At 35.7% G+C, this 72,089-nt stretch overlaps 1 protein-coding gene and 1 long non-coding RNA gene across 5 annotated transcripts; both read left to right on the forward strand.

The window, feature by feature from the left end:
• The first annotated feature begins 6,345 nt into the window (after positions 1-6,345).
• On the forward strand, positions 6,346-7,486 carry LOC120074243 (short chain aldehyde dehydrogenase 1-like). Its single transcript, XM_039027304.2, has 2 exons — positions 6,346-6,433; positions 6,510-7,486. The coding sequence occupies exons 1-2, from the start codon at positions 6,408-6,410 to the stop codon at positions 7,318-7,320; spliced, it is 837 nt and encodes a 278-aa protein (XP_038883232.1). The 5' UTR covers positions 6,346-6,407; the 3' UTR covers positions 7,321-7,486.
• A 13,712-nt stretch (positions 7,487-21,198) lies between these two features.
• Positions 21,199-39,559, forward strand: LOC120072762 (uncharacterized). 4 transcript variants are annotated; one of them, XR_016528201.1, is made up of 7 exons: positions 21,199-21,668; positions 21,767-21,820; positions 22,821-22,889; positions 23,407-23,806; positions 23,887-23,988; positions 24,090-24,147; positions 39,478-39,559. It is a non-coding gene; the product is annotated as an uncharacterized LOC120072762 (long non-coding RNA). The 4 variants fall into 4 exon arrangements; XR_016528198.1 differs by lacking the exon at positions 39,478-39,559 and adding an exon at positions 30,407-30,583; XR_016528199.1 differs by lacking the exons at positions 24,090-24,147; positions 39,478-39,559 and adding exons at positions 21,901-21,992; positions 22,076-22,143; positions 22,596-22,641 and having other exon boundaries at positions 23,407-23,988.
• The last annotated feature ends 32,530 nt before the right edge of the window (positions 39,560-72,089 follow it).

The following is a 72,089-nucleotide window of genomic DNA, read 5'->3' on the forward strand; positions in this document are numbered from 1 at the left end:
GCACTAGACTAATATTGCTCACGCTATTGGTGTTATTAGCCGTTTTATGTCCAATCCAGGAAAATAGCACTGAGAAGCAGTCAAGTGCAACATGAGATATTTGAGAGGCACTTCCATTTTGAAGCTCACATTTGGAGGTGGGAAGCTAGTACTTCCAGTTACTTGATGACATTTGCAGGTGGTGTAGTATCTTGGCAATCAAAGTTACAGAAATGTGTTGCACTTTCTACGACTGAAGCAGAGTATACTGTAGCAGCAGAGGCTTGCAAATAGATGTTGTGGATGAAGTGCTTTATACAGGAGCTTGACTTCAAGCAACAAAGATATGTGATATACTACACAATCAGAGTGCTATTCATCTTGATAAAAATGTTACATTTCATGCTAGAACGAAGCACATAGATGTGAGGTATCATTGGATGAGAGATGCTTTAAACGATGAATTTGTTTGAGCTTGAGAAGATACATACTTATCATAATGGATCCGATATGTTGACAAAGAATCTACCAAGAGAGAAGCTTGAGTTTTGTTGTTCCATCGCGTGAATGACAAGTTCCTCCACAAAGTGAAATAGGGGGAGATTTGTTGGGTATTTCAGTTAAAGTGAAAGGCCAATAAATAGCCCATTTGGGCTTTTAGGTTTTGTTTAAAACAAAAGCGTACAACAGCCAATGGTAAATTCTACGAAAACCGAGAGTGATTTAAACGACAGAAGAAAATTAGAGTTTTTTTGCATTCCAACCAGCAATGTTTTTTAACCATTTAGGGATTGGTTCGTGGTCCGATCGAAGTGAAAGTTTGACTGTATGTTCTTGATATGAGGGTCTTCAATCTAGATGGTGGATATTTCGTTTGAAGCTACCTACAGTCAGATACCGTGTGTAATTGATTGCCACTTCAAGTGAGACATTTCTAATTTTATTTTTCTCAATTTGTTGCTGTTTATTGCCAAGATTGTTAATCTTGAGATATTTACTGTGTATGTCTCTAGTTCTAACTAGGAAAAACTCGTTGTAACCCATTATTGATTATAGTGGAGATTTTGACTTTGATTCGTGGTTGTTTACTCCTCACATTGAGGGGATTTTTCTACGTTAGAAGTGCTTGTATCTTTACTCGATTATTATTGTTGTTGCTAGTTGATTAGTATTCTATTAGATTCATACAAGAGTGGGATAATTGATATAAAAAATATAGTATTTATCCCAACAATGTGTATGATAAAATTGATTATTTTTACTAATCTGAATGTAGTTGAATGGTTTTAATTCATATATCCTCGCCCAAGGAAGTCATATGATCTTTCACCATGTTATTATTATGTTTTTTTTTTCTTTAATGAACTCAACTTTTTAAAAAATCGGCCATATTCTCTTAACGCAATTTTCGAAATTTCTGTTTAATTCTTATATATATACATATATATATTTCCACGTCTATCTTCTCCCTATTCTCATATTCTTTTGCATTAACTTTGGAATATGAATTTGTGACCTATTCAATATATTTTTTAAATCAATTATTTTTCTTAATCGGTTATCAAATAATTTAGATCAAATAAAATAAATTTGAAATTGAAGCATATAATTTTCAAATAATTTTTCTACAATTATAATTTTTAAATAGTTATCTGGAAATAAATATGAAAATAAAAAAATTGCAAAAATAAGTGCTAAAAAATCAAGACAGTTGAGTATTTATTTTCTAAACATTGAAACTTGCTTTTCTATGTTTAAAATTTTTAATCCTTAATATTACAACTGATTTTCCCCTTCAATTTAGTAATTAAATGGACAAGATAGAATTTTACATTAATTGGTTTGCTCTTTCACAGACAGCAATGGATATTGCTTTGACTTTCAGCATATCCTTTTAAAATTTGAGTCTTCCCCCACAAAATTTCCAAACTAACACATGGCCAACTTGCTCTTTTTGTCAAACCATTTATAGTAGTTGAATTTATAAATAGCTATGCACTCCAATTTTGAAGGGGTTAGATTTAATTTTTTCGAGGGATATATTTCAATCGTGTTGATTCCAATATTTAAATTTACTCGATGATATACATCTTAATTAATCGAGTTATATCTAGATATTTCAAATGCATATTTGAGAATACGATCGATATTTATGTATTCATATTCTATTAAGAGTGCGTTTATTTACCTTTCGAAATAAAAAAATGGAAATAGACTTGAAATCATAATATGTATAATAAATCGGAATGCATTCCTTTTGATGTTATACTTAAATGTATAGAATCATACTCAAATTATAGAACTCTTTTTTCATATTTCTAATAAGTTAAAATGCATTAATTGTTTCTAAAAGAATTTGCATTAATTAAAGACCTAAATTAAAATATAGTAAGATTTTCAAAATAAAATAGTAACTGTTTTTTTTTTTTTTTTCAATTTAACACATCTAATTTAATTTTCATTTTGGGTGTACATTTTTTTTTTAATAAAAAGGTACTAAGATCTTCCATTGAAATGATGCATTTGTTGAAAAAACAAAATTTAATTTAATAAGATAATATTATATATATATTTTAAAAATATAATATTATTTTATTTCTAATTTAAAATTATCAATCAAAAGAAAACATGCATATCAATGAAAAAAAATCAAACAAGAAATTGTAACCAAATAATAATAATAATAATAATAAATACATCCGTTGAATAAAAAATGAGAATGTGATCCATCACTATTTTAGAGGAAGGAATCAAAACGAGATTCCTAAATTTTGAACGAGGTTCACATTTTATTCTCAATCCTAATTTTGATTAAACTTCATCAATGACAATAAACTAAGTCTCACAATTTGATTGCCATTTTGAGCAAGTAAACGTAGCTAAAGTGTAGTGTGTTAGTGACAGATCTTGACTTTTATGGCGATTGGAGAACAAATTCATATAAATATTCATTATAAAACCTTAATAAACCATTATAGAATTATACAAGTAAACAAAAGAATAAAGCTTATCTTTAAGGTTAAGAAACACCCAGAGAATAAAAAGGTCGAGAACAAATGAACAAACCATTATAAAGACTAAAAGGTCGACAACAGATGTCCAGAAAAAAATGCGGATGCTTGAGAATAAGATGTCTGACATAGATGACTGTGTTAGATTGTGCATGAGAAATGTTATCAAAATTTTATAAAAAAAATTATGTTTGTATTTAATTTATGAAATTAAGCACGACAATCTTATATACTTGTAATATATTAATTCACTAAAGAATAAACATCATTCAGTATATTGATCAAAGTTAATTAATTAAGAATCAATAATAATTTTAATTATAAATACTTGAAAATTGAGTAATTTATATTCACCATAATCTAATATTGAATCATTTTTATAATTAATTAAGTTCCACATTAGTGATTATAATTTTAGTTAAATACCATAAAAAATATATTTTAGTAAATAATCTATTATATAAAAACTAAAAATGAAACAAAAATATGATATGTTAATAAATAACATTAATAAAGAATACTAATTTTTTTTTTAAATGTAATACGTTAATAATGAGTGAAGTAATAAAAATTAATCATAATAAATAATTAATTGATTATAAATAATCAATAATGATTATAAATTATATATTTATAATGAAAGAGCAAATTTAAAATTATCTCCATAAATAATTGGTTGATTATAAAAATAAGTAATCCATTATTATTGAAAAAAAAAATCTTGCATTTACTAAAATTTAACTAATCCTTATTTACTAGTTAAATATATTAAGATATGGTTAGCTAATTAATTATTTATTTATGTAAAAAAATAATTACATTCATTTAATAATTTTTTATTATGAAAATAAGTTAATAAATATTTTAATAGATTATTATTGATTTATTAAAATAAATATTTATATAAATTTTGTCAAATTACTATTAATCTGTTAATTAATTATATTCAAAATGAAATAATATATAAAATAAAAAACAGAAAGGAAAAAAAGAAAATTCACAGTTTTAAAAGGAATTGAAAACCCTTGAGGATGCTCCTTATTCTCAACATAATGTTAAAACTATGAAACAAATATGAATTTTAGATGCCTACGTCAATTTTGAAAAACTTTCAATCAAACGACTTTGAAAGATTTCTTTTTTTAAAAGGCTAATGAGGACCGTCATAATTATCAACTGTCAGGAGATCGGGGAACTCTTGATACATGTATAGACAGCGTCAGGAGTTCCAAACTCCCGACGTTGTAGAACACGCGTCGAGAGTTTATACAAACTCCCGACGATATATGTTGCCGTGTTGGGAGATGTTCTCCCGACGGATATATCCCAACCAAACTCCCGACGACTAGTTTGTCGTAGAAAGTGGATCTCTCGATATGTTTTTTTTTTTTTTTTAATCATTTTCCAACGATTTTAAGTTTCGAGAAAGAGATATTTTCTTGTAGTGATTTGCATTTTATGAAAACAATTATTATACATAAATGTCAACCTTAACCTAACTTATTAATTTTTTTTTTTGGGAAGACCTAACCTAAGTAAATTTATGACATTATAAATGCTAAAACAAATTAAAATATTATGATCCGAACCAAAAGATACAAAGTATGGCATCATCATTGAAAAAATATTTTAATAAAAACAAAATGTAGGAAAAAAAAACTTATAGTTAAATTATATGAAACACCCCTTAACGTTAAAAACTTGTGGAAAGAAAACTATGAAACACATTCGGGTTGATTACCAAATACCCCCTTAACGTTAAATTGCATCTCTAGTCCTTATAGTTTGAACAAATTTAAAATTTGTTCTTATGATTTTATATCACATTCTTTCACCCACATCTTGTTGATTTTCTTTTTCTAAGAAAAAATATTTGTTAATTTAACTACATTCACTTTCTTAGATAACTGATCTTTAAGGGCTTTCGATTGATTTAAGAAAGAAATATTTTTTTTCTTTTTTTTTCTTTTTTTTAGAAAACTCATTTTATGTAAACATAAAAATTAATTAAAATACATTTGAAAAATTATTTTAAATGATTGTTAAAGACTCTAATCTTTTCCAAAATAACTTATTTTTTAAAATTAAACACTTAAAAATGTATTAAAATAACTTTTCTAAAAATGTGTTATATTCTCTAACACAATTTAAAAAGTCCCTCAGTTTTATTGTTTTATATATTTTTTCCCATGTCTATCTCCCCCCTATCCTCATATTCTTTTACACTAAAAGTGGAATGAATTTTTGACCTATTTTCTAAATAAATTATTTTTCTTAAATTGGTTATAAAAAAATTGGATTAAATAAAGTAATTTTAAAATAAAATCTTATAATTTCTAAACAATTTTCTTACCATTATAATTTTTTAAATAATCATCTTATAATAATAAGATTGGAAATAAATATGAATATAAAAATAATCTAAATAATAAATGCTAAATTAGGATAGTTGTGAGTATTTATTTTCTAAACATTGTAACTTTCTGTTTTTAGGCTTTAAAATTTTAATCCTTTATATTATAATTGATTTATTTTACCTCAAATTTAGTATTAAAATGGACAAGCGTTAAAATAAACATATCTCAACTGAAATAGTATTTATATTATCTAATTTTTCAAACTAATTTCAAAGTTTGAGGTTCGATTTTTCTTACCCCACATATTATATATATAAAAAAAAAAAAAAAGAAAGAAAAGAAAAGGACAAGCAAGAATTTTACATTAGTTGGTTTATTAGTTCACAAACGACAGTTGTTTTTGACTTTTAACATATCCTTTTAACTTTGACTCTTCCCCACCAAGTTTCCAAACAAAACGTAAAAATTTCCAGAATTTCCTTTATTTATTGTCATTATATTTTTAAAAATAAGATAGAATTCACTAATATATTTATTAAAAAATATATAATTAAACATACCTTCACTTACTAATTTAAGTTTTTGAGTATTTAAATGATTCGAAACAGGTTGGTTTAGATTGTGTTTAAACCCTTGCATGGTTGAATATTAATATAAGGTCCATTAATATTTATGAAGTTAAACTTATAGTGTGAACAAAAGACGTATAGTACTCCATGAAGGGCACATTCATGACGGAACGAGAGGCACGTGCTCTGATTAAAATGATTTATATTCATATATTTATTCACTTGTTGTATCATAAAAAATCCATGGCATCGTGGTTTGTTGGGCATAAATTTTTCTATTCAAATTTAATTTTGTATGCAATTAAAGATGAAATTTCAATTTAGTAAATAATAGTTTTGGATTCGCTACCGTACCAAAACACATGGCCAACATGCTGATTTGTTAAGACATATTTTGAGAACTGATAGTCCATTCATGTAGTAGATGAGTTTATAAATAGGCATGCACTCTAATTCAAATCCTGATAACTTGAATAGCTTCAAATCAGACCATGAACGAATCCTGTTCTTCCAAAAGGTAATATGTAAGTCCCCTCTCTCTTGTAGAGCCACCGACGAATAACCAGAGACCTCTCTTTCATTCCCTTTTGCAGGTTAAACGGCAAAGTCGCCATAATCACCGGCGGCGCCAGTGGATTCGGCAAGAGCACCGCCAGATTGTTCGTTCGGCACGGCGCCAGTGTAGTCATTGCCGACATCCAGGACGATCTCGGCCGTTCACTTTGTGAAGAACTCGGATCGGAGAAAACTGTTTCATATGTACATTGCGACGTGACGAGCGATTCTGACGTGAAGAATGTCGTCAATTTTGCCGTTGAGAGGTACGGGAAACTGGATATAATGTACAACAATGCCGGAATCACCGGGGATATGGATCGGACGATTCTAGGAACAAAGGGGGAGAATTTCAAGAAGGTTTTCGAAGTGAATGTGTACGGAGGCTTTTTAGGGGCGAAACATGCGGCTAGGGTTATGATTCCAAATAGGAGCGGCGTGATTCTGTTCACGTCTAGTGTTGCTTCGGTGATTTGCGGACAATCACCGCATGCTTATGCAATGTCGAAGCATGCGGTGGTGGGATTGATGAGAAATCTGTGTGTAGAATTGGGGGAATTTGGGATTAGGGTTAATTCGGTGTCTCCAGGGGCTATTGCAACGCCAATGCTAAGAAAAGCGTTGGGACTCACGACGGAGGCGTTGGAGGAGGTGGTCCGGTCGTCGGCAATTTTGAAAGGAGTGGTACCGACGACAGAGGATGTGGCGGAGGCAGCGCTTTACTTGTGTAGTGATGAATCTAGGGTTATAAGTGGGCATAATCTTGTCATTGATGGTGGCTACAGTAACAGTAATCGCTCTTTCCTTACTGCTGTTATCAAAAAATTGTCTTCTGTTGTGGAGGGGTAGAAATTAGGGGGAAATTGTCAGAAACAACCCTTTGAAGTTTTACTTTCACAATTAGCACATTTTAAGAAAACTTGTTGAAATAATTTTTCTCTTTTCCAGTAAAAATCAACCATCGAGATTTGAATAAAAATTTAACTACATCATAAAGGTGCTAGTCGTGAAAGAATATTTAAAAGTTATTTTTGACAATTTTCCTAAATTAAGGTATATAACTAAAAGATACTTTTTTTCAACATCTATGAAGAAGAATCAAACTTCTGACTTTGAATTTGATGACATAAACACTTTACTAGTTGTGTTATGCTAAGTAAACCATGATCCTTGAAGAAATATTTTAAGAAAAACAAAATGTAGAACAAAACTTAATGTTACGTTACATCTTTACTCCTCGTGGTTTGTTCATTATGTTCTCTATAATTTAAAAAGTTTTAATTTAGTTTGCAGATCTTAGGGCTCTTATCCTTAATTTGATCTCTATAGTTCTAAAATTTCTATGGGATCAATTATTGATTTTCTAAAGAATTTGATTATTATTGTTTGAGCTTAACTGAATCTCATAAATTGTGACTAAAATGTTATACTCAACCTTAAAATCTAACTCAATCAATTAACATAGTTATCCCAATTAAAGATGTCCATTTAATCCACGAAAATCCCAAATTAGATGGGGAATTAAAGAGGAACAAAGAGAATTTTTTTTTTTCAGTTGGCTTAATGGAGACGGAGATAAATTATATTCCCCATCTCCATTCCTATTTTCGTCCCAAAAAAGGTGGAGAACTTGATTAAACGGAGAATTGGGAAGGGAGCGAGGAGATTTTTTTTTTTTTTTTGACTAAATGAGGACGAGATAGAGATTATATTTCCAACATTATTGAGTAACTCAATAACTCACGGTGAACTCACCAGTGAGTTACATTTCATATATATATAAAGTGAAAATTTATATATAATAATAATAAGAAGAAGAAGAATCCTAGAGACTAAATTGAAACAAAACTCAAATCTCATTAGTAAAATTACAATATTTTGAAACCTATGGATTAAATTAAAACCAAACTCAAAACTTAAAGATTATAAGTGTAGCGTTTTAAAATTTAGAGACCAAATAAAAATTAGATCCAAAATCTAGGGACAAAAATGATCATTTTTTTTCCAAAAATTAAATTAACTTGCATTTTTAGTAGTTGAACTTTGAGTTTTATGTTTATTTAGTCGAATTTTTAATAATGTCTAATACCTAAACTTTTAATTTTTTGTATAAAAAATTACTCAACTCTCAATTTTATATTTAATATATTCAAAAATTTAAAATTTCTAAAAATCATTTGATCTATCATATATAAATTTAAATTTTATGTCTAATAAAATTTTAACTGTTTTTTGCAAATTGTGTTTTATTGATTATAGAAAATTCAAAAGTTCAAGGACCAAATTTGTAATTTTAAAAATTTAAAGACCAAAAAAATATATAATTCTGGAGGCTAAATATGTAATTAGGGACTACATGCTTGTTTCAATAAGAATCAATTGGGAAGATTGAAGTGAATCACATATTAAAGGATTCTAAAGGACGCCTGTTTATCATCAAATTTTTTTTGGTACTTTACGTTTAATTATCTGCAATTTTTTTTTAAATAAAATTATCTGCAATTTTTTTTTTAAAAATAAAATTATCTGCAAACTTTTAAACTTCCTTCTATAACTACTTTTAAAACATGAAAACAATATTAGGTTGAAGTAGAAATGTTCAAAGGGAGACAAGAATGCGAAAGCATCTACATCCCTATCCTCGATCTTCATTTACTTTTTCATCTTTGTGAAAATTTTCATCAAATTTCATAGAGATCAAATGGAGATTTATTGCGGAGTGTTATGATTTATTATTTAGAAGTATATTTTGTATGGAAGAGTATAGGGGTATAAATACAAACTATAAAGACTAATATAGGACCTAAAAGCTATCTCAATTCTAACCACTTGGCCATAATATACGTTCTCTCAGTTCTAATCAATTGGCCACAATATACGTTTGACCACAATATACATTTACACCCTCCCTCAAACTCAAGGTGGCAGAGTAGGAACCAACTTAAGCTTTTTAAGCAACTGTTAAAAGCGTCCGGATGACTAAGCTTTGGTGAAAATATTAACTGGTTGCTCAATAGTGGAGATAGATCGTAAAAGAAGACTTTTACTCATGAGATGATGATGATAACGTGACAGCCATTTTCAATATGTTTGGTACGTTAATGAAAGACATCATTTTGACCAATTTGGATGGCATTATGAATGTCACAGTGAAGAACAATGACAGATTGCTGAGGGACTCCCATATCAGTAAGAAGCTAGTGGAGCCATAATAATTTGGACATAGCATCAGTAAGAGCACAATATTCAGATTCAGTACTAGAACGAGAGACCACACTCTATTTCTTACTCCGCCAAAAAATGAGAGAATCACCTAAGTAAAAACAACAACCTGAGGTAGACCGTCTATCGGTAGGATCACCAGCCTAATCAACATCCGAGTAGCCAGATAACACCAGGGATGATTGTGAAGAAAACTGAATTCCATAACCCAGAGTACCCTCAACATAGCGAAGAATACGGAGAACAACAGTAAAATGAATAGTTTGTGGAGCAACCATGAACTGGTTAACAATATGAACGACATATGCAATGTCCGCACGAATCACTGTCAGATAAATAAGGCTGCCAACCAATTGACGATAAAGATTGACATCTTCAAGTGGAACTCCATCAAATGGTGTCAGGTGAACATTGGGATCAAATGGTATTGGTGTTGTAATAGGGCCAATGATGCCTGAACGGGCCAATAGATCAGAGGCATACTTCGCTTGAGACAACAGATAACCAGCAGAGCTTATTGATACCTCAAGACCAAGAAAGCAACTGAGTGAACCTAAGTCTTTCATATCAAAGTGTTCTCCAATGTAACGTTGTAGATCCCTGAGGGTCATCCTCAGTAATAATCATATCATCAACGTACAGGAGAACAATACCATGAGGTGTCGATGCATAAAGAGTGTTATGTCATGTGGACTGAAAGTATACCCAAGTTGAGTGATGGTGGAGCTGAAAGTTGCAAACCAAGCCCTCGGAGCCTGCTTCAAACCATACAGAGCACGACGAAGGAAACATACTTTATGGGGTGGAGGAAAAGTACCTGATGGTGGTTGCATGTATACTTCCTCAGATAAGGCCTTATTAAGAAACACATTATTGACATCCATTTGAAGGAGAGGCTACTGTTTGGCAGTAGCAACTGCTAAGAAACTTCGTACAGATGTCATCTGTGCCATATGAGTAAAAGACATTTCATAATTGATGCCATACTGTAACATCCCGTGCGTTCGTAAAATTTAATTTAGCATTTTGTATTAGTTAAGGACATTTTTGTCAGTTTTGAAATTTAGTTTGCTTAAAGGAAGAATTTGGATTTTTTTTACGTTGCATTAATTTAATTTTAAGTTAATGTCGAGAAGTTAGTTAAATTGGGGGATGTGATTGTTTTGATTTTGAAAATTGGGATTTCAAGGGGAGAAGGAAAGGGTTTTAAAAGTTATATATTTATATATATAGGTGTGAAGGAAAGAATAAAGATAAAATAAAATAAAATTTTATTTGTTGTGAAATTGAGGAGCACAACGAGAACATGAATATGGAAAAAATATAATATAATAATATATTTATGTAATAATATTAAATATATAAAATATAATAACTAAAATAACTAAAATTATAAAATTGGATAAAATGTAAATTAGTGGAATTTTGACGTGAAATTCTCACCAATCTATGTGTAATTTTAAGATCACCAAATGCCACTATTTATAGGCAAAGTGGCAAGTAGGATGTGTACTTACATGGACACCAAACATTAATAATTACAAGGCACATGGACAACATGAAGATTGACACATGATTTTGGAACATTAAACAATGAAAATCTATTTATTTATTATAATATTCATAATACTCCCCCTTAGATGCCCATATATATATATATGAAATATGCCTCGACTTTACTAGGAAAAACCCAATGGGAAAAAACTCTAATGAAGGAAAAAGAGTACGTATTTCATATAATACGTACTCCTAAAAGAATACAATATATTTACTCCCCCTCACGAAAACATCACTTAAGATCTAAGGACAGTTGCAAATATAGACATTAGACCCAAAGTATTAACAGATATAACATAATGTAAACAAATTGCAAATATGACCAAATTTAAATAATCTATCAGAGATAGACCATATCACTGGGAAGAGTCTATCAACAATAGAAGTCTATCGATGATAGACTTGAGGGTCTATCATCGATAGAAGTCTATCACTGATAGATTTGTCTATATTTACAATTTTTTTTAAAAAATGTTGTGCACCAATTTTTCAAAAGTTGTGGTTGGTAATGTCTTTGTAAATAAGTCTGCCAGATTATCCTTCGAACAAATTTGTTGTACAGTGATGTCACCATTTTCTTCAAGATCATGTGTGTAAAAAAGCTTTGGTGAAATATGCTTTGTTCTATCTCTTTTAATATATCCTTATTTGATTTGGGCTATGTAAGCTGTGTTGTCTTCGTATAATATTGTTGGAAGATTTTTATTAGAAGACAAGCCACACGTTTCACGAATGTGTTGATTCATTGACCCTAGCCATACACATTATCGACTAGCCTCATAAATTGCAAGAATTTCAGCATGATTTAAGGAAGTGGTCATTATGGTCTATTTCACTGACCATCATGATATAACAGTTCCTCCACATGTGAACAAATAACCTGTTTGAGATCTAGTTTTGTGTGGATCAAATAAATATCTAGAATCTGCATAACCAACTAGATCAAAATTTGATTTATTTGAATAAAACAAACCCATATCAATTGTTCCTCGAAGATAACGGAGTATACGCTTAATTCCGTTCCAATATCTTTTTGTAGGAGAAGAACTATATGTAGCTAATAAATTTACTAAAAATGCAATATCTAGTCTTATATTATTAGCAAGATACATAAGTGCATCAATTGCACTAAGATATGGTACTTTAGGACCAAAAAGTTCTTCATTATCTTCTCGAGGTCAAAATATATCTTTCTTTATATCCAATAAACGAACTTTCATTAGAATATTTAATGGATGTGCTTTGTCCATATAAAATCTTAACAAAACTTTTCCTATATAAGTTGACTGATGAATAAATATTCCATCTGCTAAATGCTCAATTTGCAAACCAAGGCAAAATTTTGTTTTTCCGAGATCTTTCATCTCAAATTCTTTCTTAAGATATTCTATTGCCTTTGAAAGCTCTTCAGGAGTTCCAATTATATTCAAGTCATCAACATATACAGTTATAATAGCAAATTCTGATTGTGATTTCTTTATAAAAACACGTGGACTTGGATTATTTTGATATCCTTCTTTCAATAAATATCAACTCAGGCGATTGACCACATCTGTCCTAATTGTTTCAATCCATATAGTGATCTCTGTAATTTTATTGAATACCATTCCCAAGAATTTGATATATATGTCTTAAGTACCTTAAATCCTTATGGGATTCTTATATAAATATCATTATCAAGAGATCCATATAAATATGCTGTGACTACATCCATGAGATGCATATCCAACTTTTATACACAGTTAAGCCAATTAAATATCTTAGTATAATTGCATCCACCACTGGAGAATATGTCTCCTCATAATCGATATCAGGTCTTTGTGAGAAACCTTGTGCAACTAGTCATGCTTTATATCTTGTGACCTCATTGTTTTCATTTCTTTTCCTCATAAATACTCATTTATACCCCACAGGTTTAACACCTTCTGGTGTTCGAACTACTGATCCAAAAACCTGATGTTTTGAAAGTGAATTTAATTTTGCCTCGATTACTTCTTTCCACTGAAGCCAATCTTTTCTATGTCGACATTTTTCAACAAATTTTAGTTCAGGATCCTCATTTTCAGATATAATATTGTTGAAAATAGGGTTATTAACCTAAGGGCATTTATGTAATTGTGTAGACCCTTAGGGTTTCTTACTATCTATTTATACAGCGTGTTCCTGTGTATTCAGTGTGTCAGATTAAAATAATAAGAAAAGTCTCTATATCGTGGTTTTTCTCCATGTACTAGGGTTTCCACGTAACTGTGTTGTTATTCTCTTCCCTACTCTTTATTTTTAACATGGTATCAGAGCTAGGTGACGAAACCCCAGCTGTTATGGAAGAGAATCAAACATAGTTATCTTTTACTGATGAAACTTCGGATTTTGACATGAAGACAGCTATTCGAGCGGCCGTAAAAGAGTGTTTTAAAGCATCCTTACCGGAGTTACTTACGGCTGTCCAATAGCAGTTCGTGGGAGCCGCCGTACCAGATAGAAGCTCCGATTGGTGGACAGACAGATTGTAGATAGACAGATCCGATCGTTCTAGGTTGCAGGTTGTTGGCTTTCATGCCATCGGAGTCTGCCGCGCCATTATAGACGTCTGTGCCAGTCGGGGTCGCGCCAGTCTACCAGTTCGCATCAGGTCAGATCGACCTCTAAGGGGCCACGCCGATCGCGAATGCGACTGAATCTTCTACGTCAAATGGGCTCGACCAACATAGAGCTATCTAGTAGGCGATTCATTACCCAACGACGAGCCATTCAGCTGACGATCATCTTGAACCGTCTGGTCGGCTGGGTTCTTCACAGTCGCAGACGGCTTCCTTTCAGCCGGCGACTGCCTTTCAGCCGGTGATGTCTTTTCAACCGACAGTAGTAGCCCCATTTCCAGCCATTTGTGATTCGACCCATTATCCAGACGATGTGAGACAACGGTTGGCTTATTTGCAACAACAAATTTCAGATTTGGATAGATGTTTGGCGAAAATCCCCAACTGGTTCAACCAGTCTATTCAGAGAACCCAGTAAACTCGTTTCCTTTTTTGCCGAATGTTTCTTATTTATCTGGTTTGATGGGCAATTCTGCAAGATTTCTTGTAGGGAAAAAATTAAATGGCCAAAATTATTTTTTCTAGTCCCAGTCAATCCGAATGGCCTTGGAAGGGCGTCACAAATTTGGGTACCTGACAGGGGAGATTCCAAACCCAGCACCAGGCGATCCATAAGAACGAATCTAGAAAGGAGAAGACTCGCTGTTATGTTTTGTTTTGGTGAATAGTATGGAGCCTCAAATAGGTAGACCATTATTATATGCTGCAATCGCCAAGGATATCTGGGAGGCAGCGTGAGATTTGTACTAAAAAAGACAGAATGCTTTTCGACTATATACGCTCCACAAACAGGTCCATGAATGCAAACAAGGATCCATGAATGTTACATCTTATTTTAGCAAACTATCAATGTTGTGGCAAGAGATGGACCTGTGTCGAGAGATTGTCTGAAACTGTGCACAAGATGGGGCTCAATATTTGAAAATTGAAGAGGCAAACCGTGTTTACATGTTCTTGGCTAGATTAAATCCTAAATTCGATGGTGTCCGTAGTCGAATATTGGGCCAGCACCCGACTCCTTCACTTAGAGAAGTCTGCTCCGAAATATGGCTTAAAGAGGATCGGTCGTGCGCCATGAATAATCCCATTCCTACAACTGACGCAAATGCTTTCGTTGCAAAGTCGCCCAGTGCTGATGGCGACAAAAAAACCCCCACCTGTGTGTGAACATTGTAAGAAGCTCTGGCACACAAAGGACAAGTGTTGGAAATTGCACGGGAAGCCTCCAAACAGTAGGCGACGATAGTTTCATGACAAATCTAATACTGGTCGTTCCCTGGTAAGCGACTTAGTAGATGAACAGACTCAGAAGTAGTCTTCCATTGACAGTAAGAACAACTTGAGTACGGTTGGGGTGAGTGTTATTACACAGTCAAATAATTTCCCTTCATTTGCCTTTATTAGTATAAATGGTAAAAAAACTATAGATTATGAACTCAGGGGCCACAGATCATCTTACAAGTTCTTCAGAATTATTTATGTCGTATAACCCAAGTGTTGGAAATGAGCGTATTCGCATTGCAGACAGGTATTTTACCCCTGTTGCGGGGAAAGGCCATATCTCTCAGTTTGACAGTTTAATTCTGCGTGATACTTTACATGTGCCGAAAATATCTTATAATCTGTTGTTTGTCAGTAAAATTAAAAGGGATTTGAAGTGTAAGGAAATTCTCTTACCTTATTTCGTTTTGTTTCAGGATCTAAAATCGGGGATGACGATTGGCACTGCCTGGCACGATAGAGGACTCTACTTCCTTTCTGAAAAAGCTTCTTCTAGAGATGATCATCAAACTGGGTTTATGTCGTTAAATTTTTCTATTTCAAAAAATGACTTTATGTTGTGGAATTTTCATTTAGGACATCCAAAATTTCAATATATGAAGTATTTGTTTCCGCATTTATTTTGCAATGTTAATACTTCTTCTTTAAATTTTGATGTATGTATTCGTGCCAAGCAAAGTCGTGTTTCTTTCTGGTCTTAGCCTTACAAACCCTCAGATCCCTTTTCTCTTGTTCATAGTGATGTATGGGGTCTCTCACCAGTTACTACTTCCACTGAAAAATGGTGGTTTGTCACATTTATTGACGATCACACCCGCCTTACCTGGGTTTTCCTTCTCACTGAAAAATCTGAGGTGTCATCTATTTTCTAACAATTTTATACAACTGTTGAAACTCAATTCAAAACAAAGATTGGAATTTTATGAAGTGATAATGGGCGAGAATTCTTCACTGTCTTCTTCAGGGATTTTCTTGTTTATAAGGGTATTGTCTATCAGAGCTCGTGTGCTTACACTACGTAACAAAATTGAGTAGCTGAGCGGAAAAATTGTCATCTGGTTGAAGTAGCCCGGTCTCTTATGTTATCTGCCACTCTTCCATCATACCTATGGAGGGATGTAGTTCTCACTGCTGCCCACCTCATTAATCGGATGCCATCTCGTATTCTTAATCTTCATACTTCGTTAGAGCTGTTTAAAAAGTCCTTTCCAACTACTCGATTAATCTCCAATGTTCCTCTTTGAGTTTTTGGTTGTGTTGCCTTTGTTCACTCCCATGGTCCAAACCGCACAAAATTTACTCCTCGTGCTCAGAAGTGTGTCTTTGTTGGATATCCACTTCACCAACGTGGATATAATTTCTGTCACCTGTCATCTCATAAGTACTATGTCTCAAAGGATGTCACCTTCCTCGAGGATCAGCAGTTTTTCCCTATTAGTCATCTTCAGGGGGAGAACATGAATGAAGAGACTAACTGGTCATCTTATGCTATTCCTTTAGAATCAGCTTCTATTCAAACCTTGTCTATACCTAGTTCTGAGCATGACAGTCTGGTCCTTCCTACCAACCAAGTTCCTTGGGAAACTTACTATAGGAAAAATCCCAGGAAGAAAGCAGTGTCACCTGTCGAGCCAGAACTGCCGGCTCTAGTACATGAGTAAGACCTGCCATCAGATCCAGGTACGTATATTCCTGAAATTAATGATGTTGATGTATGTATGGAGATTGATGAATGCAGACAAGACAAGGGAGAAGGAAGCAATAATACTGAAAGAATGGCAGAAGGGGAGACAGAAGAGAATGAAATCATTCTTGCTAATGATGATGCAGAGGATACTACTGAAGTCTCTGATACATAGATAGTCGATCATGGTGAGGAGCCTGGAGATTTGAAAGAACGTGATGCATCGTTTGATCTTCCTATAGCTCTGAGGAAAGACACTCGTTCATATACTAAATACCCTATGCCCAGTTACATGACATATAGTAATCTGGCATCCGAGTTCAAAGCATTCACTACTAGCTTGGACACTGAGGTGGTTCTAAATGACATAAGTGTTGCAATAAAAAAAAAACCAGAATGGCGGTTTGCTATTATGGAAGAAATGAGAGCTCTCGAGAAGAATGGAACTTGGGAACAGGTGGCTTTGCCTGAAGGACACAAGACAGTTAGATGTAAATGGGTGTTTACTATAAAATACAAGTCATTTGGAACGATTGACCGGTACAAGGTTAGACTTATTGCAAGAGGCTTTACTCAGACCTATAGAGTAGATTATTCTGAAACTTTTTCTCCTGTGACTAAACTTAACACTATCTGAGTGCTCTTGTCAGTTGCTGTAAATAAGGATTGGTCCCTACACCAACTTGATGTTAAAAATGCTTTTTTGAATGGGGAACTTGAAGAGGAAGTCTATATGAGTCCTCCTCCTGGGTTCAAGAGTCAATTAAAAAACAAGGGGTGTAGATTGAAGAAGTCATTATACGGATTGAAACAGTCTCCAAGGGCCTGGTTTGACAGGTTCACTACTTTTGCGAAAGCACAGAGGTATATTCAGGGGCATTATGATCACACTCTTTTTATATAAAGATCGACATCAGGGAAGATAGCTGTTCTTATTGTCTATGTTGATGACATTGTTTTATCTGAGGATAATGATGCAGAGATCATGAGGCTCAAAACAAAGATGGCTCGAGAATTTGAAATTAAAGACCTTGGGAAGCTAAGATACTTACTGGGAATGGAAGTGACTCGCTCAAAAGAAGGTATATCAGTCTCTCAACAAAAATATACTCTGAACTTACTAAAGGAAATAGGCATGACTGGGTGTAAACCTATTGACACACCAGTAGAGTACAATGCGAAGCTCAGTGATAAGAATGATAGAGTTACTGTTAATAAAGAAAGGTATCAACAGTTAGTCGGGAAGTTGATCTACTTGTCCCACACAAGACCAAATATTTCTTATGCAATAGGCGTTGTCAGTTAGTTTATGCAAGCTCCTTGTGAGGATCATATAACAGCAGTTGAACGTATCCTTCGGTACCTGAAAGGAACTCATGGTAAAGGTCTAATATTCAGAAAGATCAATAAACGATCTATTGAAGCCTACACTGATTCTGACTGGACAGGGTCTGTTGTTGATAGAAAATCGACGTTTAGCGTAATCTAGTCACCTGGAGAAGTAAGAAACAAGGAGTTGTTGCTAGAAGTAGTGCTGAGGTTGAGTATTGGGCCATGAGTCTGGGGATTTCGGAAGAAATTTGGTTGAAGAAAGTGTTATCAGATCTCCAGCAAGATAATGAGCTTTTGATGAAATTGTTTTGTGACAATAATCAGTATTGCAAATAACCCAGTTCAACACGACAGAACTAAACACGTAGAGATAGATAGACATTTCATTTAGGAGAGGTTGGACAATGGAAACATATGCATCTCTTATATTCCTTCAAATCAACAAGTTGCTGATTATTGTGTAAGCAAGTTGAACCTTGTCAATATTTATGCTCCAACTTGAGGGGGAGTGTTGAAAATAGTGTTAAAACCTAGGGGCATTTATGTAATTGTGTAGATCCCTAGGGTTTCCTATTGTCTATTTATATAGTGTGTCCCTGTGTATTCAGTGTATCAGATTAAAATAATAAGAAAAGTCTCTATATCGTGGTTTTTCTCCTTGTTCTAGGGTTTCCACGTAACTGTGTTGTCATTTTCTTCCTTACTCTTTTATTTTTAACAAATATGAAGAGCAATATTATACGCAAAAATGTTGTCAATAATTACATTAGTATGATTCCATCTTTTTCTTGACATGACATAGTTTATTGAAATATCATAATTATCTTTATGTATTTCACCTTCCTCACTAGTCATATCGAGGATTTATTCATGAGTATTTACATCTTCAACCAAGTCTTTTTCACTATTAATTATTTTTCGTTTTCGAGGATTTTTAGCTTTGGAACCCACTGGTCTACCACGCTTCTGCGTGTTTCAGACTCTTTAGTGAACTTGTTGTGTTGTGATATCAATTTTCGATAGAACATTTGTAGCTGGTATATGTGACAGAGTTACTTTCTTTGCATCTGGTAATTGATTTGCTATATTTTGCAAATGAATTATTTTATGAAATTCAAGTTCACATTGATCTGTACGGGAATCTAAATGATGCAATAACGATGCATTCCATGTAATTTCTTTTTCCAACTTCTTAATTTCTTCCCCTATTGTTGGAAAATTTGTCTCATTAAAATGACAATCAACAAATCGTGCAGTAAATACATCACTCATCAGGGGTTTAAGATATCTAATAATTTATGGAGAATCATATCCAACATATATTCCTAACCTCCTTTGAGGACCCATTTTAGTGCGTTGTAGTTGAGCAATTGGAACATATTCTGCACAACAAAAAATTCTCAGATGGGAAATATTTGGCTCATGACCATAAGTTAATTGTAATGGCAAGTACTTATGATAAGCTACTGGCCTAATGCGTACAAGTGATGCTACATGCAAAATAGCATGTCCCCATAAAGAGGAAAGAAGCTTAGCTCTCATAAGTAATGGTCTTGCAATTAATTGCAAACGTTTTATAAATGACCCTACTAAACCATTTTGTGTATGAACATGAACTATAGGATGTTCAACACTTATCCCAATTGACATACAATAATTATCAAAAGCTTGGAATGTAAATTCACCAGCATTATCATGACGAATGGTCTTAATTGTATAATCAGGAAATTGTACTCTTAATTTAATTATTTGAGCACGTAATCTTGCAAATGCAAGATTTCAACTTGATAATAAGTACACGTGTGACCGTCTACTGGATGCATCTATTAATACCATAAAATATCTAAATGGTCAACTTGGTGGGTTAATAGGTCCACATATATCATCATGAATTCGTTCTAAAATTGCAGGCGATTCAGTCCCTACTTTAGCTAGTGATAGTCTAATTACCAATTTTCCTTGAGAGAAAACATCACATGATAATTCATTAGATTGAAGAATCTTCTAGCTCTTCAATGGATGTCCATTTGAATTCTCAATAATTCTCCTCATCATTATAGATCTTGGATGACCCAATCGGTCATGCCAAATTGTAAATACCTCTGCATTCATGAACTTCAGGTTCATTGTTGCATATGTTTCAATTACTCGTATATGAGTATAATATAATCCAGAAGATAAAACAGACAACTTTTCCAATATACGTTTTTCATTTGAGACAGTGGATATGCTATATAGATATTCCACATTATTCTTACTATCAGTCTCAATAGGATAACCATTACAACGTATATATTTAATACTTAGAGGATTTCTCTTTGATTGACTAGAGAACAATGCATTGTCCATTGTAAATTTTGTTCTAGGAAAAATAATATTTCCTTTTCCAAAACTTTCAATCAAGTTTGCAGAACCTGATATTGTATTTACTTTTACTTTCAGCATTGTTAATTTGGAAAAATATTTTTTATTTGTAAGTATTATGTGTGTGTTGCACTGTTTGCCAGACATAGATCCTCTTTGCTCATTTTTGAATCACCCAACATATGAAAATGATCCATGTTTCTTTAGAACCTATCTTTTGCGGGAAAAATGACAAGAGCTCATACTGATAATGTGTTGTGAAATTGAGGAGCACAACGGGAACACAGATATGGAGAAAATATAATATAATAATATTAAATATATAAAATATAATATAAAATAAAATAACTAAAAACATAAAATAACCAAAATTATAAAATTGGATAATATGTAAATTAGTAAAATTTTGAAGTGGAATTCTCACCAATGTATGTGTAATTTTAAGATCGATCAAATGCCATTGTTTGTACACAAAGTGGTAAGTAGGATGTGAATTTACATGGACACCAAGCATGAATAATTACAAAGCACATGGACAACATGAAGAGTGACACATGATTTTGGGACACAAAGCAATGTGCATCTATTTATTATTATAATATTCATAATATTATTTTAATGTATATTATTTTATTTTATTTTAATTATTTTCTCTTTAAAACTCACCTTCTCTCCTTCTCTTTCTTTGCACGCCCCGAACCCCCCCTCCCCCGCTTCCGTTTTCTCCTACAGCTGCAAAGCCCTGTCTGCCAGCCCCAGTCGATAATGCCGCCCATCTCGTCGGAAATCCCAGTCGCGCGCCATGCGTCTATGCCACACTGACGTTCGCGCCTCGACTCTTTCGTTCAATGTTGCTTGGACCACGCTGCTCGGATTTGTACGCATCATCGGGTTTCTTTCCCTCACCGCCGACCCCAAGTGTCGTCGATTGAAGTCATCTAGCCACGCCGATTTCCTTCATTCACCGACCTAGCCACGAACGTCCATTCGTCCATGCTGTTCGCAAGCTTCCAGCCGACGTCCCCCAGTTTCGACCGTTTGTTCGCCCAGATCTGAAGTTGTCTTCGTCCGTTTGCATCGTCGGATCTCATCTCTGCTGCTGCCAGCCACGTTGTCAGTCGTTTCGCCATCAGTCTTCATTGTTCGTCTCTGGTTGGGTGAGTTGTGGTGTTTGTAAAGGTATTTTAGAGGTATCTTGTATACCCACTTTTGATTGTTTCCAAAATGTTAACACCCATTGGATTTCGAATTTCAGATTCAAAAGATTGGGCCTTGTGAATCGCCGTCCAGCAAGATTTATGATCATTTGGTAAGTTTAGCAAGAGTTTTGTTAATTTTTTGGTTTGCCTTTTTGGTTTAGTGTGGGTTTAATGTTTGGTTGGGTTTTAGATTTTGATTGAGACCCCTCAAATTGGCTTGTTTCTGCATTGAATTTTATATTCGTGGTTCGAGTGAAGTGTCGATTTGAACAAATATTTCAGGTAAGTGTTTTGGATGTATTGATATGAATTTGTGATTTTGGCTATATTTTAGGATTGGAATTAAATTTTGATGTTTGCTTTAGGCTCAATTCAAGGTTCTTTTTAGGCAAGAAGAAAAATAAATTTGTTGAGATTGTGCTCAAAGTATAAGGTAAGTATTACTACTGGAACTTCCTACGTGTCAGGCAAGAAAATTTAAGTTTTAGAGGTTCTGAGGTTGTTTGTTTAGAGGTTCTGAGGTTGTTTGTTTAGAATGATGTTTACATATGACTTCATGTATTTGAGATTTTGGGGAACTTATTATGCATGAAAGATGTTTGAATGCCAGTATGACTTCAGTATTTTTGTTATATGAAACTCTGATTGATTTATGAGTATGATGACGTGTATTTACATGTTATGGAACTTTTTTATAATGCATGTGATGTTTACTATAGTGATAGTATCCTTAACGATAGTTAGAAACCCACCAGAGGTGGTGACCTCCTTCGGGGTTCACTAGAGGTTGTGCTTCCTACGGGATTCACTAGAGGTGGTGCTTTCTTTGGGATTCGCTAGAGGTTGTGTTTCCTTCGGAATTCACTAGAGATGTGTTTCCTTCAGGTTCATCAGAGGTTGTATTTCCTTCAAGATTCACTGGAGGTTGTAGGTACTTTTACTACGGTAGGATAAGTCCAAATATTTATTTATGTTCCATAAAAACTAGAGAATTATGTATGTTCACCAGAGGTCGGTATCTAGAGGACATAGATGCCTAGCCTGACCCCGGTAGTGGGATTATTTACTGAGTATTTTATACTCATCATTTCCATGTTTTATTTTTTTTAGGTAAGTGTAAGGACGTGTCACATGTCAGCGACTGACAAACAAAATCCGTGGTCGAGTTACTGGGACTAGGTATATGCTTCCACGCATATTTTCAAGTTTTCCTATGTTTTACTTTCCTGTTTTGGTATTTAAAATCTCACAGTTTTGTTACTTGCCTTGTGGCTTTTAATAAGGTTTTCTAGATGGATTTCCTTTTATGATTTGTTTAGGTACCTTGTGACTTGATTTTTATTTATTTAGTTTTAATGAAATCTTTTAATTTACATTATTTATTTGGTATTTATTTACCTATGAAAAGGTGTCGTTTAAATTTCATGCATGCATGTCTATAGAAACGGCCTAACTTGAGTCATAGGGAGTTTGGTCATTTCAGTTGGTATCAGAGCCTATATTTTGGGTTCTGAAGACTGACTTACTACGTAGGTCTAGATAGTCCATGTGGCCTAGTAACGGATTCCTCGTCAATGCTAGGTATGTCTTACTAATAAAAGTTTTTAATATATGTGTATGAGACTAGTTGACGTAATAGTAAACATGTTCCATTGAAGAGGGATCCAGTGAGAGTTGATCTATGAGTTCATGACAGGACATGACACCTAAGCTTAGAGCAAGGAAGACAATTAAAGGAGGGGTTCGGGACCCCCAGTGCAGCACCCACAAGTCCAGGACCTTCCCCCACCAGGGGTGCAGGAAGAGGGAGTCAGAGGAAGTCAGAATGTCCCGACAGCTTTGAACCCACCTACGACTCAAGTTGATGAGAAAGCAATGGAAGCGAGAATGAGGGAAGCTGTGGCATCATCCCTGGTGGAAAGATTACAATACCTTATCCGCAGTGCAATGGCAGGGTGGACTGCTCAGAACCAGATTCAGCAGGAGCAGATGCCATTGTAGGAATATATCAGCAACAACGGAAGCACAAAGATCATTTAAGCACTCTAATTCATTGATTTTGAAAAAAATATAAAGCATGCTCTTGTAGAAAACAAGTAAGTTTCATGACATACCTTTTGTAGAACTTCTTCAAAGCTTGTTCTCCAGCTGCAATCTTCTCCAAATTTTGTTGCAGACCACCTCAAGATCTTCCTCACTATTCTCTTGGTACTCTATATCGAGTTGTGGGACTCAAAACAAACTTGAATTAAGGGATGAAGGAGAATAGCTCACAGAAGTAATCTTGTTAAAGAACCCTTTCTTCAACTCGAATTTTCTCTAAAATTCTCTCTTGATTGCATGCCCGAAATTCACTCAAAACTCTTCATTATATTGCAGATCAACATACAAGGGAGATAGTTGCATGGGTTGCACCTCATGCTTGGAGTTAGACAAGGTAAAGATGATGGCTTTTGTGTGAGCAAGTAAAAAGATGGATAATGGAAAACATGAATTTTCTATTTTAGTGTTTTGTTTTTCAAATTTCCAATTTTATCAAAAATCAAAACTTGATTTTTTAAAATCCATTTTGATTTTAAAAACTGAAAAATAAAATTAATTTCATAAATTAGTTTTTAAATAAAACTTAATTAATTTAATATAAAATATTAAATTAATTTTTACACACATCCATCTTTATATATTTAAATCATATTTAAATATAAATTCTCCTATTCCGTTTTATTCTCTAATTAAACATGTAATTATATCTCATATAATTATTTATTCCCTTAATTCTAATTTGAACATTTCAAATTAACTTGTCACGCTATTCTAGAACTAGTAGGGGGACCTCGCGGACCTAAAGATCATGGGCTCCAACGATTCGAGATTAATTGGCTAAACTCATTAGACCAGATTAATCCTCATTTGTTAACTAATGGGTCATTCCACTAAAATCTATAGTTGCACTCCCTTCACTGTAGATATATTATGTCCACATGATTTAACCATAATCAGCAAGTCGACCCTTCACAGGTTGTTTGTAATAACGACTGAGTCAAATATCTGTTTTACCCCCGAGATTACATCTTATGCCTCAAATTCGTACTGATTCTCTAATGAACAACTGGTTTGTGATCCAATCATTAAACCAAACTCTCTCAGCCTAGTGAGAGGGTGAGACCCTTGTTCAAGACCTGGATTCAGTACTTGAGAGAACAACCTTTCTCCTATCCTTAAATCGGGTAGGCATGAACTACGTCTTGCACCCTATGTCCATAGTTATCTATTAGGTTTTACCCCTGAAATGGGATTCTTATTGAGCTGGCACTATTGAGCCAACCATCTCTTATGCAAATCTAAGGGTAATCCCGAATAAACAAGAGTTCATAGTTAGCTTAGAATTAAGATCGAGTTACTCAGGTTATCTAGGTAAAAAATTCAATCTTATACAGTAAACAACGTTATAAAATAAGAGTGACTTATTTCTTGGTCCGATCTTATGCAAACTCATTGCATAAGACGCCCCCACTCCTCATATCATAACATGTACGAATTAGGATCACATCGTATGTAGCACTTTACAACGCTTTGTAACAACTACAGAGTAGGCCGCATCCAATGGTGTTACTAGAATAAGGTACCCAATCTTATTCATGTACCATAGATCAGTTTGACTATTTACTCGAACCTGATCCATTCTTATGTCTTCATATAAAGTTCAAGTACTCATATAATAGTCATGGGTCTTAGTTTATTGGATTTAGGCTTTCATACAATTTATGAAATCAATAATAAGTATATTGATTATAGAAAATATTTATCATTTTACAAACTGCGAGTTTTAGGACATAAAACCCAACAACCACATATTCAGTTGTAGCAGACTCAGAACATGCAGGACCTGTCCCTTGAAGCTAAACACTTGAGGGATTTGAGAAAGTTTGACCATCGCCCCTGCGATGGATCATTGAGGGATCCTACGAAGGTAGAGATGTGGCTATCCTTGATCGAGATGATCTTTCGCTACATGAAGTGTTTAGAGGAACACAAGCTCCATTGTGCAGTTTTATGTTGACAGACAACGTAGAGATTTGGTGGCGTTCAGTGGAGAAGATGATTGACACCAGTGGGGGACTTGCGACGTGGGATCAGTTTAAGAAGCGTTTCTACGAGAAGTATTTCTCGACCAACACTCGATACAATAAGCAAGTTGAGTTATTAAATCTGAAATAAGGGGTTATGTCAGTGGAGGAATACGAGTAGGAATTTGATAAGCTATCCCACTTTGCACCTGAGTTGGTAGCCACCGAGGCAGCAAGGATAGAGAGGTTCGTTCAGGGTTTGAGGAGTGGGTTACGAGGTATGGTGCATGCCTTGGACCTCTAGACGTACGTCGCGGCACTACGGGCAACCATGAGGAATGACGCTGATTCCCATGCGGGAGAAAAGTACAATAAATCATTCGAAATTGGGACCTCTGCAAGACAGAAAAGGAAGGTAGAGCTAAGAGCTTTTGAACCTCAGCAAAAGAACCAGAATACGAGTACTGCTCCATGTCAGTGTGGATGGCAGGGCCCTCAAGCAGTAATTGTCAAAAAAGATAAGCCGGTCTGTTTAACTTGTGGTAGACGTCACTTGGGACATTGTCTGATATGTACTAGGGTTTGTTTTCGGTGTTGTCAGAGAGGGGCACATGTCGGAAAATGCCCAAGGAAGAATGCGTCTGAAAACAGGGGCCAACCTATGAGCTCATTTCAAGGAGGCCCAAGTCGTCAACAGTAGCATGGTATAGTGTTTTCCCCAACTCGACGAGAGGCTGAGAAATCCGACAGAGTTGTGATAGGTACGTTCCTCATCTTGGGACATTATATATTAGTTTTTTTTTACTCCGGTTCATCACACTCATTCATATCTTCAACATTTGTAAAGCATGCCATGTTAGGATCAGAACCCTTACAGTATGCCCTGTCAGTTTTCACTCCATTAGAATAAATCATGTTAGCTACTAAAAAGATAAAGTCATGTCAGGTAGAAATAACAAATCATGTATTAGGTGTGACCCTAAAAAACCATATCAGTTCATCATTTTCATATAACTTATGAAAAACACCCACCAAAACTCAAATTAACACTAATTGAGTGCTTAAATCACACTCTGATACCAATTATTAGGATATACTAGCAAGCAATAGAAACATACAAAATCAATAAGCACTCTATTTATATTTAATTTGAGTTCTAAAATCATGCTTAAACATAAGCTTTAGAAAAAAGGTTTCTAAATTACATACCTTTGATGAGTTCTCGCAATTCCAAGCTGGTCTTCATGGGATTCCAACTCCCATTCAAAAGTGAATCGTCAAAAGATCTTCTCTACTATTCTCAACCTTGAATTTGAGCGGTGGAACTCATATTGGAGTGAATTTGTGAAGGAAAATATGGGTTTTTAGATGATGAACAAACTTTTTGTAGAAAAACCTTTTTTTAGCAGTAAGCCTCTTCTTCATCAACAAAAATGGAGTGTTTTATATATTATCCACATGCAAGTCCTCAAGTTCAACAACCTTGACACATCAATTTGCTGAAGAAAGTGGGAAATGCATGTATTTCATGGAGAAACACCTCATACTTGTGAAAATGTGGGAAGATCCCACTCAAGACTAATTTCCAATTTTGTCGTGTTTAATTTCAAATTTTAATTAATTTAAAAAATTACCAAAAATTTGATTTAATTAATTCATAATTAATTAAATTTAAAACATCAAAATTCAATTTCTCAAATTGAATTGAAATTGAAAATTAATTTGTTTTTTTAATTAATTAAATAACAATTTGATATCAAATATTAAATTAATCACACACCTAATTTTAAACATGAAAATCCTATTCATATAATTAATATTTAAATAAATATATTATAAACTCTCCAATTTCATTTAATTTCAGTAAATTAAACATTAATTTATTATATCAAAATAATTATACAAACTCTAATTTTAATTTGAACATTTCAAATTGAAATTCATTTTGAACAATTCAAATTGATATTATTTCAAAGTCACTCAATTTATTAATTCAAGATGTTCATGTTTTACGAGCTAGTAGAGGGACCTTATAGACCTACAGATCATGAGCTCCGACGATTTAAGATTAATTGGCTAAAACCCTTTAGACCAAATTAATCAGTATTCCCTAACTATCAAGTCACACCACTATAGCTCGATAGTTGCACTCTCCTCACTGTAGAAATATTTGTGTCCACTTGATTTAATCATAATCAGTAAGTCGACCATTCACAGGTTATTCGTAATAATGGTTGGGTCAATATGTTATTTTACCTCGATATCACATCTTGCTCTTTAAGTTCCATTGATCTTCTAATGAATAATTGGTTTGTGATTCAATCACTAAACCAAATCCCTCTCGGGCCAATGAGAGGGTGGGGTCCTGTGAAACCCGGATTTCCATTTTTCCTACTTAAGCAGGTGATTAAGAGATTAACTCGGTGAAAGTTAAAATTTATGTTGAAATGAAGGAAATTTCTAGGTGTTGAATAGATTTTCCTTGAGTAGTTGAGTTAAGCTTAAATTGATGAAAAACTGACTAAGTGTTGGACTAGGCAGTCCTATGCATTGGCCTTAAGATCTTGGAAAGATTACTTGGGTAAAGGGAAAAATTTGGAAATTTGGCTAAGTATAGAACGTTGTGTGGTATGCGTTGGTGAAGGAAGATGGTTGTGTGGGATGCGTTGGAAGGGACCAATGCATTGAAAGAGGTTGTGTTGATGCGTTAGAAGGGTTGTTGGTGGATGGCATACGACTGAAGGAAGGAAAATGAAAGTGATGCGTTGAAGGGTTAGATGGCACAAGGGTAGGCGAGGACACGGGCAAGGCATGTGGCATGCGTCGAGTGCCCATGCACAGCGTGCAGCCCATGCGTTGAGAAGGCCAAGCACTACCAGACGCCCAGCCATGCATCGAGCAACCTTGGCCAAACTGCCCAGGCATGCGTCGATACACCCAGCCCATGCGTTGAGCGCTACCTAGCGAGCCGAGCGCGCATGCATCATTGCCCAGCGCCCATGCTACACACCTATGTGTTGGTGACTAGTGCCCATGCCAAGCGCCATGCATCGATGCCAAACGAACGATACGTTGATGCCGAGCGAGCTGTGCATCAAGAATGAGTGACCATCCTATGCGTTGGTAATGGTTGGCTCTTGCGATGGCTAAGTTGGATTGCGATGGTAGTGAGATGGCTTGCACGATAGATACGTTGGACAAAGGCCATGCGATGAGCTAGGTTGGATGCGTTGGTGATGTACTATGCATTGATGGCCTATTATGCATTGATAGCCTAATATGCGTTGAACATCCAAGAGTTTGTGGACGCATATGAAGGATGAACTCATGGAGGATGTCATCCGGACATGTGACTTGTTAGGAAGAATTCTTAAGCCTTAAGTAAAAGAGATGGCAGCATAAGAAGACATACAAAGTCAAGGGCCATGCGTTAGTGAAAGGAGAAGAAGACACATTGGTTGTACTGATGCAAGATTACGTTGATGGTGTAAGGAAAAGACACTTGGTCATGCGGCCAAGTAGGAGGTGTCAGCCATAGAGCAATCTTGGACGCCTATAAATAGAGCCAAGGACTTCAGATGAAAACTCAAATTCTCTTCAAAAGACATAAAGAAGAGTGTATGGGGAGGAAACCATGTGTTGGTAGCAAGACCATGCGTTGGTCAAGAGGTTCCAAGAGGGGAGATGTTGTCGGGCAGAAAAGACAGGAAGTAGCATCAACTTGGAACGAGGAGCCTAGTTTTCATGGTGTTGCCAGAGAAAAAGCTCCAAGGAATCGGGCTGGAGAATGAGGAAAAGACAGAAGGGTCGAACTTCAGAAAGGAAAGTTCCTTATTGCACCAGGAGTTATGAGCTAAGATTTTATGTTTTGATGATTCAAGGGTAAGCTGGGCCAGTCTTAATGTTTTGATGATTCCGGACAAACCACGAGGAGTTATGAACTAAGATTTTATGGATTCAAAAGGGAAACCAAGGAAACCTAAAGAACTTCGGAAAGGAAAGTTCCTAACTAACCAAGGTGAATGGTTATTGTGTGTTGTATTGTTGATATAATTACTATATATAGGTAAATATATATAGGGGATAATGTTAAATTGGCATGATTAGGGATATATGTTTATCTGATTACTATGCTTGTTAAGATATTGCTTCTATGTTTGTGTTGGAAACTGGAATTGTACCTGGGATATATAGTTAGCATGCTTGAAAAGGTACTTGGCGTGAAAATATAGTCGGTTTCAGTCGATGGGAAATTATAGCGGTGACGACCGACGGAAAATATAGTCAAGTTATCTAAGCATAGCTAGCGGGAAAAATAGTCGATGTGCACTTTGGCGGGATAATAGGGTTCGGGGAAAGTTTCCATAGGAATTGTTGATACATTGCTTGAGTATACGTGTGAAAAAGTTGGGGATGTTTTATTATGTGATAACTAGTGGTTAAGCTGGGAATTGTCCAACGGTCTGGCTAGAAAATAATAATGAACTTGCGGTAGTATTCTTGTTGACTATGTATTACTTTCCCAAAAATATATTTCTATTGACAAAGTTATTTGTTTATCTAAAGGCACCACTCACTGAGCTTTATAGCTCATGTCTTCCATGTTTTATGCTTTATCCCTCCCCCCAGGTAGCGAAAGGTGAGGAGTTCCAGGGTGTTGCTAAGGTTAAGGTCTGCCACAAGCCACAGTTACACTTCTGGAGGGTTTTACAATTGTTATTGTAAACTTTGTTGTTAAGTCTTGGAATTGTATAAACGCTACATTGTTGTAATAAAATGGGCCTACTTAATCAGTTGATTGTTGAATTTCTTCATTGGTACCAGAGTTATTTCTATAAGAGTTATTAGGCAGTAAGTGTCAACAAAAGGGTTGATAACTGCTATCAATCACGCCCTTTCTCAGGCTCGGAGGGTGGTCTGGGGCTGGGTGTGATAGGTCCCTTGTTTAAGATTTGGATTCAGTACTTAAGAGAATAACCTTTCTTCTATTCCTAAATCAGGTAGGTGTGAATTCCTTATTGGACCCTACGTCCCCAGCTATCTACCTGGTCTTACATCTGAAATGGGAGGTTTATTGAGCCGGCGCTGTTCAGCCAACCCTCACCTATGCAAATCTAAGGATAATCCTGAATAAACAGGATTCATAGTTAGCTCAGGATTAATATCGAGTTACCTAGGTCATCTAAGTGAAATAGTCAAAATCTTAAACAGTAAACAACGTTAGAAAGTAAGAATGACTTATTTCTTGATCCGATCTTACGCAAACTCATTGCATAGGACGCCCCCACTCCTCATGTAAATACATGAATGAATCAGGATCACTTCGTCTGTAGCACATTTACAACAACTTGTAACAACTACAAAGTGGGCCACATCTAATAGTGTTATCAGAATAAGGCACCCAACCTTATTCTTATATTATAGATCATTTTGACTATTTACTCGAACCTGATCGAATTTTATGTCTCCACATAAACTTTAAGTAGTCATATAATATCCATGAATCTTAGTTTATTGGATTTAGACTTTATAAGTGCAATTTATAGATTTCAATAACAACTTTATTGAAGTAATTGATGGAAATTGAAAATGAGATTTCCATGAGCAGCGGAACAAGATTATTCCAAATTACAATTATGAATGACATATATTTACAGTCGACTTCTAAACAAGCGGTTATACAAATAATTCCAGAAATTACAACATGAATAACAAATATACAGAGGGAAAAACTGTAGAACAAATTCAGTAGTGTCTCCACGCTCCAATGCACGACTCTGATCGAACAACAGCAACCACGAACACTCGATCTACACGGCCACAACACCGCACGAAAACTGCATGACACTTCGCGCTCGTCTTCAACGATCTCCTCGGCCATGAACTCTTCCGCAACACGAACGACCTATACAGCACCACAAACGACCTCCACAGAACCTCGACGGTGTCGAGTTGAGTCTGACACCACCAACAAGGCTACCTTGGTATTCTCGGTGTGAGAATCTAGAGGGTGGGCTCTCTTCGGACTTGGTATGAGGCAGACGAAGGAGGAAACAACGATCGCGTACACGACTGGGCAAGTGGGAGATGGTGGAGACCTATCGTATAGGTCGATGTCCAATCGTTTAAATAAAGCTATGCGATCGTCTAGCAAAAGATATGTGATCATTTAGTATATCATTTAACTCGGTCTGTCGTGTACAGACTCTACACGATCGTTTACCTTGGGCCAACGATCGTCTAGCAAAGCTATGCGATCGTTTAGCTCGCCCAGCCGTCGTTTAGTAAATCCGAATTTACTTGACGACTTCGTGAGTTCTTTTGCGCGAGAGAAAACTCAAAATCCTTTTCAATCTTTTGTAAAAAACATCTTTTAGAAAATAAGAAACCACTTTTCTTTTAGACTCACGGTTACCATGATCCAATAACCACCCACTAGTTTGGTTATTTAAAAGAAAAAGAATTAATTATCCAATAATTAATATTATTATAAATATAAATGATAACCAACTAATCATACTATATTTATAACCTATAGTTTTAATATTTCATCTCATGAAACATATAAACCATAGTTCTTTTTCTATTCCATGGTACTTAATGTAAATCTAATTTAAATCAATCCTCTACTATATGTATCTCATACATTATACCGATTATATCATATATAATCAAAATACCTCTTGTCAATTGAACATTTCAAATCAAAACCAAGAACTGATCCCCAATAGAATCCAAGCTACCAAGGGGATCTCATGGACCTGTAGCTTCGAAGCTCCAATGGTACGTGAATAACTGACTAAACTCTTTAGTCACGGGATCCACCATCCATTAACTGCTAGACACTCCACTAAATACCAATAACTGAACTCTTCTTACTACAGATATATTACGTGTCCATCTTAACCAATCAGCAGTGCGACAACCCTTCACAGATCGCTCGTAAGTATAGCTGGGCCAATAACCGTTATACCTCTGTAGTTACATCTGTCTCCTTAAGTACCACTAATCCTTCTAATGAACATAAATCATAGTCCTACTATGACTGAGTCTTCTCTTCGAAAGAGAAGCTGTAGCCACTATGTTCAAGCCCCGGAATCAGCCATTAAGGGAGCAATCTCTCTACTTATCCCTACTTCGGGAAAGAAGTGAATTCCATATTGTGGATTGAGTTTCCAACTCCCAAATCAGACAAGTCCCTCAAAAGGTAGGCATGTTGGGTTGACAATCTGGCCACTCTCACCCATACTAATCAAAGGACCACCCTCAAAGGCAAGAGTTCCCAAAACACTCAGGATTGAGGTCGTGTGTCACATCTCATCCCAGACTACCCTCTGAGTCTAGGAAAGGATATGACTGCAGTAGTTATCAACCTTTTTGCTGACACTTACTGCCTAATAACTCTTGTGGAAATAACTCTGACACCAATGTATAACTCATATACAGCGGATGCCTCAATGGCAAAAAAGTTTATTAATTCAAAAACACAACATATTTAGAGTAATTACATCATTAGATTCACAAGTCCCGATGCCCAAAACCCTAGTCCCTATATGAACAACTGTAACATGTGTACAATATTTACAGTAACCACCTAGCAAACGGGTTACAATATCTTTGTCCTTTAGTGGCAGAGTAGATGCAGAGCTATCTCTTGAGGATTTGACCACTACCTGGGGGAAAGGAAAATATTTGAAAACAGGGTGAGCCTTCTAGCCCAGTGAGTGACTTAAGAAAGATAATTGATTCTCATGCAATAGTCTCAATAAAGAGATGAAACTGAAATATAAACTTATACAGTAACCTTGTACTGCAGTATAAACATTTTCCAAGCATAAAACATATAAAGCTGTTTTTATCAGAAAACATTAATACTGTTTCTTAGTTGAGAATAACCCTGTTGTGGTTAAATCCCAATACCAACTGCTAGTCAAGAGAGAACCATTTTGCTCAATCTCTGACTTTAACTACCTACGTGTACGTGGCCATACTAAGTACCGTCATACCTTAGTTACTTCTGCTCAGATACCTTTTCTAAACTTGTCCTTCAGTATCAAGCTGCTCAGATACCTTCTCAAATGTTCTTCGGTATCAAGTAGGTTGGATACCTTCTCAAATGTCCTTCGGTATCGCGTTTCAAGTAAAACTAGTCATAAATAACTTTCTTTAAAGCATGTAAAGTATAACGCATATAAAACAATTCTTTAAAGATAGTAACATATGCTGGGTATATTTAACACACATACATAGTTTTTCAATAAAATTTTCATACATGCATGCGTTTAAAACATAACTCATGGTTTGCTTAGAAATTACTTTATAAAACTAGCTGGCATGAGAATAATCTTTTTTTTAAAACATGGTTTCTTAAAACATTGTAAATATTTTAGTTACTCACCTTTTCGTCTAGGAACTTTTCAATCTAGAAGTTCTTTGTCTACCTCGGGCTCCCTTTTGAACCCTTAAAATCCGAATTCAATTTAAAACTCAGATTACTCATAGTTCTAAGCCTTATTTTGAGATACTTCCTTCTACAAACATGCTTTAAAATATCTCAGAAAGATTACCCTAAAATATGAGCTTAGAACTCTTCGTGTTTTGACAGGAATCACAAAATCTTCAAGACTGGCCTAAGCTTACCCGATAGCTTGACCCCTCTGTCTTTTTCACAGTTTCCAACCTGATCCCTTAGAGCTTCTTCTACGGCAGCCCTACCCTGAAAACTAGACTTGCAGAGCTTTCAGGTGGCTTTGGAATCCCTTCAAACGCACGAGTATACTGGGAGAACTCCTCATCCCAAATTGATGCTATTTTCAGACTCCACTGCCTACTACGTCTCTTCTTGAAGCTTTAATGATCAACGCATAGATTTGCTATCAACACAAAGTTAATCAACTTTCCCACTCTTCTTAATGTCTTTTGAATTGTAATTTGAAAAGAAGTCCTTGGCCCTATTTATAGGCGTCCAAAAACTCTCCAAGGTCGATACCTCCTACTTGGCCGCATGTCCAAGTGTTTTTTCCTCACACTATCATTACAACCTTCAATCAACGCAATCTAAGGTGTCCTCTTCATCATTAGCCAACACAAAATGCTTGATTTTGCATGTCCTATTGTGAAACCATCTCATTTGCTTAAGGTTTAAGATTTCTTCCCAACAAGCCACATGTTTGAATGACGACCTTGCATGAATTTATCCAACCTCATATGCGTTTACCACAAATGCTCCCATCCATTGCCGCAACCTACCTATGTCCGGACACCGTCAACCGGCGCATGCGTCCACAAACCCTTGGATGTTCAACGCATAGCATATGCCTAACGCATAGCGCACATGTCCAGCGCATAGCACATCACCAACACATAGCACATCACTAATGCATAGTACATCACCAACGTATAGTACATTACCAATGCATAGCACATCAACAACGCATAGTACATCACCAACGCATAGCACATCATCAACGCATAGCACATCACCAAGCATAGCACAGCCGCGTCCAACGCCGCATGCCATCCATCGACGCATTCCTCGCACTGCATCATCGCATGCCCTTGCATCACCGCATGCCCTCACATCACCGCAAACTAACAACGCATTTCCTTCGGTCGCATGCCTTCGTATCCATCGTGTCCAACACATCCATTGCACCGGCCTCCATCGCCGCATGCCTCTATCCATCGCATCCATTGCATCAAACGCATCCAACGCATCCATCGTATCCAACATCCAACGACCTTGGATGCGTAACTTGAGGCTGCCGCATGCGTTGTTCTAACCCCTCAATATGTTTGGCTGCCACATGCGTTGTTCTTGGCCACACTTTGGCTTCCTTCAACGCCCCAAACAACCTCTAAATTATCAAGGCCAACGTATGGACAACACTTAGTCAATTTTCTTACTTCCAACGCATGGGTTATACTTAGACAATTTTCCAAGCTTTTCTCAAGAGTCAAGTTTTCAAATTCACACTTTTCTTCTAATTTCTCACCCTTTTCTCTACCATTACACATTAGTTTCCACATCAACCTACTCACCACACTGGTCTCAGTAGGGAACATACTCAAGTAGAGAAATTAGGGTTCAGGGTTCACATTTACCTCCCCCTTATAAAAATTTCGTCCTCGAAATTTTGCTACAAGTCCATCAATTAAACAACTTCGGATACTTGTTTATGATTTGCTCTTCGGCCTCCCATGTTGCTTCTTCCATGCTATGGTTTCGCCATAGTACCTTTACCAATGGGATTGTCTTATTCCTTAAGACTTGTTCTTTTCTATCAAGAATCTCCACTGGTTCTTCTTCATAAGACAAATTATCTTTCAACTGTACTGGATGCTCAGGCAATGCATGGGTAGGATCTGGCATATACTTTCTAAGCATTGTCATATGAAACACATCATGGATTCGAGATAATTCGGAGATAAATCCAATCTATATGCCATTGGGCCAACTCTTTTTATTATCTTGTAAGGTCCAATATACCTCTGGCTTAATTTCCTTTTCCTACCAAACCCGAGTATTCCTTTCCATGGAGATAACTTAAGAAATACTTTATCACCAACTTCAAATTCCAATTCTCTTCTCCGCTTATCGACATAACTTTTTTTCCTGTCTCAAGCTGTCTTAAGATTATCTCTTATAATCTTAACATTGTCTGATGTCTGCTGCACAAGTTATGGACCTAGTAATTTTCTTTCACCGACTTCATTCCAATATATCGGAGTTTTACATGGTCTTCCGTTTAATGCCTCATACGGTGCCATTTCGATACTCGTATGGTAACTGTTGTTATACACAAATTCGATCAACGACAGATGCGTATCCCAACTGCCTTTGAACTGCAATACACATGCTCTCAGCATGTCCTCTAAGGTCTGGATTGTCCGCTCAGACTGACCATCCATCTGTGGATGAAAAGCTGTACTGAAATATAACTTGGTACCCATAGCTTTCTTTAAGCTAGGCCAAAACTTCAATGTAAACCTGGAATCTCGATCTGATACAATTGAAATTGGAGCCCCAAACTGACTCACAATTCGATCAACATACAACTTAGCTAATTGGTCTAGGCTAAAGGTAACTTTAACAGGTAAAAACTTAGCTGTTTTTGTCAATCTATCCACAATTACCCATATACCATCATAGCTCGCTGGTATCCTAGGTAACCCAAACAGGAAATCCATCGTAACATGCTCCCATTTCCATTCTGGTATTGGGAGTGGATTAAGTAATCTTGCTGGCCTCAGTCTTTCCGGCTTTACTTGTTGACATATTAGACACCTGTCAACATACTTTGCTATTTCTCTTTTCATACTAGACCACCAATACGATGTCTTTAATGTTCTGTACATCTTCGTACTGCTTGGATGCATAGCATAAGCTGAACTATGTGCTTCTTCTAGAATAACTTGTTTAAGTGCTAAGTTATTAGGTACGCATATCCTACCTTCTTTTAATAGCAATTTGTCTGCTCTTAACTAGTAGTCCATCCTCAGACCTTTACCTACTTCTTCAGCTAACTTCTAAAGATTAGAATCCTTTAACTGTTCACGTAAAATATCCTCTACGAGAGTAGGACGTACTTGAAATAAAGCTAGTAAACCTCCTGTTTGACCAACTGATAATACTGCCTTAGCATTATACAACTCATGTATCAGTGCACCTTTCACTGAACAGATACTAGCTCTGGCTGATCTGGTCTTTCGACTTAGAGCATCAGATACCACATTTGCTTTACCTGGGTGGTAATCAATTGTACAATCATAATCTTTGATCAACTCGATCCATCTTCTCTGTCTCAAGTTCAACTCCTTCTGATCAAAGATATATTTCAGACTTTTATGACTAGTGAATATATGACAACGCTCACCAAACAGGTAATGTCTCCACAACTTAGAGCCAACACAACTGCTGCTAACTCTAAATCGTGCGTAGGGTAGTTATATTCATGCTTCTTTAACTGTCGAGAAGCATAAACTACTACCTTTCCTTCCTGCATTAGCACACATCCTAACCCTTGTTGGGATGCATCACAATAGACCTCAAACTCTTTACCTGGTGTAGGTAAAGTTAATACTGGTATTGATACTAACCTCTGTTTCAACACTTGAAAACTTTGCTCGCATTCTGGCGACCACTCAAACTTTGCATCTTTTCTGATCAGGTTTGTCAATGGCAGAGCTATCTAGAAAAGCCCTCCACGAATCTCCTGTAATAGCCTGCCAAACCTAGAAAATTGCGTACTTTTGTTACATTCATGGGTCGTTCCTAATTGACTATTGCTTCTATCTTTTGGGAATCAACACTAACTTCGTCAGCTGAAACTATGTGCCCAAGGAATACGACTTGATTTAACCAAAAATCACACTTACTAAACTTGGCATATAACTTCTTTTCCCTTAGCATCTGCAATACCATCCTCAGATGTTCTTTGTGCTTCTCTACGCTACTAGAGTATACTAGTATATCGTCTATGAAAACTATCACAAACTGATCTAGATAAAGATGAAATATCCTATTCATCAAGTCCATAAATACCGCAGGAGAATTCGTAAATCCAAACGGCATTACTAGGAACTCATAATGTCCATACCTAGTTCTGAATGCAGTCTTTGGAACATCTGTGTCTTTCACCCTCAACTGGTGATAACCTGATCTCAAATCTATCTTAGAGAATACCATTGCTCCCTTTAACTAATCAAAGAGATCATCTATACGAGGCAATGGGTACTTATTCTTAGTAGTCATCTTATTCAACTGTCTATAGTCTATGCATAATCTAAGAGTACCGTCTTTCTTCTTGACAAATAAGATTGGCGCTCCCCAAGGCGACACACTGGGTCTAATGTACCCCTTATCCACAAGTTCCTATAACTGAACTTTTAACTCCTTCAATTCTGTTGGTGCCATCCTATATGGTGCCTGGGATATAGGTGTTGTACTTGGAACTAACTCAATAGTCAAAATATTCAAACATATGTATAGTCCAAATATTCAAACATATGTATAGTCCAAATATCCAAATATTCATTGCAATTTTTCATTCAGATGTATAGTCCAAATATTCAAACATATGGTTCGTACCTATCAAATTATCTAAGTCCATTTCTTTCAAAAAAAAAAAAAAACATTATCTATTACAATTTAAATATTGTAGATAATGATAGTACTGATATATTAGCAGAAGTTCTTGTCCTTGTTCAACTCATGGAAATTTTTCTCACTCCCTTCTATATTTCATGCTAGCAAATGGACATCCCTAGTTGAGTGATGATTACTAATTCCAACATAAATATAGCTCATTGCATAAGACATTTGTTTTTTTTTTTTGGATTTGTAGTTTAAAATTTTCGTCCATATCTATTATACTAAAAATAAAATTTGGATTAAATAAAGTAATTTTAAAATAAAATCATATAATTTCTAAACAATTTTTTTCCATTATCTTTTTTTTTTTAAATAATTATCTTCTAATAAAAGATTGAAAATAAATTTGAATATAAAAATAATTGAAATAATAAGTGCTAAATTAGGACAATTGTGAGTACTTATTTTTCAAACATTGTAACTTCCTGTTTTTAGGCTTTAAAATTTTAAACTTAATATTATAACGGATTTATTTCACTTTTAATTTAGTATTAAAATGGACAAGCATCAAAATAAGTAAAACTCAACTTAGCATATTGCTTGTTAGGTTGCTTCGAGAAATCTCCTTTCTTTTCTATCCATCTAGAGGTGCAGACACATCTACATAGATAACAGGTGTCGGCTAAAGTCAGAGGTTGGATTCCATACCACACATATAATAAAATAAAAAGGAAAAAAGAAAAAAGAATTTTACATCAGTTGGTTTATTCTTGCATAGACAACTGTTGTTTTGACTTTTAATATATCCTTTTTAACTTTGACTCTTCTCCACCGAGTCTCCAAACTAAACATAAAAATATAGAGAATTTCCTTTTATTTATTGTGCCACATCAATATGTTCTTAAAGATAAAGTAGAATCCACTAAAATATCAATATGTTCTTAAAGATAAAGTAGAATCCACTAAAATATTAATATAAAGTCCATTAATATTTATGAAGTTAAACTTATAATGTAAAGGGTGTATAGTACTCCATAAAGAACAGAGCCCGTAGCCCTTCAATCAATTCAAATTATTTATTCACTTGTCCTATTAAAAAATCCTTGGTATCATGATTTGTTGGGCATATATTCTTTTTATTAAAATTTAAATTTGTATAGTCATAAAATTTCAATTTAGTAAATAATAGATAGTAGATTGATTTTTTAAAAATATAATATGATCTATTAGACACAATTTAATTTTATATATAATATAACAATTAATATTTAGCATCTCTCACTAGAGAACAAATCTACTCATGTTATCGCAGCTTTGGACTCCTCTCATGGCTGTATTTTGATTGGAAAAGATTCTTTTACATTGTGTTATTTCCCTCCTTGTTAGGTGTGGTTGGTTGTTGTGTTGTTTGTATATATATTTAAATATACACACATGTAACTTGTAAGAAACCTATTGGATATAAACTTGAAACTATAGCTCGGGTTGGTAACCATTTTTTTTAATTTTTATTTTCTAAAATTAAGTCTATTTCATCCACATTTCTTACAATAATTTACATATTTCTTAACTACAATGGTTAAATTCTTAGTCAAATTTCAAAAAACAAAAATAATTTCTGAAAACTACTTTTTCTAGTTCTCAAAATTTGGCTTAGTTTTTTAAACCTTTGGTGAAAAGTAGATAACAAAAGAAGAAATTTGGAGGTGAAAGCAGTATCCATAAGCTTAATTTTAAAAAAATAAAAGCAAAAAATAAAATGATTACCAAACGAGACTTATAAGAATCTAAAAAACAAAATGATTACTAAACGGGGCTATAAAAATCTATCAAACATACAATAAAAGGTTTAGGGATCTATAATAGAGAAATTGTGTAGAATGGCCAAAATGGGATATCCAATTAAAAACATGGCTAGTTTTTTTAATTCTATGATTTATAGCCAAATTGTTATGGGTATGGACCCATCTCTCCATTTAATCTTCCAATCTTGCTCCCACAAGACTTCCATCAAGTAGTTATATCTTCCCATGATTTTAGCAAATTCACACATGGATGATCATTTATCTTTCTTCTTTCAATTTACTTTCAATTTCAAGAATTAGACTCTTCATCTTCCTTCTTTTGTTTAAAACCATTTCTTTACTCAATTAAATGGAAAAAACAAAGAAACATCCACTACAAGAAAATTCATTTTTAGTGACAATTTTTTAGTGACGTAACCAAAACTTGTCGCAAAATGCTAATTTATAGCGACACATAAAAAAACATGTCACAAAAAACTAATATTAGCAGCGAAGTCTTAATAGACGTCACTAAAAATTTCTATGACATGTTAACCCGCATCACAAAAAGTGAAGGAACTCTTATACAAGAGAACCCATGAACGGAAGCAAGATCTTTCCAAGCCCATTGTGACAGAATTAAAGGCATTCACAAATATACAGAGTAGTTATACATCTTTTAACAAATTACAACATGTTTTCATAATTAAATACAAAAGGCAACAACCTCTCGCTGTCCCTACAATCATCTAGCCAATCTCTCGCTATCGCTTAGATCATGAACAAACTTCTCCACGAATAAGCAACCCTTTAAAACTCCATCACTCGGCAATCTTGGTATTCTCAGAGTGAGAATCCAGGAGGTGTGGGCTCTGTTGGATTTGGTAGAGGGATGGAGGAAGACAACGATTGAACTATACGATTAAATAAGTGGGAGAATGTACTGTCTATCACATAGACTGAGATGCTTGATCGTTTAGTAAATCTCGCTAGGTACACGATCGTTTGGAAAAACACACTTGATCGTTTACACGATCGTTTAGTAATCTCGCTTGGCACGCGATCGTTGAATAAATCACGTTGGATCGTCTACATGATCATTTAGGCTCTCGCTTAAAAGACTATCGTGTAGTCTCTAGTCAGTTAAACGATTAGTAAAAATACTTAATGAAGCGATTACCTTCAAAATGAAAATATTTTTCATTTTATCCTTCAGTTATGAAAACTGAATATAACTTCCCACTTCATGCACGGTTAAAGGAGAAACCACCCACAATTACATATAATTTTTTTAATTATAAATAAATATAATAACTAACTTATCATATTATATTTATAACCTCTAGTTTTGATATCACATCATATGTAATATTTAAACCATATTTCTTTTCTCCTTTATTCAATATAAATCACATTTATATAAATTCCTCCACTTAATGTATCTCATACATCATATTAACTATATCACATATAATTGAACTAGTTTAATTATATCATATATAATCAAACTCCCTTTTGTTAATTTGAACACTTTAATCTAACCCAAAAAATAATTCTCAACTTGGATCCATTGAGCTACCAAGTAGACCTTATGGATTTGTAGCTTAATGTTCCAACGGTACGTGAATAGCTGACTAAACTCTTTAATCACGAGATCCACCATCCGTTAACTGCTGAGCCCTCCACTAAAGACCGAAAACTGCACTCTTCTGACTACATATATATATTTCTGTGTCTATTGGATATAACCAATACAAAGTACGATAACCCTTCATAGATCGCTCGTAAGTACAGTTGGACCAATTTACCATTTTGCCTTTGTAGTTACATCTAACTTCTTAAGTACCATCGATTCCTCTATGAACAATACATCATAGTCCTACTATGAGTGGACACCTCTTGGGCCATGAAAAGGTGTGTGGCGCCACATCGTTTAAGCCCCGGAAGTAGCCCTTAAGGGAGCAATCTGTCTACTTACCCATGCTTCGGGGAAGGAGTGAATTCCATCTTATGTAGTTGAGTTCCCAACTCCCCAATCAGACGAATCTCCAAAGTGGTAGGTTTGAATCGGAAATCTGGTCACTCGCACCCATGCAAATCAAAGGATCACCCTTATAGGTAGGAGTTCGTAACTCACTCAGGATTAAGGTCATGTTACCTATGGTCATATTAGTGGAATGAAAGTCTCTGACATGAACGACGTTATATAATGAGACTAAACACGTTGTCTGGTCTTGTACAAACTCCTTTGTATAGGACACCCCTGCTCACATCTCTCCACATGAATGATTAGGATCAGACCATCTATAGCACTTTACAACACTCGTAACATCTACAAAGCGGGCTGTATTCGTAGTGTCACCAGGATAAGGTTTCTTTCCTTATCCATATACTACAGACCATATAGGTTATCACTTAAGGCATGATCCACTTGTATGTCTCCTTATACATGCTTAAGTTACAATGGCAACCAGGGATCTTAGTTTATTGGTTTGTGGTAAATGCAACTAAAATATCTCATATTTCATAGACAACAGTGAAGAAAATATATTATATTATTACATCAGAAGCGTTTGTTCATACAAGTGTTTACAAACTACAGGACCTTACGAGATTTAGGGAATCAACCCAACCAATCTCCCACTTGTCCTAAAGCGAGTGGGTGTACAAGATAACAGCAAGTACAAATCAATAAACTAGGGCACTAAGGCCTAGTACAAAATCTCCCACTTGCCCTAGTCCAAACGCGGGCTGTCCCGTAGACCCATGCTCTGAAGGTGACCCTAAAAACATGTAGCCGTGAGAGCCTTCGTAAATGGGCCAGCATCATTGTGCTCTGAAGCGATCTTTGTGACTATCACATCCCCTCGATGCACTATCTCACGAATGAGATGATACTTCTGCTCTATATGTTTGCCGCACTTGTGACTCCTAAGGTCCTTGGAGTTTGCCATAGCACACCTATTGTCATAATAAAGGGTGATGGACCTAGACATTTTGGAACATCTTCCAGATTAGTCAGGAACTTTTCGAGCCAAATGACCTCCTTAGCAACTTCACAAGCTACTACATACTCGGCCTCCATCGAGGAGTCACCGATGCACCCCTTCTTAGTGCTTCACCAGACTACAACTCCTTCGTTAAGAGTGAGCACTGAGCCTAAAGTGGATTTCCGAAAATACTTATCAGTCTGGAAGTTAGATTTTGTGTATCTAGTAAGGATAAAATCTTTAGATCCATACAAAAGCATGTAGTCCCTCGTTATCCAAAGATACTTGAGGATGTTCTTGACTGTGGCCCATGACCTTGTCCTGAATTAGACTAATATCTACTGACTATCCCCAAAACGTAGCAAATGTACGGCCTAGTATACAACATTGCATACTTCAAACTGCCAACTGCAGAAGCATAGGGGACCTATCTCATCTCTTTAACCTCTTGAGGTGTCTTAGGATACTATTACTTAGACAATATAACTCTATGTTGAAAAGGCAGTAGGCCCCTTTTTGAGTTTTGCATCGAGTACTTGAGCAACATCTTATCAATGTACGATGCCTGAGACAGTGCTAGCACTTTGTTCTTTCAATCTCGAAAGATCTGAATACCAAGAACAAACTGAGTCTCCCTCAAATATTTTATTCAGAATTTGGTCGCTAGCCAGTTCTTAACTGAAGTCAGTAAACCTACATCATTCCCAATGAGTAGGATATCGTCCACATACAACACAAAGAAAACTACTGAATTGTTGATGATTTCTTGTAGATACAAGGCTCATTAACGTTTTGGTCAAAGCCGTAAGATTTGATCGCAGTATCAAACTTAATGTTCTAAGATTAAGACGCTTATTTCAGCCCATAAATGGACCAATTCAGTTTGCAGACTTTTTGCTCTTGACCTTAGACTATGAATTCCTCGTGCTGCACCATATAAATAATCTTCTCAAGATTACCATTCAGAAAGGTAAACCTACATCCATTTTTCATATCTCATAGTCATAATATGAGGCAATGGACAGGAGGATGCGAATAGATTTAAGTATGGCAACAGGCGAGAAAGTCTCCTCATAGTCAACTCCCTCCACCTAGGTATGACCCTTTGCCATAAGTCTAGCCTTAAAGGTTTGGACTTTCCCATCGGCACCCCGTTTCCTCTTGTAGATCCATTTACAATCTATAGGTTTTACCCCATCAGGTTGATCTACAAGATCCCATACTGAGTTAAAGTACATAGACTTCATCTCGAGATCCATGGCTTTGACCCATTCATCCCGGTCAACATCCTCCATTGCCTTCTGATAAGACAACGAATCCTTAACCTCGCCATTGGCTACCATAGCTAGGATTTCAGTGAAATCCATTTAGCGAAGAAGTGGGTTCGGAACCCTCCCACTACGTTGAGGTTCCCCCAACTCTTGAGGTGGATTAAACCTACCAAATGAATTGTTGATGGAGCAGGTCCTTCAACAACTCTTGTTAAAGCTTTAGTAGTTTCGTTGGAAAGTTCACGTAACACGATTTTACTACGTGGACTGTGCTCCCTCATATGATCCTTCTCTTGGAAGGTAGTGTTTGTCGACACAAACACTTTGTTTTCCTTAGGATCATAAAAGTAACCCTCTTGTGTATCTTTGGGGTAGCCTACAAATAGGCAAAGCCTCGAACGTGGTTCCAGTTTCTTAGGATTAGCCTTAAGCACATGTGCTAGGCAACTCCATATGCGGAAGTGATGCAAACTAGCTTTACGGCCATTCCACAACTCTAAAAATGTTCTGGAAACACTCTTGGAATGAACACAGTTGAGGATATAAGCTGTAGTCTCCACTGCAAAACCCCAAAACGAGTCCGGTAAGAAAGCGTAACTCATCATCGACCGAACCATGTCCAACAAGGTTCTGTTTCTCCTCTCCGATACACCATTATACTAAGGTGTACCAAGCGCTAAGAGTTGGAAAACGATTCCATGTTCTATCATATAGTTTTGGAACTCAGAATCCAAAAACTCTCCACCCCGATTTGATCGAAGTGTTTTAATCCATTTATCCAATGCGTTTTCAACTTCAGCCTTGAACTCTTTGAACTTTTCAAAGGATTCTGACTTATGTTGCATCAAATAAACATACCCATATCGGGAGTAATCATCAATACAAGTGATGAAATACTCATAGCCTCCCCTGGCTCGCACATTCATCGGACCACGAAGGTCTGAATGCACTAACTCTAAAGGCTCTTTGGCTCGATAACCTTTTCCAGTAAAAGGATTTTTGGACATCTTGCCTTCAAGGCATGACTTGCACACAGGTAAAGAATTTTCCTCTAACTCGCTTAGAAGTTCATTCTTCACCAACCACTCAATCCTATTGAGATTGATGTGCCCTAATCGAAGGTGCCAAAGTTGGACATTTTCCTTAGGAGAAACCTTAAGTCGTTTATTTTGAGTTACGACAGTTTTAAACATCTTTATGTTTTGGAGGGAACTGTTTGCTAACGGCCTTAGCACATACAAATTGTTTTCCAATTTTGCTAAATAAATCTCAACACCATCTTTCAGAATAAACACTTTATTCACCGAAAAGTTGAGAGTGTATTTATATTTAATCAGACACTTTACAGAAATTAAGTTCCACTTTAACTCAGGAAAAACATACACATCACTCAAAATGATAAATTTATTCTGTAAAGTCAACTAGAGTCCTCCCACTGCCACAGCTGAGACGACGAGCCCGGTACCTACTCGTATCGTCATCTCACCAGCCTCAAGCCACTGCCAGGATCTAATTCCCTGAAAAGAAGAACAAACATGATTAGTGGCCTCGGAGTCAATAATCCAGGTAGAATCATCATTCTCCACTACACAGGTTTTCAAAACTAGTAAATCATGTTTACCTTATTTTGCCTTTGGCCTTAGTCAATAATTCGGGTCGTAATTCGCCAGAGATTGAGAGTTTGCAAAGAAATAAGAAAATTACTGTTAGCACACTATTTTACCGAAGTCCCAAGCAATGACGCCAAAAACTTGATGCATTATTTTATGAGGTGGAAATATGGATGAAATCCATTGAGGACTCAAGTTTTCTCAGTGATATCCAAGTGTAAACCCCACTGAGTTTCCTGGTAAGTCCAGGGTCGAACTCAGGGACTTGGGAAACAATGTGCGGTGGTAATTTTTCAGAAGATTTTGCGATAGCCAAACAAATCAAGTAGTTGTTGGGAATATTGTTTGCGGTGATAAGAATAAACAAATGCGGAGGAGTTAAAAAGAGTTGATAAAACGGAAGATACGATGAGTATGCGGTGAACGAGTTGAGAAGGGTTTCGGCTAAAACTTCCTAGAATGGGTTCATGCTTTGTGATCATGCAACACACATACAATAGTAAACCATCTCTCGATGCGAATGCTACGACTTCTAAAGCTAGAACGCATGCGATATATGCGATAAGTCTATAGGATCTACATATAAGCCTCTATTCTTATTTATGCGATGAAAAAATGACACACATACAAGTAAGGCGACCACATAATATCATACCTATCTCTAGGGTGCATGTGATGCAGGTTGGCAAACAGAGCTTATCTTTAAGTCCCTACCTCTTGTTTATGCAATTCTAATCTTGCTCTCTCGAATCTAGATTCTAACCTAGCTCTCTCAAGTCTTAGGTTCTTTCTTCAGACTCTCTCTCGAGTAGCTCTAAAGGGATGTTTGGCACAGCATAAAACAAGATAATCGCAAGCAATGAACATCCTAGGTCATGTTAGCTTTGTTCTTTTCAACCCATTCGACAAGTTTAGCTACTCATGTGTGCTAAGAGAGTGAAAAGATGTAGATAAAGAACTTCCATTGTTTAAATATAGAGTTGAAGTACAAAATAACAATGCAAGAAGAGAATAAAGAGTCTGGTAGCAATCTCTTGCTTCCCAGACTTTTACACAGTCTTTTCTACTTGTGTTCAAAAGATAATCTCGCTCTCGCGAGAGTCGGACTGCTCTCTAATTTCTACGCCTTCGGGTTATCTCAAGTTGCCCTGAGCGATCTTCTGGCGTTTCGGCTTTTCTCTTTCTCCGCCTTGAAAATAAAAGAAAACTATGAACAAAGACTTGCTGAATTCTGAACTCTTGAATAGGTGAACCTCTTTTCTGAAGGATGCCTTCGGCATTTATAGAGCTTCGAGAGGAAGGACGACTTCTCTCTTATGATTACACAGATTGGATGGCTTTAATTCTCTGACTAATGCGCTGAATATTTGTTACCGAAAAGCTGAGTGTATTTGTTATCTTTAGCGGCTTGTCAACTTAATTCAGATTCGATCGTCATCAGCTTTCTGTCTCATCGTGATTAATTATGCCTTTCACCCAGATGTGCCTACTAAGTTGCACTGGCTCCATGCGGCAATCCTTCTTTAGCAGATGTTTGTGAACAAAAATCACCGCAAAGCCTTGTGGTAATGCTGCGCTCGTCCGTTGATTTCTTGTGATCGCGCTTTTCGCCTTGCGTTAACGCATATTCTACATAAAAATACAAAAGTAACTGTTTCTATGCGATGACCACATGCGACCGCAATGTTATTAACTTAATTCTTTTTGGATGCAATCTATCATATTTTATCAACACAAACCTTCATTGTTTAATAACTTAGATATGTAATAATGTGCATTTCTACCCGTTATCACACCCCCAAATTTAAACAATGCTTGTCCTCAAGCATAAACTAAAGATTTCCTTTAGCAAGTCGACCGCAATTCTCTTTCCCTAGATTTCTCAAGGATACTTCCTTCAAATCTTGTACACCAAAATTTCCTTAAGTCTCATTCAAGCCTCTTCTTAAAATATTTCTAAGACCTAGGAACTGCATGTTTAACCTTCAAAAGGACTTTTACTAACTTCGAGGACATCACATGATTTATTCCTTACATATTTTCTGACATGGTTATTTTTTTCTGACCTTGTGCTGATCCAAGCGTGTCACCTTCCTTTTAGTTTGCCCCCACGTGTTTCATACGGACATCCAACTACGAGCAAGGCGCTCTTTCTCAGACTAAACTCATACAACTTGGCAGCGAAGTTGCAGTCATTTATTTATGCGTTGATCGTGGTGACTTACTTTCGTTTTGGCTTGCCCCCGTGTGTCATAAGGACATCCAACTACGGGTAAGTGCCTTTCACAACTTGACTCTTATCAACATGGGTTTCCCCATTGCATTGATAGTAGAGTTGTTATTCTCAAAGTTTTCGTTCATTTTTTTTTTAGATAAAGCTAAAAATAGCAAGGTCGAAAAATAAATACCTCACCCCCAAATTTAAAATGCGACAATGTCTTCATTGCCAAAAGATTGAAAGAAGTCATGCGATGTTCTTAGGAAGCTACGTAAAGAGAGTTTAAAAGAAACCTAGTAGACCTCTAACTTCTAGAAATATTTCATGAGGTGACTTTTCTAAGATTACGTTGATTCTAGTATAATGAAAAAATAGAAGCATGTGTTTCATCATTGAAATCATAATTGGCAAAGAGACAGCATGCGGTGACTTAATAAATTGATCAATATTAAATGATTGTGGTAATCAAAGAGGATGCAATGATAAAACTTTCAAAATCAAAATGCGATGCGATAGTGCAAAATTTGAAATAAAGTCAAGGAAGAATACAACCCCCAAATTTGTGTTATTGCCCGAATTATGTGTTGATGCATCCTTCTTTGCGATGATCTATCTTATTTGGATTGCGGTGATAGAATAAGATAGGTTGCTTCTTCGTGTAACACCTCCGCAATCCTGCGCCTTGATCATTGCAAGAAAAACAGTGAAATGGTCAAATAATATATTAAAAAAACGAAGTTAACAAAATCGTTCACTGCAATCATTTAGCATGATTGCGTTTTTTTTAGATAAATAAGAAAAGTGTAGATAGATACACAATAACAACAAAGTAATTGCGATAATAGATAACAACGAGAATAATGAAAGTTCATGAAGTCTTGATGCAGGAAAATGATATTCAAAAGGATTGTGTCCCTGATGAGGTTGAGTCAACTTAGGGACTACTTATTCTAAGCTTGGTTTTTCACGTCCATGACGGCTTTTTCTTCTTTTCTTTGTCCTCTGAAATCTTGATTGCCTTAATCCAGAGCTTTTCCCCGTTAATGCTTATCATAATCTCCCCCTTGTGCACATCAATTTGAGCGCGACCGGTCGAAAGGAATGGTCATTCCAATATGATGGGCACGTCTTCGTCCGCTTTATAATCCAAAATGAGGAAGTCTACCGGCAAGATAAATTTATTGATTGAGATTGCGGCATTTTTCAACTCTCTTTCAAGATGTATTTGGGATCTATCCGTAAGTAGAACAGTCGCTGTCGTGGGCGTGAGGGTGCCACTATGCAATCATTTGAAGATTGATAGCGGCATTATGTTTATACTTGCCCCAAGATCGCATAGTGCTTGGCCACTGTAGATCCCTTCAATGGAGCATTGTAATGTGAAGACTCCTGGGTCACAAATTTTTTGTGGGATCATGACATTTTGCATTGTTGCTACTATCGCGATCTTTTCTTCATCATTTTGTTTCTCTTTCAATCCTTGCAGAGCTGGTGTTAGCTGCACTTCTTCTGTCTCATGTTCTGAAGGCTTGAAGGTGGACGCAACATCGGGGTTCATTTTCTCGGGCTTTTCCGAACTATAGGTCAATGGGTTTTTGGTTGTCAGTGCATTTGAGTTGGTTGCGCTAGGCTTCTCCCCTACTTCCGTAGTCATTTTTTCGCTTAGTAAGGAGACTGCTAAGCATTGTTTCTTCCCTGTACCCCCAGCGTTGCGAGGAAGCTCAGTTGAGCTTGGCAATGCCCCTTGCGGACTATTTTTCAGCTCGCTCACAATTTGTCCCATATGAATTTCGAGATTCCGAATAGATGTTGCTTGATTCTGAAGCACTGATTCGTTTTTCTCAATGTACTGCTTCAACAAGCTCTCTAAGGACGAAGATTGCAATGATTGTGAACTACTGGCATGATTGCTTGTCTGACCGTCATTTCGTGGGAAAAATCCGGGTGGCCCTCCTTTTTGCGCCACATGTTGAAAGCTTTGTTGTTGATTTTTCCACGTGAAATTTGGGTGGTTTCTCCACCCGAGGTTGTATGTATCAGAGTAGGAACTATTTTTCATGAAGCACACCGACTGCGGGTTTTCTGGGCATTCCTCCATTGAGTGAGCGTCTCCGCAAATGACACAACTTGTGTTCGTTTGAGCAATTTTGTTGACCTGCCCTTTCTTCGCTCCCGTGTTATTAAGTGCGATGCCTTGAATTAAACTCATCATCGCAGTCATCTGGTTCTGCAGGGATGCGATGGCCCCGTTGTTTGCGTCATTATATATTGTGCTCAATCTCCGATCGCCCTCTGTCCAGTCTTCGTGATTTTTAGAGATATGATCGAGGATACTCTTAGCCTCCTCATATGTTTTGTCTAGCAGACCACCAACAGCTGTCGCATTGCCAGCAGTCTGCGAAGAGGGATTTAATCTATGATAAAAGATCTCCATTTGTAGGCAATTTGGTAATTCGTTGTGTGAACAGTCCCTTATCAGCTTCTTAAACCTCACCCAGGCATCGTTGAGCAATTTGTCAGATTCTTGTTCAAAATTTGTTATTAATTTCCTTCTCATAGCATTCTTAGTTGGTGGAAAATATTTCTTCATAAATGTCTCTACTACCTGTTTCTATGAAGTGATCTTTCCCGGCTCGAGGGAATACACCCATTTTCTTGCTTGATCACACAGAGAAAATGGAAACAGAGTTAGTCGAACTTCTTCGACAGAAATGTTCGGGAACACAAAAGTATTGCAGATTTCTATAAAGCTATGGAGTCCGGCGTGCGGGTCCTCACCACGCCGTCCTCTGAATTGTCCTGCAGTCTAGATCATCTGCAGCATCACCGATTCCAGTTCGAATTGGCTTCCATCGAGGGTAGGCCTATGATTCCTGGGGAGAAATCATAGAGGTTTGGTGATGTATAGTCCCTAATGGGCCTATTGTGATCGTTTTCCAGAAGGATTGGATTCGCCATGACGTTGTTTTCGTTTGGTGCTCCGTCTCCAGGCTGCTCCGCCATATCATCTTTATCTGGTTGTTGTTGGTGGTGGTCTCTTAATCTTCTTCTGAACGTCCTCTAAATCTCCAGGTCTTAATTCGCCAGAGATTGAGAGTCTACAAAGAAATTAGAAAATTACTGTTTGCACACTATTTTGCCGAAGTCCCCGGTAACGGTGACAAAAACTTGGTAGTTATTTTATGAGGTGGAAATATGGATGTTTGGCACTGAGTTTTCTCAGTAGAATCTAAGTGTAAACCCCACTGAGTTTCCTGGTAAGTCCAGGGTCAAACATAGGGACTTGGAAAATAATGTGTGGTGGTAATTTCTCGGAAGAATTTGCAATAACCAAACAAATTAAGTAGTTGTTGGGAATATTGTTTGCAGTGATAAAAATAAACAAATGTGGTACAGTTCAAAAAGAGTTGATAAAACGGAAGATACGATGAGTATACGGTGAACGAGTTGAGAAGGGTTTCGTCTAACATTTCCTAGGATGGGTTCATGCTTTGTGATCATGCAACACACATACAATAGTAAACCATCTCTCGATGCGAATGCTACGACTTCTAAAGCTAGAACGCATGCGATATATGCGATAAGTCTATAGGATCTACACATAAGCCTCTATTCTTATTTATGCGATGATAAAATGACACACACATAAGTAAGGTGCCCACATAATATCATACCTAGCTCTAGGGTGCATGTGATGCAGGTTGGCAAAATGAGTTTATCTCTAAGTCCCTACCTCTTGTTTATGCAGTTCTAATATTGCTCTCTCGAGTCTAGATTCTAACCTAGCTCTCTCAAGTCTTAGGTTCTTTCTTCAGACTCTCTCTCGAGTAGCTCTAAAGGGATGTTTGGCACACCATAAAACAAGATAATTGCAAGCAATGAACATCCTAGGTCATGTTAGCTTTGTTCTTTTCAACCCTTTCGACAAGTTTAGTTGCTCATGCGTGCTAAGAGAGTGAACAGATGTAGATAAAGAACTTCCATTGTATAAATATAGAGTTGAAGTACAAAATAACAATGCAAGAAGAGAATAAAGAGTCTGGTAGCAATCTCTTGCTTCCCAAGCTTTTACACTGTCTTTTCTACTCGTGTTCAAAAGATAATCTCGCTCTCGCGAGACTCGGCCCGATCTCTGCTTTCTACGCCTCCGGGTTATCTCTCAAGTTGCCCTGAGCGATCTTCCAGTGTCTCGGCTCTTCTCTTGCTTCGCCGTAAAAATAAAAGAAAACTATGAACAAAGACTTGCTGAATTCTGAACTCCTGAACAGGTGAACCTTTTTTCTGAAGGATGCCTTTGACATTTATAGAGCTTCGGGGTGAAGGGCGGCTTCTCTCTTATGATTGCACAGATTGGATGGCTTTAATTTTCTGATTGATGCGCCGAATATTTGTTACCGAAAAGCTGAGTGTACTTGTTATCGTTAGCGGCTTGTCAACTTAATTCCGATTCGATCGTCATCAGCTTTCTGTCCCATCGTGATTAATTATGCCTTACACCCAGATGCGCCCATCAAGTTGCGCCATCTCCATGCGGCAATCCTTGAAGGAACTCTTATTCAAGAGTATCTACGAGCGGAAGCGGATCTTTCTAATTCATTGTGATAGAATTTCCACATATACATTCAAATATACTAATATGCATTCATAATTCTAAATTATTGACTTGCTCAAAGGAACAATAAATAAGAGATCGAGATATTATACCAATTGAAGACTTATTCTTCACAACAAATCTCGTTTTGGTTGAGACGATAAGCTATCACTCAACAAAACCCAATCGGACAGTCTCCATACGAAAAGAAGGAAACGGGGATGACACCACCACTCAGAGCCCTCAGTATTCTTAGAGTGAGAATCCAAAGGGTGGGCTTTATTTGGATTTGGTAGAGGGAATGAGGAAGAGAGATCGTATACAACGATCAATTAAGTGGGAGATAGGCTCGTCTATCGTATAGACAAAATGCTTGATCGTTTAGGTGAAGTATACGATCGTGTAAGAAAAAATAAGCAATCGTCTAAACGATCGTGTAGGAAAAGCTAAACGATCGTCTATACAATCGTTTAGTAAATATCGGGCGCTGAATAATCGCTTAGGAAAAGGTAAACAATCATTTAGTAAATAGCACGCGGGGGTGTAAGCGTTAAGCGATCACTCAACACTATCATATAGGTAAGCGATCGTTCGAGCACTATCGTATAGACACAGGTTTTGCTAAGCGATGACACTCTTCAACACAATATCTGCGCATGTAATGCATAACACACCGTGAGCTATTTAAGCGTCTCAAAGTGATTTTTCAACTTACTCATCCGTTATGAAAACAGAAAAGACGCCATACTATTACCCCTTTAACCGTCCAATTAATAGACGATGAATATAATCACATCATATTCATAACCTATGTATTAATATCATATATTAATCATAGTATTTTTCCTCCACTAGATATAAATCATATTTATATCCAATTTCCTCCAAATTAATGTATCTCATACATAAAGTTAATTATATCATATATAATCAACTAGTTCAATTATATCATATATAATCGAACTCCCTCTTGTCAATTTGAACATTTAAAACTGACCCAAAAACTGATTCTCAACTTGTATCCAAGCTACCAAGAGGACCTTATAGACCTATGGCTTAAAACTCCAACAGTACGTGAATAGCTGACTAAACTCTTTAGCCACGATATCCACCATCGGTTAACTGCTATGCATTTCACTAAAGACTGACAGTTGAACTCTTTTTACCATAGATATATTTCTATGTCCATTGGATATAACCAATCATCAGTACGATGACCCTTCACAGATGTTCGTAAGTACAGTTGGCCACTTTACTATTTTGACCATGTAGTTACATCTTACTTCTTAAGTACCACAAATCCTCTAATGAACAATACAACATAGTCCTACTATGTGTGAACACCTCTCGGGCTATGAGAAGGTGTGTAGCGCCACATCGTTCAAGCCCCGGGATCAGTCCTTAAGAGAGCAATCTATCTACTTACCCCTACTTCGGGGATGGAGTGAACTCCATCTTGTGAAGCTGAGTTCCCAGCTCCCAAATCAGACGAATCCCCAAAGCGATAGGTTTGAGTCGATGCTCTAACCATTCGCACCCAAGCAAACCAAAGGACTACTTTCAATGGCAGGAGTTCCCAACTCACTTAGGATTGAGGTCATGTTACCTATGGTCATCCTAGTGAAGTGAAATCTCTGTCATGATTAAAGTTATATGACGATATGTTAACACTTTGAGGTCAGGTCTTATACAAACTCTTTGTATAGGACGCCCCGCTCACATGTCCCCTATGTGAATGATCAAGATCAGACCATTTGTGAAAAGTCACAATACTTGTAACTATTCCACAAAGTGGCCGCATCTATAGTTTTACCAAGATAAGGTTTCCATCCTATATCCATATACTACAGATCATTTTGGTTGTCACTTAAGACATAATCCACTTATATGTCACTATATACATGCTTAAGTTACATAAAGACAACAAAGGATATTAAGTTTATTGGTTTGTGGTAAAATAAAAACATCTAAATGTGCAAAGTTAAGAAGTAAAGTAAATATCATATATATTATACATCACGAGCATTCTTACAAATTTTTTTACAAACTACAGGACACAAAACTTTAGGGCACAAACCACAACAATCCTATACAGAAGATCAGATAAAGAGTCATGTAAAACTACCATCCTATAGAGGGACACTCCCAGGGTGCCTCGAGGCGATGCATAGAAACGTAATTCAACCAAATAAGAGAGACTGTGGTATATGTTGTCACACGTCCTGCTCCCACTTACTATGAAGTGCCTCTTCACTAGGATGAGACTTTCTCAACCATTAGATAGAAACAACTCTTGTAACTGACTCTATTAGTCACCATTTTTTTAGTCCAGAACTATTAACCTTTAACAATTCCGCGTAAGTGTAACCCCTCATTTTCAGCCCTAAAGTCTTGCCTTAATGCGCCCACTGTAGGGAAAAAGTAGATTAGGACAAGAGACTAAAGCAACCTTATCCTATATAGGAGATCAGATAAAGAGTCGTGCAAAACTGCCATCCTATAGGGGACACTCCTAGGGTGCCTCGAGGCGATACACAGAAACGTTATCCAACCTAATGAGAGAGGTCGTGGGATATGTTGTCACACGTCCCACTCCACTTACTATAAACATTCTCTTCATTCACCTTGGTATTGACCTATCCAAACACCATCCTTTAGGGGGACACTCCTAGGGTGCCTCAAGGCCGAGGATAGATCTCACGGTGTGAATATTCAGGAGAAACGTGAAGAGGTTTAAGTGAAGTATCATATACCCCAAGTCCTTCCCACTGAATGTTCTACCTAGGGGTTCATTAACTTAAATAATCCGGCTATTGATTTTATCTAAGTGTGTTTAATTTGCTAAAAAACAACTCTTGTCTTTGATATTAAACAAGTTCAAATCAAGTCCCATTAAACTCTTTAACAGATTATCATCAAATTTGCATGCATGCAACAAATGTATCTAATTCACCTTTCTAGGTAGGTTCCCAGGTAGAGGTGTTCCGTTTCCATCAGCTTAAGTACCCCAGCCTAGAGAGAACCTGCCTTAGATAAAAGGTCCCCTATAGATAGATTTGATATATATTTAATCTTTTATTAGTCAATTTAATCCTATTAAACTGATTAAAAGATTAAACCTTTGGATTCTAATCTCGTTATAACCGTAATCTTAGGTCTATCTCCATCAAATTTTAAAACTCTTTTAAAACATGATTCAAGCCTAAGTTCGCATGCATGTCTTTCTTATTGATTTAGTTCTAATTTCCATTATAACAATTATAAAAGAAACAACCAAAACCATTCCCATTGCTAAGCAAAACTAGGTATTTATAACTCTTATAAATTTAAACTATGTGTCATGCTTCATGTTATGTCCATTCATTAATGTATATAACTCTTATATACTTGGTAATAAACTAAGTATACATGCTTCCACACACTCTTATATCATAACACTTATAATATAAAGATGATGCATGAATATGCTTAATGCATGCATAAATATAACTCTTATGTTATATGATGCATGAGCATACTCTTAAGTCTTTTAATCATACAAACTATTATATCATAACTCTTATAATATAGAGATGATGCATGATCAATGCATAACCTATGGTGGGATTTTAACTATATGGCATACTATATGACATATAATAAAACATACATCTTACGTACATTCACAAAATTAATGGACCAGGATGATTAGCCTAAAAAATCATAAATTAAATTCTATCTATTATAGAACAGGGGTAGTGAGGCTATACAATGAACGGTGTTTGGAGCGAGGTTGGGCGACTCCAAACAGGGGCGTCGCGGTCGCTAGAGCACGAGTGGCGACGTCTGATCAGCGCGAATGGCGAGCGGTGAACGCTCCTTCCAACTTGGGTGAATGAGACGTGCAGTGGCATCTGGTCATGCAAACGGCTGGGCTCGACGGCAACGACAGCTTCAATTGGACGTTGAAGGGTGGCAGCTGAGGGAAGAGCTGGTCGGCTACTGGCGACGGGGAGAGGGAGAGTCGGGTGGGGTTGGTAGGTGCTATGAAGAGAGAATTTTGGGGAAGGTAGGGGAGAGGGGTGTTTGCGAGAGAGAAAACGAGGAAGGAGATGAAGTTATTTTTACCAGGGCACATTAACCCTTTTACTTGTTTAAAATAATAAATTAATTATTTTTTATATTTTATTTGATAAATTTGGTTGGAGGGAAACCAAATTTGAGAGGAAAATAAAAATGGGGGAGGGAGGGAACAAAAAATAAAGATTAAAAAATATTATTTTTTATATTTTGCTTGACACGAAAAATATGTCAAGGAAGAGCTTCTTATACTTGACATGAAAAATGTGTCAAGCAAGACCTTATATTACTTGACACGAAAAACGTGTGAAGTAATAGTTCGCGTGAAAATATCCGAAAAATTCTGTTAATCTCCGCTTTTTTAACCCTTTTACTTGACATTTTCTTTTCTAAAAGGTCATTACTTGACGTTTTTTTCCAATGAAACGTCAAGTAATTAAAAACTAAAGTGTCAAGTAATGTAGATTTTGTAGTAGTTCAGGGATCTTAATTTATTGGTTTGTGATAAATGCAATTAAAATATCTCATATTTCATAGACAATAGTGAAGAAAATATCTCATATTATTACACCACAAGAATTTGTTCATACAAGTGTTTACAAACTACATGACCCTACGAGATTTAGGGCATCAACCCCAACAGAAAGTTCATAGTTTTTAGCAACATATTACTGCATCACTAAAAGTTTTGTTTTATTTTTAAAAAAATGAAATATAATTAAAAAAAAAGGTAAAACATCTATATTTTTCTTTTTCCCCCTCACTCATCTTTATTCTTTTCATTTCCCTCATTCTCTCCCATTCACTCCCTTTTCATTAGTGACGTAGCCTTTCTTTTGTGTTATTTTTCATCTCTATTTTTGGGATTGAACTTACTATTAATAAAAAAAAAAAATTGTTGCACTTTTTCTAAATTGGTATGTGGGATTGGAGAGGGAAAAGGAAAGAATTTTGAAAATTATATATACGTTTATATATTTTCTTTTAGGGTTAGGTTAAAAGTAAAAAAAAATAAAATAAAATCCTCTTTAGTTCAAAAATGTGAAAGCCCACTGCCTCTCTCTCTCTACAACTCGCGTCAAGATGTAAATCTATCTCTCTTTCTCTCTGTAACTCGCGTAGCCGTCGGTCTTCAACGCCAGTCGCCGCTTCTTCGACCAGTCACCACTTCTCTTACTAGCCTCCACTTGCCGCCGCATCTCTTCTCCCTCGCGTCGCTCCTCCGACCAGCCGCCACTCCTTATAAGTTTTCTCACTGCTGCCCAGCCTTTGTACGCCGCCTCTATAAGTTTTCTCATCGGATTTGGATTTGGAATTAGATCTTAGAGTTTGTGGGCTTTCTTGGAAAATCTTGGATGCCTAATTGATATTGGTTTTAACTTATTGATACTCACTATGTTTTGAAGTTAGATGGAGGTTTCGGGGTGTTAAGAACCTCAGTCCAACAAATTTAAGGATCGATTTTGGGAATTTTAGCACGTGATTGGTGAGTATTGTAAATTTGGAACTCTTTGAAATGGTTTAAAATGCTAAAGATTTGATTAAAAGTTAGTAATTATTTGTTTAAAATTTTATTATTCTTTCCTCTTAGTTTTGATACTCTTGTTACTTGCGTTGGTTGATAAGTCGGTTTCCATTGAGTTCGTTTATATTTATAAGTTTGTAAGGATTTTTGTTTATGTTTATGTATTTTTCTAAATGAAAATGGTTGCTATTAGTCTTTTCTCTTAGTTTGATAGGCTTACTTGTTTAGATTTATAAAGTAGTATATAATCTTGGGAAACTCTTGTTGTAGTACAAGGCTAGCTAGTTCAGTATTTGAATTAATTTATAAGGTTATGATTAAGGTAAGAACATCTTCTTTGACAATTATTGTACTTTAATCAAGATTACTAGACTAAGTTCTCTAAACAATATTGGAAGTGAGACCCCGGTAGCCAATAAACGAATTCAAGGCATTCCAACATGTGAGACATTGGAGAAAGCTCTATTTAAGAGTAGCATATGACAACCATGGAGAAAAAATCAAAATGAGAGAGAAGAAGGAAAGATAATGAATTTGGTGGTTTTAATTTTTATGAGAAATGCCATATTTGTTAGGTAGTTAAGTAAGGAAATGTAAGGGTATGTTTTCAATCATATGTGTTATTTTTCCACTAAATATGACATTGACACTAAAAGGATTTACCTAACTTTGATTAGTAATTTGATTGCCTATTTGTAATGTACCTAACACTTAGATTCTAACACTTTGATTTCTAATTTAGGTACTTCAGTTTGTACTTGTTATGGATCGTAGTTGGATAAATTTAAGAGATTATAGGTCTAGTCAATGTCTCTAGAGGGGTAAAAAGGGAGATAATAGACAGACTTTCAGTAAGTTAATTAGTTAGTGTATTTTTTAAAATATAAAATACTTCTTTTAGATAAATTGGAAACTAACAGGATTTGTTCTTCAATGTTAGAATTACTTCATTATGGATTTGGATGATCCCATAGTAAGAGATTATCTTGAACATGAAATGAATGTATTACACAGAGAGTTCAATTGTTTTTTACACAAAACATACAAACAGTATAACTCTCCAGCTGAAGCATGAAAACACCAAAACAAACGAGTGGCAAGAGATTCAGATTGGAACTATTTATGTGATCGATGGAAAATAGAAGACTTTAAGTGTATCTATGAGGCAAATACTAAGGCTCGAGGTGCTCTTGTATTCATTTATAAGGTGGCACTTCGACATTATTATGCCATAAAAAAAGAAAGGTATGTATTTCATTCTTATATCCATAATCAATATTTCTTATTCTATAACTTTGGTCATAACATGTAGGAATTAGAAGATGGTAAAGAGTTAAGTGATATTGAATTATTCAAGCACATTCATTCTAATGCAAAGAAGGAATGGGTGAATGAAGAGGCAAAAAAGAAATATGTAAGTAAATTTTTGTGTTTATATATTTTCTTTCTCATTTTACACCATAATAATGCTATATTTTATAGGATGAGATAATGACATTAAAAAAACTTCAAAAGAAGTAGATGCACCTATTGAAGATAGAGAAATCTGTGAACGAGTGTTGGGTAAACGGTCGGGGCATGTGAAGGGAAAAGGTTGGGGACCAAGAGCAAGAAGTGCTAGGAATGATGCAAGTTATCAGCATGCTAAAGAAACAAATGCTCAAGTTGCACATTTGCAAAGTGTAGTTGAATCACAACAAGTCGTGATTGAAGAAATCTTAAGAAGATTGGCAACTCAAGAAGGGACATCTAGCAAAGAAAGGAGTTCGGAACAATCGAATGATAATTAAAAGGTAATATTCATTAGACATTATTCTTACAATTTTAGTTTGTTAAAGTGTTGGATTAGATTAAGTGTATGATTGTTTCTGAAGGAACTCGATTTAAAGAAATCCTTGAGCGAAAGTGGATCGTCCAAATTCCAGTTTGATTGAACAACAAATTTACAGTGAACATTCAACATAGGCATTCAATAGTAAATTATTGAAGGAAATCAAAATAGAGATCTCCATGAGCAGCGGAAGTGGACCGTTCCAAATCCCATTCAGAATGAACACAAACAATTACAGTCTTAAACGAAACGAACAAGTTATACATAATCAGAAATTACAGGATGCATACCATTGAAGAACTATTCTTCAAGTATCCCTCGACCGATTTATAATGCGTCCAAAGCAGCACTCGAACGTAACAAACAGAACACGACCTCCACGAACGTCTGAATGAGCCTTGATCCCGATCGAGTCCAACTCGATCCACGAACTGAACAGGAACACCACCACAAGTGTTACCTTGGTATTCTCGGTGTGAGAATCCAGGAGTTATGGGCTCTGTACAATCTTGGATTGAGGAAGATAGGAGGTATACGATCTAGTAGACGATCGAGTAAGTGGGAGATAATGAAGATTGTCTATCGTATAGACGATACACTCGATCGTTTAGAAAATGAAAGCCTATCGTATAGACTTCGCTCTCGATCGTGTAGTAACGATCAACGAGTAACTATCATATACTCAACTCGTAGCTCGATCGTGTAGACTCTCAACACTATCGCTTAGTAAAAACACTTTTTACTTGAAAGTCTTTTTTTGTGAGAATTTTCCAAATAAATCCACTCGCTAATTTTGGAAAATAATTTTCCTTTCATCTCACGGTTACCATAAAACTTCCAATAACCTCCCACTCAATTCGGTTATTAGAGAAAAATAATTAATATATTATAAATTATACGATAACTAACTTATCATATTATATTTATAACCTATAGTTTTAATATTTCATCATATGAAACATATAAACCATAGTTCTTTTTCTATTGTATGGTATTTAATATAAACCATATTTATATTAATTCCTTCAATTAATGTATCTAATACATCATATCAATTATATCACATATAATTGAATTTCCTCTTGTTAATGTGAACACTTCAAACTAACCCAAAATCCAATTCTCAACTTGAACCCATTGAGCTACCAAGGGGACCTCATGGACCTGTTGCTTGAAGCTCCAATGGTACATGAATAACTTACTAAACTCTTTAGTCACGAGATCCACCATCCGTTAACTACTGGTCACTCCACTAAAGATCGACAGCTACACTCTTTGTACTACAAATATATTTATGTGTCCATATAACCAATCAACAATGCGATTGTTGGGTTTTATGTAAAAAAATCTCGCAGCTTGTAAAATAATAAACATCTTCTATAATCAATATACTTATTATCGATTTCATAAAATATATAAAAGTCTAAATCCAATAAACTAAGTCCCATGACTATTGTATGAGTACTTGAACTTTATGTGGAGACATAAGAGTGGATCAGGTTCGAGTAAATAGTCAAAATGATCTATGATACATGAATAAGGTTGGGTACCTTATTCTGGTAATACCATTGGATGCGGCCTATTTTGTAGTTGTACATAGAGTTGTAAAGTGCTACATACACTGTGATCCTAATTCGTACATGTTATGACATAAGGAGTGGGATCGTCCTATGCAATGAGTTTTCATAAGATCAGGACCAAGAAATAAGTCACTCTTACTTTATAACGTTGTTTACTGTTTAAGACTGACTATTTCACCTAGATGACCTAGGTAACTCGATCTTAATCCTGAGTTAACTATGAACTCCTATTTATTCGGGATTGCCCTTAGATTTGCATAAGTAAGGGTTTGCTCGACAGCGTCGGCTCAATAAGACTCCCATTTTAGGGGTAAGATCGGATAGATAGTTGGGGACATAGGGTGCAAGACAGAATTCACGCCTACCAGACTTAGGGATAGGAGAAAGGTTGTTCTCTCAAGTACTGAATCCAGGTCTTGAACAAGGGACCTCACCCTCTCACTAAGCTAAGAGAGTTTGGTTTAATGATTGGATCAAAAACTAGTTGTTCATTAGAGGATTAGTAGGGACTTTAGGAATAAGACGTAATCTTGGAGGTAAAGCAAATATTTGACCTAGCCGTAATTACGAATAACCTGTGAATGGTCAACTTGCTGATTATGGTTAAATCATATGGACATAATATATCTACAGTGAGAGGAGTGCAACTATGGGCTTTAGTGGAGTGACCCATTAGTTAATGAATGGAGATCAATCTAGTCTAATGAGTTTAGCCAATTGATCTCGGATCGTTGGAGCCCATGATCTAGGTCTGCGAGGTCCCCCTACTAGCTCGTAACGGATTAGCTCTAGAATAGCGTGATAAGTTAATTTCAATCATTCAAATTAGAATTCAGGGCATTAGTAATTATATGAGATATAATTACATGTTTAATTTGAATATTAAACAGAATAAGAGAATTTATATATTTAAATATGATTTAAATATATAAAGATGGATATGTGTTAAAATTAATTAAATATTTGATATTAAATTAATTAAGTTTTATTTAATAATTAATTTATGAAATTAATTAAATTTTTCATTTTTGAAATCAAAATAGATTTTATAAAATCAAATTTTGATTTTTGAGATAAAATTGAAAAGGAAAAGACAAAACACACAAAATGGAAAAACAAGATTTTCCATTATCCATCTCCTTAGTTGCTGACTCAAAATGCATCTCCTTTCCCTTGTCTCCTCCAAGCATGAGCTACAACTCATGCAAGCCTCTCCTTTGCATGTTGATATGCAATATAATGAAAAGATTGGAGTGAAAATCGGACATGCAATCTATAGAGAATTTGAGAGAAAATTCGGTTTGAAGAAAGAGTTCTTCAACTAGATTTTTGCAATGAGCATTTCTCCTTCATCCCTTGATTCAAACTTGTTTTGATTCCCACAACTCAATTTAGAGCACCAAGAGAATAGTGGGAAAGATCTTGAGGAGCTTTGAAGAAGTTTTACAAGAGGTATGTCTTGAAACTTACTTTTTTACAGCAAGAACATGCTTTATATTTTGCCAAAATTAGTAAATTTGAGTACTTAGATGATCCTTGTGCTTCCGTCGTTGCTGATACAATCCTACAATTGGTATTAGAGCATCATATAAGCATTCATTTTGGTTTGATAAGTGTTTTATATGAGAAATATGAAACTGATGCACTGATATAGTTTTTTGAGTTTTGGCATTTTAATTATCTTTAATTTCTCATTTAAATTTATAATTGGCTCTTGTTTGATGAGCTTTTATGTGTTAGCAAGAGTCTGTAATTTATTGGAGTCATTAGAGTTGAAATTAAGATGTAATTGAAGAAACAAGTGAAGGAGGTCGAGCTGCTGTTCCAGTTTTCAGCTTCTGCTCAAAATCGTTGTTGAGGTTTCAGTTGCTAAGCGATCGTCTAGTTCCAGATGCTACACGATGTGAAGAAAAGCTAGATGATCGTATAGCAATGGGCGTTGGTCATTGTGATGTGGAATGCTAAACGATGATGTACCTGTGGGAGCTAAATGATGCGTTCAATTTTCTATACGATAGCATTAAACGATCGTTTAACTTTGGCGTGGGAACTAAACGATACGTTGAATTTACTATGCGATGGTACTACATGATCGTTTATCTATGATGCGTGCTAAGCAATGTGATGAAGTGCTAGGCGATAGCGTTGAGTGATCGTTTAGAAGCTGAGCTAAGCAATCGTGTAAATGAAATGCTAAGAGACGCGATGATGTTCTATATGATGGAGCTAAGCGACTGTTTAGCTACGGCGGATACTAAATGATGACATGAAGCGCTAGACGATAGTTTTAAGCGATCGTTTAGTTCTATATGATAGAATTAAGCGATAGTTATGTGATAGCTAAGAGATGGAGTTGAGCGATCATGTAATTCTATACGATAGAACTAAATGATCGTTTAGCTTCGGCAGACACGAAGCAATCGTATAGTTTTATGCGATGGAGCTAAACGATCAATTAGTTTAGGCAAACACTAAGCGATCATGTAGTTCTTCACAACTCAAGGCGATGGGGCTAGACGATAGCCTTCAACGCTACATGATCGGCCTTTGCAAGACTTTTAGGTTGGACCGAGAGCAGCCGGTTTGATCAATTTTCTCAAGGTCCAATCCGGTTCAGCCTCAAAATGTTTTGACTGGTCCGGTTCAGACTTTGATGGTCCAATTCAGACTCATCCAGTCCGATTCAAGATAATTGAGTACGGTTTGGAGTGGTTCGAGCGGTTCAAAGACGGTTTTGAAGCTAATTGTAATAGTTAGGCTTCTGTTTGATTGTTTTTGCCAAAACTAAAACCACATTAGTCTGTGTTTAATTATTTATGCATTTGATGTATGTTATAATTAAATAAGTCTTGTATGTGCATATAGTATGTCATTTAGATTTAAAATTCCACCATAGGAAGCATGTTACATGCATTAAAAGTATGTTATAATTTTTATAATATATAGTATACATGTTATATTTCTGTATCCATTGGATATAACCAAACAACAGTACGATAACCCTTCACAAATTGCTCGTAAGTACAATTGAGCTACATTACCATTTTCCCCTGTAGTTATATCTAACTCCTTAAGTACCACTGATTCCTCTAATAAACAATATATCATAGTCTCACTATGACTAAACCCCTCTCGAGCTAGGAGAGGGTGTGGGGCTACATTGTTCAAGACCCAGATTCATCCCTTAAGGGAGCAATTTATCTACTTATCACTGCTTCAGGAAATGAGTGAATTCCATCTTGTGTAGCTGTGTTTCTAGCTCCCCAATCAAACGAATCCCCAAAAATTACAGACGGTTATGCATTAAAATACAGAAATTACAACATGATATACAATAGATCAAGGACAAGAGTAACACGCTTTTGTCAACTCATCTTCAAGCTCCTTGATCACGAACGCTCGTCCAACACGACCGTTACACAGCACGAACACCACGCACTCGAACTATGCGATCGCCAAGGTCACGAACACCACAAACAGCCTCTACAGAACCTCGACAGTGTCGAGTTGAGTATGATACCACCAAGAAGGTTACCTTGGTATTCTCGATGTGAGAATCCAGAGGGTGAGCTCTGTGTAGACTTGGTTTGAGGCAGAACACAGGAAGAAACTATAATCGTGTAAACGATTAAGCAAGTGGGTGATGGTACAACCTATCATATAGGTCGATGGCCAATCATTTAGGAAAAGCTAGGTGATCGTTTAGCAAAAGCTATGCGGTCGTTTAGCTCATCGCTTAGTTGAGTGTCTATCACCTAAGAACACTCCACGATCGTTTAGCTAACTCCAAGTTGTCGCTTAGTAAATCTTATTTACTTGACAACTCTCCGTGAGTATTTTCTGAGATTGGAAATCTTAAAATAACCTTGTTTGCAAAACTTACTAAAACTAGGAAAACATTTTTTCTTTTATCTCTCAATTACCATGAAACCACTAATAACCTCCCACTCAATTGGATATTAGAGAAAAAGAGATAATTATCCAATAATTAATATTATTATAAATATAAATGATAACTAACTTACCATACTATATTTATAACCTATAGTTTTAATATTTCATCTCATGAAACATATAAACCATAGCTCTTTTTCTTATTCATGGAACTTAATGTAAATCTCATTTATATTAATCTTCCACTTTATGTATCTCATACACCATACCGACCATATCATATATAATCAAATTACCTCTAGTCAATTTGAACATTTCAAATCAACACCAAGAAATGATCCTCAACTTGAATTCATTGAGCTACCAAGGGGACCTTATGAACCTGTAGCTCGAAGCTCGAATGAATAACTGACTAAACTCTTTAGTCACGGGATCTACCATCCGTTAACTGCCAGGAACTCCACAAAAGATTGACAGCTGAACTCTCCTTACCATAGATATATTATGTGTCCATCTTAACCAATCAATAGTGTGACAACCCTTCACAGATCGCTCATAAGTACAGCTCGCCAAGAACCGTTATGCCCCTGTAGTTACATTTAACTCTTTAAATACCACTGAATCCTCTAATGAACATAAGTCATAGTCCTACTATGACTGAGTCCTCTCTTCCAAAGAGAAGTTGTGGTCATTATGTTCAAGCCTCAGAATCAGCTTTTAAAGGATCAATCTCTCTACTTACCCCTACTCAGAGGAATGAGTGAATTCCATCTTGTATAAGTGAGTTTCAAGCTCCTAGATCAGATAAGTCCCCAAAAAGGTAGGCATGTTGAGTTGGCAATCTGGCTACTCTCATCCATACTAATCAAAGGACCGCCCTTAAAAGCAGGAGTTCCCAAAATACTTAGGATTGAGGTCGTGTCACCTATGGTCATTTTGGTGAGATGTAAGTCTTCAGTATCAACAGCGTTATATATAGAGTCTAGTCATCTCGTGGTTCGATCTTATATAAACTCTTTGTATAGGATACCCCCGCTCACATGTCTCTACATGAATGGTCATGATCTACCATCTATAGTAGTTTACAACACTTATAAACCTCTACAAAGCGAGTCGTATCCGTAGTGTCACAAGGATCAGGTATCCCACCTTAATCCTTATACTACAGACCTATTTAGATTATCACTCAAAGCATGATCCACTTATATATCACATATACATGCTTAAGTTTATATAAGATAACCATGGAGCTTTTTTATTGGATATGAGTAAATGCCAGAATGAATTAACAATTATTTTATTCATAAAACAATGTGTATCATTACAAACAACGAGACTACAGGAGAATTAGGACACCAACCCCAACAATTCTAGTGAAATGAAAGTCTCTATTATGAACGACGTTATATAATGAGACTAAACATTTCATGGTCCAGTCTTATACAAACTCTTTTGTATAGAATATCCCCACCCGCATGTCTAATATATGAATGATCAGGCTCAGTTCATTTGTAGCACTTTACAATAATTGTAACACTTACAAAGCGGGCCATACTCGTAGTGTCACCAGGATAAAGTACCCAGCTTTATTAATATACTACAGACCATTTAGGTTATCACTTAAACATGATGCACCTGTATGTCTCCATATACATGTTTAAATTACAACGATAACCTTGGATGTTAGTTTATTGGTTTGTGGTTAATGCAACTAAAATATCACATATTTTATAGACAAAGTGAATAAAAGTATCATATATTATTAATCACATAAAAGTTTGTTCATACAAAGTTTACAAACTACAGGACCTTACGAGATTTAGGGCATCAACCCCAACAGTCTATATGTTAATGGGCTTTGTTTGCTTTTGTTGATATAGTGATCATGACTTCTAAGAAAATGAGCTATTTTTTTTTATAGAAGATGGTTGTGCTTTGAAGTGTTTGTTCTGAAGTTGGTGTTAGAAATTTGAAAATGTTCATTTTTCTCTTTCTCTTGATATTAGGAATTTGGAAATGTTTTAATATTGTTGATTAAAGATGGTTGTGCTTTTCAACTCCCCTCCCCCCTCCCTTTAATATAGTTATTTTGATGGTCCTTGTATGGTTGTTTCTATGTTAATGGTTTTTTTTTTTTTTTTTTTTTTTTTTTTTTTTTTTTTTTTTTTTTTTTTTTTTACTTTTGTTGATATAATGATCATGACTTCTATGAAAATGAGCTATTTTGTTGATAGAAAATGGTTGTGCTTTGAAGTGTTTGTTCATGTTTATTTTAGTGTTTGTCCCTGTTGGGTTTTATGTCCTAAAACTCGCAATTTGTAAAATGATAAACATTTTAGATAATCAATATACTTATTATTGATTTCATAAATTGTATGAAAGTCTAAATCCAATAAACTAAGACCCATGACTATTGTATGAGTACTTGAATTTTATGTGGAGACATAAGAGTGGATCAGGTTCGAGTAAATAGTCAAAATGATCTATGGTACATGAATAAGGTTGGGTAGCTTATTCTGGTAACACCATTGGATGCAGCCTACTCTGTAGTTGTTACAAAGAGTTGTAAAGTGCTACATACGATGTGATCCTAATTCGTACATGTTATGACATGAGGAGTGGGGCATCCTATGCAATGAGTTTGCATAGGATCATAAATAAGTCACTTTTACTTTATAACACTGTTTACTGTATAAGACTGACTATTTCACCTAGATGACCTAGGTAACTCGATCTTAATCCTGAGCTAACTATGAACTCCTGTTTATTCGGGATTGCCCTTAGATTTGCATAAGTGAGGGATGGTTCAACAACTCGGGCTCAATAAGACTCCCATTTCAGGGGTAAGACCGAATAGATAGCTGGGGACATAGGGTGTAAAACGGAGTTCATGCCTACCTGATTTAGGGATTGGAGTAAGGTTGGTACTAAATCTAGGTCTTAAACAAGGAGCCCCACTCTCTCACTGGGCTGAGAGAGTTTGGTTTTGTGATTGGATCACAAACCAGTTATTCATTAGAGGATCAGTAGGAACTTGAGGAATAAGACGTAATCTTGGAGATATAACAGATATTTGACCCAGTCGTTATTACTAACAACCTGTGAATGGTCAACTTGCTGATTATGGTTAAATCATGTAGACATAATATATCTACAGTGAGGGGAGTGCAATTATGGGCTTTAGTTGAGTGACCCATTAGTTAACGAATGGGGATTAATCTGGTCTAATGAAGATAGCTAATTGATCTCAGATCGTTGGAGTCCATGATCTAGGTCCGCGAGGTTCTCCTACTAACTCGTAACGAACTAGCTCTAGAATAGCGTGATAAGTTAATTTGAAACATTCAAATTAGAATTAAGGGAATTAGTAATTATATGAGATATAGTTACGTATTTAATTTGAGAATTAAACGGAATAGGAGAATTTATATTTAAATATTATTTAAATATATAAAGATGGATGTGTGTAACAATTAATTTAATATTTGATATTAAATTAATTAAGTTTTATATAAAAATTAATTTATGAAATTAATTTTATTTTTTAATTTTTAAAATCAAAATAGATTTTTAAAAAATCAAGTTTTGATTTTTGATAAAATTGGAAAATTGAAAAACAAAACACTGAAATAGAAAAATCATGTTTTCTATTATCCATCTTTTTACTTGCTCACACAAAAGCCATCATCTTTTCTTGTCTTAATCCAAGCATGAGCTGCAACTCATGCAACTCTCTCCCTTGTATATTGATTTGCAATATAATGAAGTGTTTTGAGTGAATTTTGGGCATGCAATCAAGAGAGAATTTTAGAGAAAATCTATGGTGAAGAAAGAGTTCTTCAACCAGATTGCTGTTGTGAGCTATTCTCCTTCATCCCTTGATTCAAGCTTGTTTTGAGACCCACAACTCAATCTAGATTATCAAGACAATAGTGGGGAAGATCTTGAGGTGGTCTGCAACAAGATTTGGAGAAGATTACAACTGGAGAACAAGCTTTGAAGAAGTTCTACAAGAGGTATGTCATGAAACTCACTTGTTTTCTGCAAGAGCATGTTTTATATTTTGCCAGAATTAATGAATTAGAGTGCTTAAATGATCCTTGTTGCTTCCATTATTGCTGATATATTCCTACAGTCCCTACATGATTTTGCCATTAGGAGCTTTTGCTTTGATTTCTGATAGGTTTCATGTGTTCTCTTTTTCTCTTTTTTTTTTTTATATTAGGAATTTGGAAATATTCTAATGTGATAGAAGATGGTTGTGCTTTCAACTTCCCCTCCCCCTCTCCCTTTATGATAGTTGTTTTGATGGTCCTTTTATAATAGTTTTTATGTTAATGAGGTTTGTTTACTTTTGCAATATTCAGCATGGTTTTCGTATAGTTTGTAAGAAATTGGATTTTGTATATGTAATTATGTCCCCTACTTCAATTTGTTATTCTAATGTGCTTACATATTTTAATTTTTATATGTCAGATTTTATGCCTTGATGGTGATGAGCTAGTACGAGATTTCACAAAGTTCAATCTAGATCAAAATGAAAAGAATTTGGGGATATTTTATATTTTCTTTTCAAACTGATCTTTTGTGCTTCAAATACCTTACCTCACGATTTTTGTTATGTAAACTTGTGATAGCTAGTGTTGGAACTAATTTTGATTGATATAACTTTGAGCTCATTTAGGAAATGATTGAAGTGGGTTGATATTACATTGAGATTTTTGTCATCCAAACTTGTGATCAAGTTGGTATTTCATTTTGTTTCAATGATAGTGTTTTGATGTTTGGGAAAATGTGCATCTTCATGTATAATTTTTTGTTTTAATTTGACTAATCAATTCTTAAAATGTTTAAAACATTATTATATTTTAGATCTTCTGACAGGTTCACATATCAAATTGAGCATTATTTTTTTCATTCAATAAGATATTTTTAGCAATGTTTTATATAATGTTAGTAAATCGATGTTTTTACTAACGCTTGTCAATGTTGTAAAAGATGCTTGTAATGAGATGACCAAAAAGTCACATTTAGCAGCAATCTTATACGTCACTAAAACATAACTTTTAGAGACAAACTTATCATGTCACTATATAAAACAAATAGCAACAAATCGTGTGTCGCTAAAAGTACGCTTTTAGTAACGCGTCAGCGTTTGTAAAAATCGTGTTTTAGCGGCGCGTACTAAAATGCGTCACTATTTTAACTATGCGACTACTACGACATTCACAGTGACGCGCATTTACACATTGTTAATACTTTTAATGACCTTTTTACGCTTTTAGCAACACATTTTATTAGTCACTTAAAACTATTTTTCTTGTAGTGATCTTTCTTCTTCTCTCAGCCTAAAGTTATCAACTATTCAACTCAACTCTCAAATATTCTCTTCGACCTCCTTCTCTGGCGCACTGCAGCTCAAAAAATGGCTTTTTTTAATCAATGAATCGGATCTTTCCAATTTAGAACAGTATCTTAAATCATTCTATACATGAAACTTTTGATTTAAACCCATGATTTGACTCATTTTTCATTAATTTTGATACGTATCGTCATGAATCATCTGTTTTTTTATAACATTGGTTATGAGTTCTAAAAGGTCTACGATATGGAGGTGTTTTAGAGAACTGAATAGGATATTAGAAGGTTGGAGATGAAAGGTGGGTGATGGGAGAGTTTTTATTGGATATGGAAATTGGAAGGTTGGAGATGAAAGATTGGGGGTATGAGAGGATTTGTGTTGAATATGGAAGGGTGGTGTATTGAAGGATTTTTGTTGAAATATGGAAGGTTTGTGTGGGGGAGATGTGTTGGTTTTTGCAGTTATTAAATGCCACTATTGACTTGATTGTTTTTTTGAGTTATG

The sequence above is a fragment of the Benincasa hispida genome, chromosome 3, assembly GCF_027475165.1.
Source record: "Benincasa hispida cultivar pf3 chromosome 3, pf3_genome.v1.1, whole genome shotgun sequence".
In the NCBI taxonomy this organism is placed as follows: Eukaryota; Viridiplantae; Streptophyta; class Magnoliopsida; order Cucurbitales; family Cucurbitaceae; genus Benincasa; species Benincasa hispida.

What these genes read in the sequence shown, in the direction of transcription:
- LOC120074243 (XM_039027304.2), top strand. Translation starts at nt 6,408, where the DNA reads ATGAACGAATCCTGTTCTTCCAAAAG. An exon ending in GAATCCTGTTCTTCCAAAAG is followed by an intron (nt 6,434 to 6,509) that starts GTAATATGTAAG and finishes TCCCTTTTGCAG; the next exon opens with GTTAAACGGCAAAGTCGCCA.